General features: G+C 37.9%; 1 protein-coding gene and 1 long non-coding RNA gene across 6 annotated transcripts; one reads left to right on the forward strand and one right to left on the reverse strand.

Moving 5' to 3' along the window:
• Nucleotides 1-40,687: 40,687 nt before the first annotated feature.
• LOC145100644 (uncharacterized) lies at nucleotides 40,688-42,437 on the reverse strand. 3 transcript variants are annotated; one of them, XR_013705177.1, is made up of 5 exons: nucleotides 42,069-42,437; nucleotides 41,807-41,960; nucleotides 41,460-41,723; nucleotides 41,260-41,373; nucleotides 40,688-41,002 (listed from the first exon to the last, which is right to left on the reverse strand). It is a non-coding gene; the product is annotated as an uncharacterized LOC145100644 (long non-coding RNA). The 3 variants fall into 3 exon arrangements; XR_013705175.1 differs by having other exon boundaries at nucleotides 41,260-41,723; XR_013705176.1 differs by having other exon boundaries at nucleotides 41,260-41,723; nucleotides 41,807-41,984.
• A 722-nt stretch (nucleotides 42,438-43,159) lies between these two features.
• On the forward strand, nucleotides 43,160-49,738 carry PNG1 (peptide-N-glycanase 1). 3 transcript variants are annotated; one of them, XM_079034650.1, is made up of 16 exons: nucleotides 43,160-43,426; nucleotides 43,534-43,686; nucleotides 43,849-43,947; nucleotides 44,039-44,125; nucleotides 44,461-44,543; nucleotides 44,794-44,907; nucleotides 44,988-45,042; nucleotides 45,120-45,206; nucleotides 45,315-45,370; nucleotides 45,456-45,515; nucleotides 46,174-46,999; nucleotides 47,104-47,164; nucleotides 47,948-48,050; nucleotides 48,208-48,342; nucleotides 48,490-48,576; nucleotides 49,278-49,738. In XM_079034650.1, exons 1-16 carry the CDS (start codon nucleotides 43,295-43,297, stop codon nucleotides 49,564-49,566), a joined length of 2,427 nt encoding a protein of 808 aa, XP_078890776.1. In that variant the 5' UTR covers nucleotides 43,160-43,294; the 3' UTR covers nucleotides 49,567-49,738. The 3 variants fall into 3 exon arrangements, with proteins under 3 accessions (XP_078890776.1, XP_078890778.1, XP_078890777.1); XM_079034652.1 differs by having other exon boundaries at nucleotides 43,161-43,426; nucleotides 49,357-49,523; XM_079034651.1 differs by having other exon boundaries at nucleotides 43,161-43,426; nucleotides 49,343-49,494.
• The last annotated feature ends 22,351 nt before the right edge of the window (nucleotides 49,739-72,089 follow it).

Here is a 72,089-nt window from a genome sequence, read left to right on the forward strand (position 1 = left end):
AAGGAGGAGTCACCAAGCTGATCCGAGTTACACCCAGCGTACTCGAGACCTAGGTCTCGGATCGTCCACGTCGCCCCTATGCGAGGCTATTCCCCATCCCATCCGAAGGTCCAAGGCAGTCGAGGAAGCGGTCACGCATGACGCACGCGTACGCCCAGCGTACCGAGGCGGTTCCCACACCCTATAAAAGGAATGCGAGGGTTCCGAAGAAAAGGGCCAATTTATCACATCTTTCTTGTGTTTTTCCCTCGTTTTCCGTGCACGTACTATCCCGAAGCCCTGGTTTCCTTGCTCAAGTCCCGAAGGTCGTTTGTGCTCCCGAGATTCCCGAGAATCCCGAGAAAATCAGCTTTCTCGAGTCGAAATTCTGCTCGGTTTTCATCTCGCCTTTTCCAATCTTTCAAGTGAGTTCACACCCATATAATCCACACTTTTAAATGTTTTATAAATGCTTTTATATGCTTTTAAGGGGGGAAATACAAGTAAAACACACGATTATTATCGTGTGTTATATAAAGTTTCATTATACACTTTTTATCAACGGAATCATATGTGATTTATAACTATTATAGGGAAACTTTCGTATGCAAAATATATCACGATAACATCATATCTTTTGAAATGAAAAATGTTGTTATATATGTATCAATCAAACACTCTTCTTATACTGTATGTATATGTGTCCATCTTAGGCACTATAAAAATTATACTTTTCGTAACAAGTGAGCATTTCACTAGGGATTACTATACAAACGACGCACACTTTTAGAAAACTATAATAGGTATAATTTTACGTGAACATCACGAACGTTTACATACTAGAAACACTATTTTCAAGAAGTCACTTACAGATACAAGAACAAACGAACATTTTTACACGTAAATTTGTTTTTATACTAAGTTTTGTGAGACATTAACTTCACGTACGTTCGAGTACACATTTCAAGTCCTGTATTATATACCAGAATCCCTTGGAGGGGGAGCATGGTGTTTGTGTATAGATCTATACGGGTTTTACAACCCCGCGCCCTGACTGTTAGCTACAGTACACCATTTGGGGTGACAAACGTCAGAACATTCCAACGCCTGAAGAATGTTGTGTATACGCATTTTCTAGTCAATAGCATGGTTATAAAACTCACATGGGGTATTAAAAATACATTGATTTATGGGGTTTTTCAGACGTATTGGCAATTTTATACGTACATATATTTTCTAGAAACAAACATTGGTCTTGATAGAAGGCTACATTTATGCTAGTAGAAAATATGGGATTTTCTAGGAACAAACAAACAAAAACAAAACATTTCATTTCATACATACGTTGTCATTTAATACTTATTAAACTCACCAGCTTAAATGTTGATCTACTCTTTCAAAACTACTTGTATGTCCCAGGGATTCAGTGATTATAGGTAACAAACAACTTTTAAAGAAGGGACGCTGCAGCGCCAGTTTAAATTCATATTTTGGCATCATATTGTAATTGGTTTTGAACATGTACCTTTTAACAATGTAAACTTTCAATTATATATATGATGGTTGTATTGCTTTTTTTACTATGTATTCAATTGTTACGTTACCGCATGAAGTCATCCGCCTCCGAACGTTTCCGCCGTTCCGGTTTGGGGGTGTGATAGTTAACACTGTCCATATTTGCCATCTAGAGTCTGCTCATGAAAGGACTCTGGTCCATAATGCAGCTCTTTAGAGGGAACTCACTGGAACACGAGCTGAAGTCAAAGAACTTCGAGCTCAGCAAGCAAGAGCTAACAGGCGCATGAGGGACATAGAACGTCTTCTATCGGGATCAAGAACTCACTCTAGTAGTTCTTGTCGCCGATAGATTCTCTTCAACTTCTCTCTTTTGGATATAAACCAGTTATGTAAAACTCTTGTCTAATTCCATATCTTTGTAAATCGTAGGCCTATTATGTCTTAGCTAGGTTGTAATTCTGTCAAAATTTTCCCATTTTGGTTGATGTAAGGCCTATTTCTGTTGGCCGTTTTTCCCGAACTTGTTACATCTGTAATTCCAATAATATTGACAGGTACCTAATCTTATGGGGATTATTATCCAAAAGTGATCATCTATTAGTTCTAGATTTCCATTCAATCATATTGTTGGGCTATAGAGAGTTAGTCCATGAGTCATTCTCATCAATTCGTCCATTAAATTCTTATCAATATTTTCATCTTCATAAACTATAAATCAAAGATGCCGCCTAGCAGAAATCCGCGGAGAAACCTCAATAACGAAACACCACCTCCTCCACCTCCTCAACCACCTACTCCTCAGTTCGACACTGCAGCCTTAAATGTTGTTGTAGCTACAATTGTGGCCACATCCATGGCTCAGTATCAATCATCTGGTTCCGTTGGAGGAGGAACCCCTGTTCAGTCTATTCAGGTTGAAGCTCCTGTGCGCTCTAGAGAGTGCTCCTATAAGGACTTTACGAACTGTAAGCCCTTGTCCTTTAAGGGGACTGGCGGAGTCATTGCCCTCTCGCAATGGTTCGAGAAAACCGAATCGGTTTTCGAAATCTGCTCTTGTTCCGAAGAGAGCAAGGTGAAGTACGCTGCTTGCACCTTTGAAACCAAAGCCCTAACATGGTGGAATGGCCATGTTAAGTCACTATCTCTTATAGTGGCTAATGCTATGGGTTGGGATACTTTGAAAGACCTCATGATTGAGGAGTACTACCTGAGGGGCGAGATCCAAAAGCTGGAGGAAGAGCTATGGAGCCTAACCATAAAGGGCTCCAACGTAACCGCTTATACCGCCAGATTCTGCGAACTGGTGGCTCTCTGTCCCAACATGGTTCATACAAAGTGAAAGAAGATTGAGCGTTACATATGGGGACTGGTGCCACCATACCAGAGAAATGTCTTGGCATCACACCCTACTACATTTGATAGTGCCAAGCGATTGGCACAGTGGCTCATAGACCATGGGGTTCATATCCCAGCCGCAACAACAACTACCCTGGCCGTCTCAGAACCTGCAAGAACTGTTGACTCCAAGCGGAAGTTCTGGGATGACAAAAAGAAAGCTAAGGCTGCCAAAAAGCAACAGGTCGTAGCAGTGCATGTTGCGATAGCACCTGTCACTGCTGCTCCAGTAAAGCAGTATTCTGGAAGTTTGCCCAAGTGCAACAAATGCAACTTCCATCACGTCGGCGCCTGTCGAGAAATGCAGTGTATGAGCTGCAACAGGAAGGGTCACACTGCCTGTTTCTGTAAAGATCCGGCGAAACCAATCAACCAATTCCCCGGTGCCGGAGTGGGCCAAGCTTGCTACGAATGTGACGAAGTAGGCCACTACAAAAGGAACTGCCCGAAGGCAGGGATTTCCAGTGGAGCGGCAAGAGTTCTGGCCATAGGCCATAAGGAAGCGGTTGCCGACCCCACAGTGGTCACTGGTACGTTCCTCCTAGATAACGCTTATGCATGCATTCTATTTGATAGTGGAGCGGAGAGGAGTTTCGTGAACCAAAAATTTGCTCATTTACTTAAGCAAAAACCACACGCACTTAATGAAACGTTCACTGTAGAAATAGCTAATGGGAAGACATAGAGCACTAACTGTATATTCATAGGGTGTACCCTAACTTTAGATAACCATTCATTTTTATCGATCTCATGCCAATCTCAATTAAAAGTTTCGACGTCATTATTGGCATAGATTAGTTGAGTCGTCATCGTGCCGATATCATGTGTTACGAAAAGGCTGTTCGCCTAAATCTACCGTCTAGCGAAACCTTAATAGTTTATGGCAACAAACCCGGCACGAACCTTCGTATCATCTCGAGCATCCAAGCTCGAAAATTCTTACGAAAGGAATGTACAGCATTCCTTGCTCATGTGGTCGATGTGAACCAAGAAACGAAGGACATTCAAAACATTCCAGTAGTACGCAACTTTCCCGACATCTTTCCAGAAGAACTCCCAGGATTACCTCCGCAACGTCAAGTCGAGTTCCGAATCGACTTAGTTCCAGGGGCTACCCCCGTAGCCAAATCGCCCTATCGTCTAGCACCTGCAGAGATGCAAGAATTGTCCTGTCAACTTAACGAATTGCTCAGCAAGGGCTTTATCATACCAAGCTTCTCACCCTGGGGAGCTCCAGTCTTGTTCGTCAAGAAGAAAGACGGATCGTTTCGTATGTGCATCGACTATAGGGAGCTCAACAAGCTGACAGTCAAAATCGTTATCCATTGCCTCGGATCGACGATTTGTTTGACCAACTCCAAGGGGCGAACTTCTTTTCAAAAATCGACTTGAGATCCAGATATCACCAACTACGAGTGCTAGGGGAAGATGTTCCAAAAACAGCATTCCGAACTCGTTATGGGCACTACGAATTCATGGTGATGCTGTTCGGATTGACAAACACGCCCATAGTATTCATGGACTTAATGAACAGGGTGTGTCATCCTTACTTGGATCAGTTCGTCATCGTCTTCATCGATGACATACTTATCTACTCTCGAAGTAAGGAGGAGCATAGTCAACATCTGCGACAAGTCCTCGAAACTTTACGTTCGGAGAAGCTCTACGCGAAGTTCTCGAAATGAGAATTTTGGATTCGACGAGTCGAATTCTTAGGGCACGTGGTTAGCAAAGAAGGTATACACGTGGACCCTTCCAAAATCAAGGCCATTGAGAACTGGTCAGCACCAAAGACGCCTATAGAAATTCGTCAATTTCTAGGCCTCGCTAGCTATTATCACAGGTTCATTCAGAACTTCTACTGCATAGCGAAACCTCTTACAGCACTGAACCAGAAGGGCGTGGCCTTTAACTGGGAAGAGAAGCAGGAGAGAGCATTCAAAACGCTCAAACGAGCCTTGTGCACCGCACCAATACTATCCCTTCCTGAAGGAATAGAAGACTTCGTTGTCTATTGCGATGCATCGAATCAAGGACTCGGATGTGTTCTGATGCAGCGAGGTAAGGTCATCGCCTATGCCTCGAGACAACTAAAGACACATGAGGTCAACTACACGACTCACGATATTAAACTAGGAGCAGTTGTGTTTGCTCTGAAGATCTGGAGATATTACTTGTACGGGACGAAAAGCACTATCTTTACAGACCACAAGAGCTTAGAACACATATTCGACCAGAAGGAACTCAACATGAGACAACAACGGTGGGTCGAGCTACTCAGTGATTACGAATGCGAAATTCGTTATCATCTGGGTAAAGCCAACGTAGTGGCTGACGCCCTGAGTCGGAAAGAATATTCTGGTCGTAGACTCAAATCATTGACTATGACTATCCATTCACATTTTTCCACACAAATTAAGGTAGCTCAGCTTGACGCTTTGAAGCCTGAAATTGTGGCGGGTGAATCCCTAAGAGGGATGGATAAGAGCTTAGAGGTTAAGGGTGGCGGAGCTTATTATTTCATGGACCGGATCTGGACCCCGAAACTAGGTGGTTTTAGAGACTTGGTCATGAACGAGGCGCACAACACTCATTATTCCGTGCACCCGGGATCAGATAAGATGTATCTGGACCTCAAAAAGTTATACTGGTGGCCTAACATGAAAGCAGAGATTGCTATCTTCATGAGTAAATGCCTTACTTGCGCAAAGGTCAAGGTCGAATACCAGAAACCCTCCGGTCAACTATAGCAACCGGAGATACCGGAATGGAAGTGGGAACGGATAACTATGGATTTCATAACCAAGTTTCCCAAGACGATGGGTGGGCTTGATTCCATATGGGTCATCGTCGATAGACTGACCAAGTCTGGACACTTCCTGCCGATCAAAGAAACAGACAAGATGGAGAAACTTACAAGAACTTACATTAGAGAGATTGTAAGACTGCACGGTGTTCCCTTATCCATTATCTCGGATAGAGATAGTAGATTCACTTCGAGGTTCTGGCAGTCATTACAAAGTTCCCTAGGAACTAGGCTGGACATGAGTACAGCCTACCATTCGCAGACCGACGGGCAAAGTGAGATAACTATCCAAACCTTGGAAGATATGTTGCGAGCCTGTGTGATAGACTTCGAGAAAGCATGGGATACTCATTTACCCCTTGTCGAATTTTCCTACAACAACAGTTATCACACGAGCATAAAGGTTGCTCCATTCGAGGCCCTCTATGGCCGAAAGTGCAGATCTCCTCTGTGCTGGGCTGAGGTGGGTGATACCCAGTTTGCTAAAGGGCGAGTCCCTGAAAGCACTCTCACAAGTCCGGAAATCATACGGGAAATGACGGAGAAGATCGTTCAGATCTGTGAACGATTGAAAGCCTCCAGAGACCGACAGAAAAGCTACACTGATAAATGTAGGAAACCGTTGGAATTCCAGGTGGGTGAGCGTGTTCTATTGAAGGTCTCACCCTGGAAGGGCTTGATACGCTTCGGAAAGCGTGGAAAGCTAAATCCAAGGTACATAGGGCCTTTCGAGATTCTCGCAAGAATCGGTCCTGTAGCTCAAAAACTTAACTTACTGCGCGAACTCAATAACGTACATTCTACATTCCACGTCTCTAACTTGAAAAAGTGTTTGTCCGAAGAGACTCTTATAATCCCACTTGACGAGATCAAGATCAACAAGAGCCTCAACTTCGTGGAAGAACCGGTAGAGATCATGGACCGTGAGGTCAAGTAGACGAAGCAAAGCCGCATCCCGATTGTGAAGGTTCGCAGGAATGCCAAGCGAGGACCAGAATTCACTTGGGAGCGTGAGGATCAGATGAAACTGAAATATCCTCATCTTTTTGCTTAGTTATTTGTAACTACTTTATTTGTTCAGACTTTAATTTCAGGACAAAATTCCCTTTAACAGGGGGGTGATGTGACAACCCGAAATTTTCTTTCGGTCAAACCCTAAAAGTCAATCACTTCATATTATAAGTCAAGTTCACTTTTACTTGTTTTCAGGAAAAATAAGTTCATTTGATTATTTTAATAATTAAGCTTTAAATGAACAGGTGAAAGAATGTGCCGTCTCGGGTCTCGAATTTTCTAAACCGCGAATACCACGTAGCTTAGAAGTTCACGGCCAAACTTTTATGTTTAGGCCGTAAACTACCCCCAAAAACGTAAACTCATGCCTTAAGCATGAGTTTACTCCCCAAAGTGCAACACTTTTCATTTTCACCCTAAAAGAGTAAACTCAAAACACTCTCAAGTATCATCCAAGATTTAATTCAAGATCTTTAAACTTGTAAGTGTTCTAGCCATTTCAGGTTGGTATAACACTTAATCTAGTGATTACACATCTTTTCATCCATCCATTTTTTTGTTTTGATTAGATTTCCAAAAACACCAAGAACACACACTAAGTGTTCTTTGACTTTTAGCTCATTTCAAGCTTCCTTATAGTAAGTACTTCCATCCTTGAGTCTTATTAAGCTTGTATTACATTTTAGCATCAAAGAAAAGTCCCAAAAATACCAAGATCAAGGTGTTCACGGTTTTGGGAGGCTCCTAAAACCGTAAACACCAAATATGGTGCAAAGTGGTGTCTTAGGGTGCCTATATGCTTCACAATGCCTTAGGGACTTGTCTAGATTCATCCTTGATGAGTTTATCACACAAAAAGCACCAAAACCTTACTTTTTTATTTGTTTACGGTTTGGGGATCTCCCAAAACCGTAAACACCCCAAAAGGTGTATAAAAGTCCCATGGTTATTCCTTATGTCTAAATCTAACCTAGACTATTGCCATGATTGAGCTAAGGACTTGAAAACCCCCAAATACCATAAACTTATGGGTTTAAGGTAGTAAACTCATGATTTTAAGGTAGTAAACTCAAAGGAAAATGGTAAAGGGACCGTAAACTCCATTTAGGAGTGAAATGGTGCCCTAGATCTTTCCAAAGGCCTAACCACCAAGTAGAAATGCTTCAAAGGACTTGTAAAACCTCAAAACAACATATGGTCATAAAGTGTAGAGTTTACGACCATAAACCCTTGAGTTTACTGCCGTAAACTCATTGGTTAATGGTCATTAAAACCGTAAACTCCAAAGGAGTTTACCCTTGAACTCCAAACACTCTAGCTTTGCCCTACAAACACTTGGATGCAACCCTTGTGATCTTTAACACTTGAAGCAAAGTGTTTACATGTTCTAGAGTGTCCCAACTTAATTTATTAGTTATAAATTGGCTAATTAGTTATATATATGTTCATTATATGATAACTAGGCTCGTGCGTGTATACAAGTCTCCATTTGTCACCTAGCACCGTATCCGACACTTCAATCCAATCCACTCACTGCAAGTGAGTTCATACCCCTTTAACTAACCTTTGAAATACTTTTAAATGTTTTAAATGCTTTTATGGGGGGAGGGGAATACAAGTTGAATACTTATAGTTCTTACATAATAACTACAAAACCAATGATTTTCTTACTGTTCAAACTGTTTATCAAACTGTTTTGCTTCAAACTTTTTACAAACTCTTTTACTTATCAAATACTTTTACTTAAACTCTGTTATACTTATTATCAATTGCATGTCCATGTATGTATAGTTATATAAGCAATGTTTAAAAGGCTTAGGAAAGCCTGCCAGCCCTATTTCCTTTTCGCGCTTGAGATGTGGTCTGGTGGGGTATCGGGTGTCCGTCCGAAGGTCGTTTAAATATTATTTATATATCATGTGTACATATATAGTCATAACAGGTCCTTCCAGTCAATTCAAGACTCGTGGGTAGCAAGGGTATACTTCCATATTCATACGTAAAAGTTATATTACTAGTAAACTACAATAGGCGTAGTTTAGGGTTTTACTAATACTAATAAAAAAAGAATGAATCATACAAAGAGTCAGTTCTTTCATTAGTCATAATACATAGTGATGAGAAAAAAACATAATACATAGTGATGAGAAACAAACATAATACATAGTGATGAGAAACAAACATAACACATAGTGATGAGAAACATACATAAGACATATTGATGAGAAACAAACCTAATACATAGTGATGAGAAACAAACATAATACATAGTGATGAGAAACAAACATACAAGCTAGACAGAGGAATAACACCCAACACAACTAGAAGATACATTACATATACATTACATCCAGTTATGTGAACCATTAAACGGGTCATGGAACTACCTGCCATGACAGTTTTTGTATCTAGAATCTCCTTAATTGGGGAGCGTATGAGTTTGCGTATAGATCTATACTGGATTGACTATCCTACACCTTGCTGCTGGCTACAGTGGGACTTGCAAGTCTACGGGTGCCAAATGTCATTTCTTACGGTGTCTTACATCGTCATTTTACTATTGAGTCGGTAGCAGGGTACAGGTCGATCACATTGTACTTTAAATAACAATTGGTTTAAGGTAGTTAGTACAGCAGTAGTTACTTAATACAACACTACAGTACTATTATATTTATCCCATTACATTCACTTCGTGAACATTCACACGATGCACGATAATGTAAAAACTATATTTTTGGTTAATGATAGTCGGATTTGGGAAAATACACACTCTTACAAAGGACACACACAGTTACTAGATGCCTTGGTAGAAGGCTACTCTTAGTAGGAAACATAGGGTTTTCTAGGATAGTTCAAACAAACACAAACTTTACAAAACTTATACATTACATCTTACAAACGCTTTCATACAAACTAAGACACTAATATACTTATGATCTCACCAGCTTTAAAGTTGATACTCGCTTTCAAAATAACTTGTATTCTTAGGTCACCACTAGACAGTTACAGGTGCCAGGCTTTTGAAAAGATTGAGTTCATTCAAGACTCATCTTTTATTTTGATATGTATACTTTTGGTGTCTATAACTTTGACAGAACACACATGTATGAAATTATATTATTAATGCAATGGATGATGTTGTTGCTTCTTTACTACTATTCATTGTTGTGATACTATACATGACGTCCTCCGCCCCAGAATGTTTCCGCCATTCATGGTTTTGGGGTGTGACATCAAAACATGCAAAGTGAAACACAAAAATAATACTAATCATGTATGGCCTCAACACTTTGAGTGTAAATAAAACATCTTTTATCTAAGCACCATATGGATTACTCATTATTCATGTTTCGATTAATCAACTTAATACTTGAATTAAAACAGTAGTGATGCCATGCTCCAAGCATGCACACTATGTTTGTTTAAACAACAGCTATGCCATACTCCAAGTATGCACACTATGTTAACATATGGTCCTCTCTATGTGAAACAGATCGATTGACAACATTTCAATGATGCTTATTTCACAATTCCAATCCTTATTGTATATCTAAGAATACCAAACTCTTGCCATTTACTATAATCTGTTAGATTCTAAACTTATATGCAATGATCCCCTTGTAATGACTATGCACAAAGTCACAAAGACTTGGCAATAGACATTATAGAGTATTCCAATGGAAAGAAATCCCATGGAAATGAAATCTCAAATTCAAAGTACATTCCTTTGAACATCCTTCTTTGCATTAAGTTTTATAATCTTACACAGATTCAAAGAATAACTTCCACCTATGGAAACAATTCCACACTACCAGTTTGACTATCACTTCTGAACAAGAGTTGCCTCTTTTTAGAATATGTAAATATGGTCCTAACCTTATACTTCCAATTGTCCATGAGCAACCAATCTTTGGTAAACCTCAGATTATCCTCGACAATTGCTTAATCATTTTAGTCATATCCATTTCTATTCCTTTTTCCCTCATAATGTCCTAGGCAATTGGAAAAATTAGAATGGATAAATATTATAGCACATGTAATCAAACCTATACCTAAAGTATATGGGACATGATTCATGCTATAAAATTTTTATTTGTCATGTTCTCACAATTTGAACTATGAAGAGGTATGTCGTATTCATAATCGAATTTTGAGAATGCAACATATATAGAATTTCCTTATGTTGAACCATTCCAACATAACATTCATATATATATCCTTGACTAAAGTTTATTAAAATCTCAATGTAAGCTTGTAGAATTGGAATGAAATATAAAATCCTCTCCCTTAATTATAGGAAAACAACTTTTCAAAGTGAATTGAAACTTTTGTTTTCTATAATTAACATTGCTAACTTGCAACATAATCATCATGCTCCTACTAGCATAATGATTATTATCTTACTGGCATAACATTTATGCTCCCACTAGCTTTGACATGTACTCAGAAATCAGCTGGACTTTTAGAAAAAAAAAACAATACTTTATTGACTTTCTTACCAAAGTTTAGATTTCTGATACGAGATGCTTTGATAAGACTTTATCAAAATAATACACCTTTCCTTAGATATCTCACATGTTTGTCTAAACAATTATGAAGAGGGATGTCGTAATCATAATCTTTTGACCTTCTGCCATTCTCACAAGTGCATGCTAGTGTGCCAGTTAACCACACATGCTCCACTAATGACTTTGAGAATGCAAATATCACAATTGCTATCTACTTAAAATCTACTTAGTGAAGGAGTTTCCTCACCATCATTTTCATGAATCAGAGAGAAACCTTATGACACTTAGATTTTATGTGGTGTAAGTGTTCCTATCCATGTGAATTTTTCATAACCATAATCACAAGACAAGGTCAGTGGCAAATCCAAACACATATAGACTGAAGGTCGTGGGCTAGTGATTAACAATACTCTTGATTAGTTCTTGAAATTATTTCAGGATCTTTTAGACTCCCACTGTCCTCTTGAAATATAAGACTCTCTTGTCAAGAACCATTCCTTTACAAAACAAATATTCAAGAGTTAGTGTGGATTCTTATCAAGACAAACACTTCACACAATCGACCTTAGTTGGTCTTTATTTTATCCAAAACATCACAACTTACCAATTTCAAATGTACCAGAGTAAGAAAACATTTTAATATACATTTGACAAGTGTTTTAAACCTTTCTTAAGATTATGTCACTCAAGGCTCAATTTTGGAGTATGACTCTAAGATTTGACTTGGAACGAAGTATGATTTATCTTTTGATTTAACAATTTCAACAATTCATGATTCCTCTCCTTACTCAAACAAATGCACTAAGGTGTCCTTAGATAATCAATTGTGATATGATTTCATAATCACTAAGATAGTCATAAAACAAGATACTCAAGTACTCTCCCATCTCTTCAGATTGGAGAAACTTTTATCTTTCTGCCTTATTTGATTCTTCTTATCCGTTCTGCCATACATTGAAACTTTTCTAATGTTTCAGAATTACACTTAAACTTGTAAGCATAACCATGTTTACTAAACTTTAGAAAATCATAACGAATAATCTTATCAACCTTTGTGGTGGACCTGACCAACACACAATCAAGTGTACCCAATCCTTTAGTCCTTCACTTGACTCACACATACATGTGAACAAGGTCTTAGTCTTAATTTCCCAAAGATGAAAATTCTCATTCATCACACAATACAACTTGCATGATTCCAAGTTTCTATCCAATTGAACCTCGGGTGATGAGAATCTTTCCTTATTTGGTAAATTATGACACTACCACAAATGAAAGAATCAAATCCATTTACCAATATTGATTATCAATGGAAACATATAAGCAACAATTTTTTCACAAATGTCATTGTAAGGATACTTAAAATAAATTTTTTTTATTTTAAAAACTTGCGGTAAAACATATCCTTGCAATGCAAATACATATGAAAAACATTTTGTTGTCTATTCCTAAGCAATATATATCATAACTCTTATGCAGCAGCTCAAAATTCTGATCATCGGACCATGCGATCGAAATCCATCTTCGCGATCAGAATCAACACAATCATACTATAAGCTTCCTTTGATTCTTCCAAAACATCAAAATGTAATTACATTACATCATGTATTAAGAATCTCAAAAAGAGACTTAATAGAGTTAGATAATGGAGTTTACCCGAAGCAAAGTCAAACCTTTTGACTTTACCTTCCTTATGAAATTTCAGGTAAATTAGGCAGCTTCGCAACCAATGTCCCTTTTATTAGCAAAAGAAATATATGGATTCTTTGGAAATGGTATACAGAACTATTACAGACTTAGACTTTCTCCATACCATTAGGTCAAATGACTTGACCATGGCCAATCTCTTTCAATTGGGAAGAGAAAGTTTTCCAGACTTCCAATGTCACCATTGTCAAGTAGATCTTCCAATCTAATTTGCTTTATCAATGCTCCAAATCATTGTTGATTCAGCATCATTAAGCAAATAGGTAAGATCATTAAGGATCATGTCGTGATCTGTCATCAGGGAGTGACTGAAGAACCAAGTCAACAGCCAGCTACCTCGAGACTTTGACACCCAAATCTCCTGGCTTGTTAATATGTGACTTAATCTCCAAGACCTGGGCACATATAGATTTTGCTTGCCAATAGGGATTGAGTGACTTAGAACTTATCAAGTCTTGAAACTTGTGGGATAGGGAGATTTATTGGAGGAAGGTAGAGGAAGTGAAGAATGATTTCCAGTCCCGCTAATGCACAACAAAGGGATTGATCTTTCACCTAGGTTGCCATTTAGGATATCATCTTCATTAGGAAGCTTGTTCCTAAGGATTTACGAAGACCATAGTTGTCTTAACTAGACATCTGTAATGGGAGAAATTAAAGTTTAGTTGATTTAAAGTCCTTAATATAACACCCAATATGAAATATTAAGGCTAGGATCCAACAACCTATTTATAACCGGAAGAGGGATGTCATAATCCAAGCTATAAAATAGTTGGAGGTAGGTAAATGACGATTTACCAATTTCCACCATGAAAAACGAAATATAATTAAGTTTTAATTGGATTTGAAACTCCTAGATCTTTTGAGATACATTGAACTTTCAATGACATGTTTGAATCTCGATTGTGCCTTCTCAAGTTTGTGACTGGGATGCCGAGGATCACAAACAAGGTGTGAATAACCATGCAAATATACTTGGTACCCTTAATATTTATCACCTAATCGATGTGCCGGTTAACCACACACGCTCCACCGATCTATGATAAATTTAAGTTATCCTTTGCCACACTTGGTCAGTCCCAGGTTAGTGTGCCAGTTAACCACACACGCTCCACTAATGACTTAACAAGGTGCAAAGTGCAATTTCATGGGTCAGAACCTTTTCACATTTTCCTAAGTAACTAAGATTGAGAATTTATAAGTGTTTAGTTACTTGGTATTTATCATTAATACTTTTAATGAAGGGATAATTATAGTCCTTTCCTACCCGTTCGGCTAACGACCCTCTACCAGTCAAGGAAGCGGTGGGTGAGAGTGGAGACCCATTAAACTGCCATTTTATAGGCAGTAACCTTATACCCCCCCTTATAGACCAACTTCGTGAATGAGACCTACTAATGGTAAGATTGACTTTATCTTATACATATCTATATAATTAAAATTATAATAATAGTATATGGGTTGAATTTTAAACTTTTAAAATTCTAAGGTTTAATTTGGAATTAAAGCATACATGGGGAGGTAACTTTGCAAATTCTAAAACTTGAGGGCAAGTTTCGAAACTATTCAAAACTCTTGGTTTTTCATAACTTACGAGTTTAATATGGTTTTTATGAAAAACTTTTCAAGTTCCATAACTTGAGGACAAGTTATGGAAGACATAAAAAACATTTTATGCTGACATTAAAATTAGAGACTCTTCCATTTTCATAACCTATGACTTTTAATGACACTTTAAAAGAAAAAACTCTTCATTTTCCATAACTTGAGGACAAGTTATGGAGTTCATAAAAACCATTAATATCAAATTACCAATAAACACAATAATCAAGTAATTTTTCTATGAACAAGATCAAACTCATAAGAGAAGATAATTCATATCAACAATTTTCAAGAACTTAGCTAATCACATAAACTAAAACAAGTCTTGAAACTTTGACAATTATCATTTATTTGGATGAGAATAAACATTACCATAACATCAAAATCAAGTTTTATGAACAAAAACACTTTGTGGTAATGATTCTAATCCAAAACAGACCAAAAAACTAAATTTTTTTCACTGAACAGTCACCACCTCGTGGTGAACTGGCAGATTCCAAAAAAATGATTTTTCTTGCAAATAGCATAAAGTATAATTGAAAACAAGCCTAGGCTCTGATACCACTATTGGGTTTTGAGAATTCTAACACTCCTAAGTATACATGCAACCCTAAATACCTTGGATCTATGTTTTCTCTATTATACATGCAAATATGAATATCCAAGGTATTATCCTAACTAACATACCAAAACATTGATACATAGTAATATAACAAGTTAGAATACATAACTCTTTGATGTAGCTTGATTTCATGGAGCTTAAGAGCCTAGTGCCCAAAGTGTGACACCTCAAATGGTTCACACAACACCAAGTGCACATGGAATAACTTGAGAGAAAATGTACACTTCATGAAATCGGCTTGCCCTCTACATACACACATAGTGCCAATTTTGCACAAGAATAAGATGCTTATATAGTTGTTACAATTAGGGTAAACCTTAATTGTCATGGCTTTCCATTTCCTTGGATCCATGGGTTCAAATACACCATGGAGTATCCATTGAGTATCCTATTGGTTTTAGCCCAACTTGATAATCGATGGAGTCTTAGCCCACTATACAAGTATGGATGATTTACACAATCAACCCATATATTTAATTAGTCTTCTTTTGATCACTTAATTAATTCTAGATTAATTCTTGATCAATACTGATTAAATAATCTTATTAATATATTAGAACTTATAATATATTAATAAACCTTAAGTGTTATTTCTCTCATTTCAGTTTATCCAAATGCATGATGTCATGCAACCCAAATGGACCATGCCGGGTTGGGTCAAGTATATACCAATTATAGTTATGGACTTAGACACTAATACAACATTATCTTCAACAGAAACGGGTAGCGGCGGCAACTGAGGAAAGCAGCAGCGGTGCTCTTCAGCGACAAAAAATATCAGTGTCTCCGGCGAGGAACAATGGCGGCGACTGGAGTCATGAACGGCGGTACAGCAGTGTGCGAGGTCGGCTTCGGGATTCCAGCTTCATCGCCGATCTTCCGTTTACCCTTGACCTCCAACAGTGAGGTTGTAGTAGTGGTGCTCGAACTCAACTAGGTGGCAGCCGGTGATGGGGATACAAGGTTGGCGGTGGCGGAGGTGGTCCATTGTGACGGTGGTGGTTGTATAGAATATTAGGATTAGGGTTTTTAAAGGGCATGGGTGACGGGTTATATACCCCGTCACATTTCAAACTTTTTCCATAATAACACTTTCAGTCCCTCCTCATGATATCTTTTCCAATTTAAGTCCAGAATTTACCCCTTTAGCCCTATCTCCAAAAGTCCTTTCATAATAGGTCCCGAAATTACCAATCAACCCCCTAAGCCTTCAAATCCTTTTCAAACTAAATCCAGAACTTACACTTTTAACCCCCAAAATAAAAAATTATATCATCTGGCTCCCCGAAACTAACACCCCGCTAATTATTATTGATTTTAGGGCCATTATAAAATAATATAAATTATAAATTTACATCTCGGGGTTTCGGGTTTATTATTAATTACTCTATTTCAAACAGGATGTTACACTACTTGCAATGAAGACACTCCTTCGTACCGTGCAATAAATAAAGTCGTATATATCGGTCATCATTGTTTCCTAGATGCTAATGATCTGTTAAGAAAGAGGTTGGACTTTAACGGGATGGAAGAGACAAGATCCGCTCTGAGACACTTTAGTAATGACGATATACAAGAGAGACTAGGTGTAACAGCCCGGAATTCCAGGTATTGTTATATTTATGATTTTGGGTGTTTTAAGAGGGGACTCGGCGAGTTGGAGCCCAGACTCGCCGAGTAGGATCGCGGATCTGGTCACGGGTTCGCGACTGGACTCGACGAGTCCGGATATGGACTCGGCGAGTCTGCGCTGTTTAGCGAAAACCCTAACCGTTCAGGGTTGGGACATATATAAGGGGCCTTATGGCCGTCATTGTTCACCCTAGTCCTGTGAGTGAAACCCTAATCCGATTGTGAGCACCTGGAGCAAGGTAGAAGAACATTATTGATCTTGGAAGTGTTATTTTGCAAGAAGAAGGAGGCTTGGTGAAGGGAACAACAGGAGAAGCCACATTCTGAGGGTTGGGGACACAGAGCAACATTATTCAGGTAATAATTTCGAGTTAATCCCTTCTATGTTGATGTGAATATGGATTTAGGGTTTATTGAACCCTTTTGTGGCTAGATTGAGTGTCTCCTTAGTCCCCCAAACGATTGGAACCCTATATTGGGACCCTTGGAAGTCCAGAATGTCCCATGCCTGAGCTTTTCAGGAATCAATGGAGGTTTTGGATTGGAATCCTTATGCCTTAGGTCAAAATGTAAATTATGAGTCATGGGGTGTATTATGAGCACCGAAATGAGGACTTTACGTGATGAACCAGTCTAGGAAGGCTAGACCTATGAATTGTCGGAGCAGATCTGACCTTAGAAAGCAGTTTGAGCGGTTGCATGGCATGGACTCGCCGAGTCCGATGAACAGACTCGGCGAGTAGCTTAAAGATTAACTGGGACTCGCCGAGTTGTTCTTCAGACTCGGCGAGTTGAGTCGGGGTGGCCCCGCGATTCTTCCAGGAGGAACTCGTCGAGTCAGGGGAGATACTCGACGAGTAGAAAGGGAATCTTAGAGAATTAGTGAGGACGTCTAGACTCGCCGAGTCGTCCTAGCGCTCGCCGAGTCCGGTCAAGTTGACCGTTGACCGTTGACCAGAGTTGATCTGTGTTGACTTCTTAGGGATAGTCAACATTAGAGATATAAAGTATTAACTAGGGACATATGACGTTATAGGAGGATTGTAGCTCGGCGGATCGAGCACGAGTGACTTCGGGATTTGCTAGCTTTCGATATTCGCGAGGTGAGTCTTCTCACTATACTGTACCCGGAAGGGTTTGACTGTTTGACTGGAAGGTCGGATATGATATGAGGTATATGTGCTATATGTGATAAGTTAATTGTTATACGTGCTATGTATGTTATGTGGGCCGGAAGGCATTATGTTAAGGGCCGGAAGGCGATTATGTTATGGGCCGGAAGGCGTTGTGTTGTGGACCGTAAGGTTGGCGTGGGTAGGACCGGAAGGTTTACCCAGCAGGGACGGAAGTCCCCTGAGACACATGGACCGGAAGGTCAGGGCCTGGAAAGGCGTATGTGCGTAAGTTTTATTTTGGGGAACTCACTAAGCATTTATGCTTACAGTTGTTATGTATGTGTTTCAGGTACTAGCGAGGACCGTGGGAAGGCGCCGGCATGATCTGTACACACTGATAGATGTTTTGTGATCTTGGGATTCATATGATTTGTATTTTGACATGACACTTGGAATGTTTATGCCTTGTTTGAATGAAAATATTTTATTTTGAAATGAAAAATTTGTTTGAAAATTTACGTTGTTACAAATTGGTATCAGAGCCTTGGTTTGAGGGATTCGGGTGCACCTTCGGGCGTAACTGAACTCAAACCGAGGATTTGAGGAAAACTTTTTAAATAAAGGCATAAACTTTTGTAAATGATTTTGTGGTAAACAAGAAAGAAGCAGTGTGTACGATCAGTCAGCGCCCGAACGGTAAAGATCCCCAAAATACCTTACAATGTTATGTTATGAGATAAGTTATGATGTGAACTGTTATGCATGCTAGAAGACTAGGTATTCATGATAGGACTAGAGTGGCCTGATTTGTGATGCCTTATTCTAGGGAAGTTTGTCGATATGAGATGCTTGATAGAGTACAGGTAGATAGTGCGTATCAAAAGTAGAGTACTCACTATCCGGGGTTTGGGGAGGAAGATTTGGGATGAATGCAGATGCGGTGTGGTCGGTAGTATTGGGCCCGTACTACCAAAGACACCGGGTCAGTGGGAGACCCAAGTAAGAATCCCTAGATATCGGAGACTGAGTAGGGTTGCGTTATCGAGTGCGATTATACTCGATGGAGTCTCTGATAGTTTTATGTTGTATTTCAGAGACATCATGGTTAGACCACGCCACGGAGCGAGTTCGAGCGGTGTGAGTGACGAGGAGATTCGTCAGATGATTCATGAGGAGGTGGCTGCAGCGATCCGGGCTGAGATTCTGGAGATGTTTGGGTCTATTAAGACCACCTTGATGGAGACTTTTGAAGAGCGGTACGCCGCATTGACTGAGGCTGCAGCCGCTGCAGCTACCGCAGCTGTGGCCGCTGCCAGGCCACAAGGGGTGACTCGTTGCTGTTTCGGGAGTTCAGCAACACGAAGCCACCTGAGTTTGATGGGACGCAGGATCCGATTTCTGCGATGAGGTGGATCGCTGATATTGAGGGGTGCTTCTACACTTGTTCATGTCCGGAGCATCTGAGGGTACGGTTCGCTTTGAACCAGCTCCGTCTGGGAGCGAAGGATTGGTGGAAGTTCATGACGGCGAACTTCACTTTGGCAGAGATTTCAGCAGTGACATGGGAGGGGTTTACCTCTATGTTCAGAGACGAGTACATTTCCCCGGTGGAGAAGGAACGATTGGTTCAGGAGTTCTTGACCCTCAAGCAGGGCACTGATTCGGTTGCGGTGATCACGCAGAAGTTTCATGAGAGGGCGATGTTCTGCCCCGAGCTGGTGTCCACAGAGCAGGCTCGGATGAGCCGGTACTTGGGTGTTTTGAGGAGGGATATCCGGGAGTTTGTGTCAAACTCCACCTATCATACCTTTGCTGAGCTTCAGGCGAATGCCAGGAAGCGCGAGATTGAGTTGGAGACCCAGGCCAGGGAGGAGGCTGAGTCTCAGCGGGTGGACCGGCGGCCGGCTCAGTCTCAGCCGGCAGCCAAGCGGACTAAGTCCGCCGATTCGAGGACGGGAGGTCCGAAGGGCCGCACTTGCGGAAAGTGCGGCAAGGGTCATGAGGGGGCATGTCGATCTGGTGCTTGCTACAAGTGTGGCAAGGAGGGGCACATCGCTAGGGATTGCCCCAAGGGGTTTACGGTTTGCTTTCATTGCAACCAGACAGGCCATCGGAAGGCCGAGTGCCCTCAGCTTCAGGGATCTGCACCTACTGCCAGGGCTACTGAGACTCGACCGGTGAAGGCCGAGGCCCCGAGGGCTCGTGGGAGAGCCTTTCAGCTGACCGCGGAGGAGGTCCGTGCTGCGCCCGATGTTGTGGCAGGTATGCTTTATTTCATGTATTTATTTTGATGTCGGGATGTTATGCTTATGTTAGGATATGCGTAGGTACTTTCCTTGTGAACTCGGTGCCTGCTTTAGTGTTATTTGACTCGGGTGCGAGTCGGTCCTTTGTATCTTTGGCTTTTAGTCAGCATATCAGCGTTAGTCGTGAGTCGTTGAGTCGGCCTCTGAGAGTTTCTATAGCTTACGAGAGAGAGATTTGTGCCACGGAGGTTCTCTGGGGGTGTGTGTTAGAGATTTTCGGGGTCGAGTTTTCGATTGATCTGATTCCTATTGCGATGGGTGATGTCTGTGTCATTGTGGGCATGGACTGGTTGAGCCGATTCGGCGCCGTCATCGACTGTGAGCGTCAGCTGGTGACTATACGAGACCCTAGTGGGGGAGTTCTTTCAGTGTACGGCGAGGGTACCCGTTCGGGATCAGCTTTTTGTTCAGCCGCCAGGGCGAGGCAGTGTCTACAGTAGGGCTGTAAGGGTTTTGTGGCGTATGTGATGGATACGCGGGAGGTTTCCGAGAGACCGAGATCAGTTGAGGAGGTCCCAGTGGTGCGTGAGTTTCCAGATGTTTTCCCCGAGGAGCTGCCGGGAGTACCTCCTGTGAGGCAAGTATAGTTTGGTATCGATCTGGTTCCGGGGGCCGCACCTATCGCTAAGGTGCCTTATCATCTTGCACCTCCAGAGATGCAAGATTTGTCCTCGCAGCTTCAGGAGTTGCTGGGGAAGGGATTCATTCGGCCGAGCAGCTCGCCGTGGGGAGCACCTATTCTGTTCGTCAAGAAGAAGGATGGTTCACACCGGATGTGCATTGATTACCGGGAGTTGAACAAGTTGACGGTCAAGAACCGTTACCCGTTACCGAGGATCGATGATTTATTCGATCAGTTGCAGGGAGCATCTTGGTTTTCCAAGATCGATCTGAGGTCAGGGTACCATCAGGTGAGAGTGCGGGATGAGGACGTCCAGAAGACAGCGTTTAGGACGCGATATGGGCATTATGAGTTTGTGGTGATGCCTTTCGGGCTCACCAATGCCCCGGCTGTGTTCATGGATCTCATGAACCGGGTATGCAGGCCGATGTTGGATCGGTCAGTGATTGTATTTATCGACGATATTCTAGTGTATTCGAGATCTAGAGAGCAGCATGAGGAGCATTTGAGGGAGGTCCTTGAGGTATTGAGATCGGAGAAGCTTTATGCAAAGTTCTCCAAATGTGATTTATGGTTGCGGGAGGTCCAGTTCCTAGGACATCTCGTTAACCAGGAAGGGATTCTGGTCGATCCGGCCAAAGTCGAGGCAGTGATGAGCTGGGAGGTGCCGAAGTCACCATCGGAGATCAGGAGCTTCCTTGGGTTGGCAGGGTATTATCGGAGATTTATTAAGGATTTCTCCAAGATCGCAGTGCCTCTCACCAGATTGACCCGGAAGGGTGTTGCATTCTCATGGGGTCCCGCGCAGCAGACCTCCTTTGAGACACTTCGCCAAAGGTTGTGCGAAGCCCCGGTATTTGCTCTCCCGGAAGGGATGGAGGATTTTGTAGTATATTGCGATGCATCGATTTCGGGGCTGGGTGCAGTGTTGATGCAGAGGGGTCATGTGATAGCTTATGCGTCGAGGCAGCTGAAGCCTCATGAGGCGAGATATCCCACGCATGAGTTAGAGTTGGGGGCAGTAGTGTTCACTCTCAAGATTTGGTGTCACTACTTGTATGGGGTTCGATGTACGATATACACGGACCATAAGAGCTTGAAGTATTTGATGGATCAGCCCAACCTAAATATGCGTCAGAGGAGGTGGTTGCATGTGGTCAAGGATTATGATTGTGAGATCCTGTACCACCCAGGCAAGGCTAATGTGGTAGCCGATGCATTGAGCCGCAGGGCGGAGAGCACTCCACTGCGAGATGTATGTTTGAGATTGACTGTAATAGCTCCAGTATTGGATGCTATTCGTGGGGCACAGGCCGAGGTTGTGCGACCAGAGATGCAGAAGAGAGAGCGGGTCGTTGGTTTGGTTTCAGAGTTCGTTACGGATGGACGAGGGCTTATGACGTTTCAAGGTCGGATTTGGGTACCGTTCGTGGGTGGTACGCGTATTACTTTGATGGAAGAGGCTCACCAGTCGAAGTTTTCGATCCATCCAGGGGCTACGAAGATGTACTTAGATTTGAGGAAAGAGTATTGGTGGCCCTGTATGAAGAGGGACGTCGCATGGTTCGTTGAGAGGTGCTTGACCTGCCGCAGGGTTAAGGCTGAGCACCAGAGACCGCATGGCAAGTTGCAGTCATTGGAGGTTCCCGAATGGAAGTGGGAATAGATCACTATGGATTTCATTACCAAATTGCCGAGGACTGCCAGAGGAGTTGATGCAATTTGGGTGATTGTGGATAGGTTGACGAAGAGCGCTCACTTCCTTGCCATCAGTGAGAGTTCTTCAGCGGAAAAGTTGGCGGAGATATATGTGAGAGAAGTAGTATCTCGGCATGGGGTGCCGATCTCGATTGTTTCAGACCGGGATGTGCGCTTCACTTCTAGATTCTGGAAGAAATTCCATGAGGAGCTGGGTACTAAATTGCATCTTAGTACCGCATATCATCCCCAGACAGACGGCCAGAGCGAGCGAACGATTCAGACGCTGGAGGACATGCTTTGAGCATGTGTGGTAGATTTCGGGGGTAGCTGGGATGCGTATTTACCCTTGGCAGAGTTTTCCTACAACAACAGCCATCATTCGAGCATTGGTATGCCACCCTTTGAGCTGTTGTATGGTAGGAGGTGTCGGACCCCCATTTGCTGGGGAGAGGTGGGACAGAGAGTGATGGGCAGTACAGAGATCGTGCTTAAGACGACAGAGTAGATTCAGCAGGTTAGACAGAGGTTATTGACCGCCCAGAGCCGACAAAAAAGTTATGCAGACAGACGCCGGTCCGAGCTTGAGTTTCAGGTCGGCGACTTCGTACTCCTGAAGGTCTCTCCTTGGAAAGGAGTGATTCGATTCAGGAAGAGGGGCAAGTTGGGGCCCCGGTATATTGGGCCTTTTCGTGTGGTTGCGAGGGTAGGCCAGGTGGCCTACCGTTTGGAGTTGCCATCGGAATTAAGACAGATCCACGACACCTTTCATGTGTCGCAATTGAGAAAGTGTATAGCCGATGAGTCGGCAGTAGTTCCATTAGAGGACATTCAAGTGGATGCGAGCCTGAATTATGCCGAGAGACCAGTAGCCATCAGAGATCGGAAGATCAAGGTTCTGAGGAATAAGGAGATACCTCTAGTGTTAGTTCAGTGGCAGCACCGGAAAGGATCGGAAATGACCTGGGAGCCGGAGCGTGAGATGCGGGAGCAGCATCCGGAGCTATTTTCAGAGTGAGACTTCGAGGGCGAAGTCTAGTCCTAGTGGGGGAGAGTTGTAACAGCCCGGAATTCCAGGTATTGTTATATTTATGATTTTGGGTGTTTAAGAGGGGACTCGGCGAGTTGGAGCCCAGACTCGCCGAGTAGGATCGTGGATCTGGTCACGGGTTCGCGATTGGACTCGACGAGTCCGGATATGGACTCGGCGAGTCTGCGCTGTTTAGCAAAAACCCTAACCGTTCAGGGTTGGGACATATATAAGGGGCCTTATGGCCGTCATTGTTCACCCTAGTCCTGTGAGTGAAACCCTAATCCGATTGTGAGCACCTGGAGCAAGGTAGAAGACCATTATTGATCTTGGAAGTGTTATTTTGCAAGAAGAAAGAGGCTTGGTGAAGGGAACAACAGGAGAAGCCACATTCTGAGGGTTGGGGACACAGAGCAACATTATTCAGGTAATAATTTCGAGTTAATCCCTTCTATGTTGATGTGTATATGGATTTAGGGTTTATTGAACCCTTTTGTGGCTAGATTGAGTGTCTCCTTAGTCCCCCAAACGATTGGAACCCTATATTGGGATCCTTGGAAGTCCAGAATGTCCCATGCCTGAGCTTTTCGGGAATCAATGGAGGTTTTGGATTGGAATCCTTATGCCTTAGGTCAAAATGTAAATTATGAGTCATGGGGTGTATTATGAGCACCGAAATGAGGACTTTACGTGATGAACCAGTCTAGGAAGGCCAGACCTATGAATTGTCGGAGCAGATCTGACCTTAGAAAGCAGTTTGAGCGGTTGCATGGCATGGACTCGCCGAGTCCGATGAACAGACTCGGCGAGTAGCTTGAAGATTAACTGGGACTCGCCGAGTTGTTCTTCAGACTCGGCGAGTTGAGTTGGGGTGGCCCCGCGATTCTTCCAGGAGGAACTCGTCGAGTCAGGGGAGATACTCGACGAGTAGAAAGGGAATCTTAGAGAATTAGTGAGGACGTCTAGACTCGCCGAGTCGTCCTAGCGCTCGCCGAGTCCGGTCAAGTTGATCGTTGACCGTTGACCAGAGTTGATCTGTGTTGACTTCTTAGGGATAGTCAACATTAGAGATATAAAGTATTAACTAGGGACATATGATGTTATAGGAGGATTGTAGCTCGACGGATCGAGCACGAGTGACTTCGGGATTTGCTAGCTTTCGATATTCGCGAGGTGAGTCTTCTCACTATACTGTACCCGGAAGGGTTTGACTGTGTGACCGGAAGGTCGGATATGATATGAGGTATATGTGCTATATGTGATAAGTTAATTGTTATACGTGCTATGTATGTTATGTGGGCCGGAAGGCATTATGTTAAGGGCCGAAAGGCGATTATGTTATGGGCCGGAAGGCGTTGTGTTGTGGACCGTAAGGTTGGCGTGGGTAGGACCGGAAGGTTTACCCAGCAGGGACGGAAGTCCCCTGAGACACATGGACCGGAAGGTCAGGGCCTGGAAAGGCGTATGTGCGTAAGTTGTATTTTGGGGAACTCACTAAGCATTTATGCTTACAGTTGTTATGTATGTGTTTCAGGTACTAGCGAGGACCGTGGGAAGGCGCCGGCATGATCTGTACACACTGATAGATGTTTTGTGATCTTGGGATTCATATGATTTGTATTTTGACATGACACTTGGAATGTTTATGCCTTGTTTGAATGAAAATATTTTATTTTGAAATGAAAATTTTGTTTGAAAATTTACGTTGTTACACTAGGTCGTCTACGAACTCGTAAACCGGGTAAACATCCTAAGAATGAAGGTGGAGAGCCAAAGCGGCAAGATGACGAGTTGAACTGGTCGAAATGAAGTATTTTCTTCGAACTCGAGTATTGGTTTTCTCTACAGTTGAAACACAACATAGATCTCATGCATGTCCAGAAAAAATGTGGACGAGAGTTTGTTGGTCTTCTATATGCATGATTATTCAACTGTACTATTTCGTTGCAAGTGGTTTGATACTTGAACATGAGTTATTTCTAGTGATAATTTCACCAGTATCGACACACAACGCGAACCATACAAAGTTGCTCAACTCATATATGCTTCACAAGCCAAACAAGTGTTCTACATTAGAGAGCCAAAAAATAACCATTCATGTGTTGTCGAGCATGTTAATCATCAGAGTATTTGGGATCTACCATTGAACGATGATCGTGTCCAACTTGTTTAAAATGACTCTGTCCAAAATGTTGACAATGGCTCACACAAAAATGTAGACAATGTTGACGTACTTCAAAATATCTCTTCATCCAATGCTCCACTTTTTATTGATTTCAGCATGTACTTTCAAAACATTCCTAGAGTCATTGTTGATGTAGAAAGTGCAACTGAAGTTCCTCTGCCAACTGGTAGAGTCAATGATGTTTCTGATTGTGAGACTGATTACGATGATACCGATTCTGATTATGATACCGAAGAAGACACTGAAGGATATTAGGAAGATTCTGATTAGAATATTTTTAAGGAAATACGTGTTTGTAATATGAACTTTATTTGGATTCCTAGTTTAAATAGAAATGTTTATTCCTATGTAAATGTTTATTTTTACATAATGTGTATTTGTAATAAAAATTGTATCTGTATATCTTATAATTTTTCAGGAAATGTTGTCAATATGGATTTTTTTGTGTATACCATGGCTGTTGTTATGGGCTGTGGACATGGGGGTGATGGAGTTGAGGACCCACCTTTCCCAGGTGGTAGAGGTGGTGGTCATCATGAGTAGGACCGTAATTCTTATTATAAATTTTTATTTACTATTTTTATTCAGTTACTATAAATTAAATACCGTTTCTAATAGTTTTTAATTATATTTGTAGTTGATCAACCTGCACGTACGAAAGTCCGAGGCAAAGCCAAAAATATAAAGCTTGAAAGAGCGCTCTTACAGAATAAGGGCAAACCGATTACAATGGAGTACGATAGGGATATAACATATGATCATGCGGGAGAGCCGAAAGACATGTTTTCACGAGTAATTGGAAAAACAATGTGGCATATGGTCCCTTTTGATAAATAGACTTGGAAAAAAGTTTCCCTTACAATAAAGGACATCGTAATACAACATTTAGGGATAATTGTTTATTTAAAAATACTTTATATGGTTAATTATGACTGGTTTTTACTTGGTTAACTTTTTTTGCAGAAAGAGTTTGATTTGGATCAGATGTACCAGGATCTACAAGTTAATATGTTGACAAAGAGTTTTCAAGCAACTTTGTTAAAAGGTTACCAAGAACGGAAAGTTGACGCAAAAGAATATTTTTTGACAGTCGAAGGGTATGTTGATATCCCGAGAGCATTAGCTAACCCTCTAGAGTGTATGGATGCTGATAACTGGAAGAAAGCAGTCGAGTACTTCCAAACGGACGAACACATAATTGCTTCAGACAGGGACAAAAAGATCCGTCAAATGCAAACGAACATGAATCGTGGGGGATCGAGCTCGTATAGCAGTACTTGCTATAATAAGGTAACGTACAATACATGTAATTATTTATTTAAAATATAATCCAATTTTTAATGGTAAACAGAACCTTAAGAGAGTGGAAACGTTTCGCAAGGCTCATGTCGATAGGGATGGTGTATTTGTTACTACCGAGGCGGAACAGCAATATATAAGTATTTAATTATAATTTTATCATATAATTAAGTGTTTATTTATACTTAATGGTTACTCACTTTTGGGAATTACAGAATCGGTTAGTCGAAGAGCTCATAGAACAAACCCAAGGTGAAAGTAAGTTAACACCCGCTCAAGAAAGAGATGCTTTTGAGAAAGTATTAGGAGAGTGACGTGGCCATATCGGAGGCATCATCCGTAAACCTTCTGCTCTCCCGCCAATTTCACAGCCATCACAACCATCACCATAACTATCATAGGTAAAACAATCTACTTTGGTTTTTTGTGGTGATCATTTGCTAAAAGCTTTGGAAATTAGGTTTTTGTCCCAAGTGCAAGAAATAGCAATGTACTTTGGTTTTTTTGTCTTAGTTTAAAAATAGCAACCTACTTTAGCATTATAAAATGCATGTTGATTTGGTAATTTTGGTTTTGTGGTGATTATTTGCTAAAAGCATTGGTAAATGGGTTTTTGTCATAAGTTCTAGAAATAGCAATGTACTTTGGTTTTTTGTCTTAGTTTAAAAGTAGCAATCTACTTTGGCATCATAAAATGCATGTTGATTTGGTAATTTTGGTTTTGTGGTGATTATTTGCTAAAAGCATTGGTAATTGGGTTTTTGTCCCAAGTGCAAGAAATAGCAATGTACTTTTGTTTTTTGTCTTTGTTTAAAAATAGTAATCTACTTTGGCATCATAAAATGCATGTTGATTTGGTAATTTTGGTTTTGTGGTGATTATTTGCTAAAAGAATTGGTAATTGGGTTTTTGTCCCAAGTGCAAGAAATAGCAATGTACTTTTGTTTTTTGTCTTTGTTTAAAAATAGCAATCTACTTTGGCATCATAAAATGCATGTTGATTTGGTAATTTTGGTTTTGTGGTGATTATTTGCTAAAAGAATTGGTAATTGGGTTTTTGTCCCAAGTGCAAGAAATAGCAATGTACTTTTGTTTTTTGTCTTTGTTTAAAAATAGCAATCTACTTTGGCATCATAAAATGCATGTTGATTTGGTAATTTTGGTTTTGTGGTGATTATTTGCTAAAAGAATTGGTAATTGGGTTTTTGTCCCAAGTGCAAGAAATAGCAATGTACTTTTGTTTTTTGTCTTTGTTTAAAAATAGCGATGTACTTTGATAGTTTTTGTTTATGTTTGATAATTTAACTTATAAGTTTATATATGTTGTTATTTATTATGTAGTTGGAAAATCTTCGTGCAATGTTCAACGACCCGACATGTAGAGATGAGCTTTATTCGTTTTTTTAATCCCAGAATAATCGAGGAAATGATGGGAACAAAGATTATGGTATTTAGGGAGGAGTTTTATTTGCATATTACACTTGTTGTCACGCTTTGCTACTTGTTAGATTGTAAAAATTTTGGTTGTTTTCTGTAATTACCAGTGACACTTTTACTTTTGATATTTAATTAGATGTTGTTATTTAATTACCGGCGACACTATTACTTTTGATATTTAATCGGATGTTTGTTATGTAATTATCGGCGACACTATTTTTTTGATATTCGGCGACACTATTACCGGCAACAAAAATCTTTGATTAAAAAAATTAAAAATGTAAATTGTTGTTACTAGCGACAACATATTTAGTGGCGACTATGCTCTTTATTGGCGACACACTCATTAGCGGTGACAATACTCTGTAGCGGCGACAAGTTTATCAATAGCGACGAAGCAGTAGCGGCGACATGTCGCCGCCGCTATTACCATTATTGGCGATACTGAGACCTTTTAGCGGCAACTTTTGTCGCCGCTAATTGGCTTTTTCCTTGTAATGTTACATGCACATGACCCAAAACAATTGTGTACACCCACCCAACGTGTAATCTTCCACATATGATGATTTTTTTCTTAACAGCACGAACATACCATGTACAACATGGTGTATACGAAGCAAAACTAGAAAATTCTCCTTCACTTCCTAAAGTTTTACACTTTGCTACCCATAAATTACTTTTACTTTTCTGTTTTGAGAGATCGACCAAAGTGTTACTGCCTTCTTTACTTCTGCTCTACTTTCAAATTGCATTCCTAACCTTTATTTTTTTTTTTCTGATTCTTTCCAAACATCTATACGAATGGTATCTTGACAATTTTCAATGTCATCATCTCCTACATCTCCAACATCATTCATAAAGTTCACAACTAGAGTTTCACACACATCATCTAAATCATCCCCAACATTGCTTAATGACTCACTTGCACTATCTTCACTATCATGTGAGTTGGGTTCATCAAACTGAAAGTCATCTTCTGCCTCAGATTTATCATCATTGGACGAAGGAAATGATAGATTTGAGGAGTTAGTCACTTTTGACTGTATCGGTTGTGATACATCAAAAGTGCGAAGAAGATCTACAAAAACAATATTTGTAGGCAACATTGTTTGTTTATGAGATATTTTTTTTAATTTCAACAATAACTTCCCCACGATAATTTTGGTCATTATCAGCAAAATAATACATCATGTCTAAACATGAATCATTTATGACTCGTGAGGTATTATATATGCCACCAAATTGGTAAAATAGTGACATATTCAACTTATATGTTATCTTATCAACTTCAAAATGTGCATAAATCAAATCTTTAAATTTTTCATAGCCCTTTTTACATCTAACAATATTTGAAGTGGTCAGAGTCGATTGATTACCCTTTATGAATCCATTTTCATATTCAGTCTCACCACCCCAGTATTAATTGATCAAAAACGGACGTTCTAGACTCATAATGATAACATATAGGAAAATGTCACTACATAAACAATTTTAAAATATAATTGATAAATTAATATTTCATAAATAATATTTAAAATAATTATATGCAAAGATGTTCAAATAAAACATACATACTTTATAATTAAGCGATTAATGAATTTTGATTGTTGAAGATGCAAAGACGAATGAAAGATGGAGGAACTTATAATGAGAACATATTGATGAAAGATTTTGAAAGAATTATGAAATGAATCTACATCAAAAAGACTGAACTTATAGTGTAAAAAATGGTGAAAGTTTTGAAATATGATGTGACAATTCGTATAGTCATTTATCTGATTATTAAGGTGTATAGTAAATATAACTTTTGTTTTTGGAGAAACATCATCTTTTTTCTTTAGAAATAACAAATCAAACTTAATTTAATAAGACATTATTTAAAAGTTATATAAAATATTATTATATTATTTATAAAACAATATAATAATTCTTTTTAGTTTTCAAGAATTAAAATATGTAATTCATATAGTAATTAAGGATAAGAAAGAAAAACAAACGAATGACTAAATATATAATTTATAAGGATTAGTGTTGAAAACTGTTGGATTAGGTGTCTAAGCCCATAAATATAATTGGTATGTACTTGAATTGATAGCAGCACAGTCCTTTCGGGTTGCCCTCAAACCTAGCAACCGGACAAGGAAATTATGAAAGGAGAGATATTAATTTATAAGATTAATAAATTAATATAAATGATTTATTAATATGTTAAAAGATTAATATATTAATTAGGAATCATTATGTTTAATTAATAGTTAGCCAGAAATTAATCAGAATTAATTTTGGGGGTTAAAACTATTAATTATAAAGTGCAGGGACTAGTTTGCAATTATCTAATAGTTGAGTGGAAGGCTCCAGAACCCCCTTGGAAGAGGGTGGAAGAAATCTATAGGGGCAACCCTAATGATTTCGTCTATGGGGGCTTGGATAAGGCCCTTGGGTTTGCTTAGACCCTAAGCAAGGAGCATTAGGGTTTTTCCCTAAACTCTAGATCCCTCAGCTATATAAGGAGCCTCCTGGCTCACATTTTGGTCACTCCTTCTTTGAAGAAACCCTAGGTCGAGAATTGCATACTCCTTCCCTCTCTCTCCTTCAAGTTTCTTTCTTGCTAGTTCTTGGGTGTGAATTCATTAGAGGCATTACATTTGTGGTGCTAAGCTTCCAAGAAGATCAAGATCAAGATCAAGAGGATTGTCAATTGTTTGTTATAACAATTGAAAGGTATGTAACTCCTAAACCCTAGTTTGTTTTTTTATTTGAAAATAGCCTCTCTCCTCTAGGGTTATTGTTTTGCAATTCAAAGTTATATGTTCAATAGTTAAAACATAGATCTAAAGTAGGTTGCATGTGAACTTAGGAATTGTTTTCTAGTTTATTTGTTTTACCCAAAACCCATCAGTGGTATCAGAGCCATTGTTCTTTTAAATTGAATTTCTATAATAGTTGAATTGCAAATTAGGGTTTATATATATTAAACCCTAAAAGGCCAAAATTTCGATTTCTAGGGTTATTGGTTCAAAGGGTTTTCGAAAAACCCTAGCCTCCATGAACCCTAATCGAAATTAGCGTTAGGGTTTTGGATAACCCTAGCCTACTCCCCTTAATTTCGAAATTTGCTAGTTATTTTAGGGTTTTATCTTATTTTGGATAATTATTACTTGATTGGATAATTATTGCCTAATTGGATAATTGAGAAGAATAAGGAAATTATCCTTTACCCTAATTTTCGAAATTTAGAAGGATAAGGATTAGGATTAAATTAATTGTTTAATTTAATTAGATAATCCTTATAAGATTTAATTAATTAATTAATAGTTAATTAATAGATAAATATTAAATCTAGTTATTTGATTGAGAAAAATAAGGAAGTTATCCTATCCCCATATTTTCGAATTTAGAGGGATAAAGATTAGGATTAAATTAATTGTTTAATTTGATTAGATAATCGTTACAAGATTTAATAAATTAATTAAAAGTTAATTAATAGATAAATATTAAATCTAGCTATTTGGTTTATTTTAAATTTAAAATTAATGGCTTAATTTTTGAAATTTACATATAAACCATAAAGTTTTAAAAGTTTAAAACACACCTTATATATATATATATATATATATATATATATATATATATATGTATATATATATATATATATATATATATATATATTATAATTAAAAGTTAAATATTATATATGTATAAGACTACGGTCGGTCAAATCGCTAGTATGCCTCATTCACGAAACTAATCCATAAGGGGGGGTATAAGGAAACTGCCTATAAAATGGTAGTTGAATGGGTGTCCATTCTCACCCACCGCTTCCTTGATTAGTGGAGGGTCGTTAGTAGAACGGATTTGATAGGACAACTACATCTCATTAAAAGTATAATTTTATTAAAGAAAGTACTAGAACATTATTTTACAAAATCCCAACTCTAGTTACTTTAGAAAAAATGTGAAAAGTATGCTAATCCATGAAATTGCACATTATGCTTTATTGGTCATTAATGGAGCGTGTGTGGTTAACCGGCACACTAAAAGGCACTAATAAAGAGTAGTAATGGGTATCTCATGATTGTCATTTTGATGGTGTGTGTGTGGTTTACCGACACATCAATAGTTAATGATAAAGACAATGAGGTTACCAAGCACATTTGCATGGTTATTCACATCTTGTTTGTGATCCTCGGCATCCCATTCACAAATAAAAGATCATAATCCGAGATTAAAACATGCCATTGAATAGTTTCAATGTATCTCAAAAGATCTAGGAGTTTCCAATACATTTAAAACTTAACCTTCCTTTTCGTTTTTCATGGTGGAAATTGGTAAATCGTCATTTACCTACCTTCAAATATTCTGCAAATTGGATTACGGCATCCCTCTTCCAATTTGTGGAATGTTGTGTTGGATCCTAGCCTTAATATCTCTTTTGGGTGGTTTATTAAGGATTCAATCAACTAACTTGATTTCTCTCGTTGTGTAGATGTCTGAATCTAACCATGGTATTCCCAAATCCAAAGGAAAAGATATTCCTGCTCAAAGTGAAAGTCTGTTCCATAATGAAGGTGAAAGATCAATCCATGTCATGTGGACTAGCTTGATTTCACTTCCTCCACCCCCTCCCATTGTTCTCCCAAACCCACAAGACCGAAGGATTGAAAAGTTCAATATCACTCAAGCCCTTTTGGCAAGTAAACACAAAGATGGGAAACCTGTGTGTGCACACGTCTTAGATATGAAGTCACACATTGATAGGGTAAGCATGTTTGGTGTCGAGATTTCAAGTGAGTTGGCTGTTGACTGGGTTCTTCAGTCACTTCCTGAATCATAGTGTGAGTTCGTTAGAGAGTACTATATGATGGATCACGACGTAACCCTCATTGATCTCACCTATATGCTTATAGTTGTTGAATCAGCAATGATTTGGCGTGCTGGTCAAGCAAATTTATCTGGTGAATCAAACTCCCAAACTTCAATGGACATTGAAAATGATGACATTGGAGATCCAGAAAAGTTAAACTCTGAGATAGTACCTTGTGTCATTCCAAAAGAGTCCATTTGGTTTTTTTGCCAAGAGAATGGGCATTGGAGACGAAGCTGCCCTATCTACCTGAGAGATCTAAGAGATGGGAGAGTCTAGTGTTATGACTACTCTTCAGGTATGAAATAAACTATCTAACTCTTTTAAGTTCCTATTCCAGATTCTTAATTCATGATGTGATAAGATTACATTTTGATGTTTTGTAGGATCGAAGAAAATAGAGAAAGCTTAAGGGAAGAAGTAAGCTGAATCTAATCTTGAAGAAATGGATTTCGATCGCATTGCTTGAAGATTGGGTTCTTGAGCTACTACTTGGAGTTAGAATAGATTGCTAATAACATAGTTTTTCAATTGATTTTGTATTGTAAGGACATGTTTTCCGCTGCTTTTATGAATAAAATAAAATTTTTGGTTTGAATAATTTTATATATCCTTGCAATGAAATCGTTATGAAAAATTGATGTTTGTGTATTGTTATCAATAATGGATTTGATTCTTAATTATGTCATTTGTGGAAATGTCGAGAGTTTGCCAAATAAAGGAAGATTCTCATTGCCCAAGTTTCAGTTGGATAGAAACTTGGAGTCATGCAACTTGGTTGCGTGATGAATAAGAAACTTCATATTTGGAAATTAGACTAATTCTTTGACAAAGTGTCAAGAAAAGGATTAGGAGATCGAGTACACTAGGTTGTACATTGATCAAGTCCACCACGAGAGTGATAAAGATATTCATCATGATTTACTAAAGTTTAGTGAATATGGTTATGCTTATAAGATTAAATATAATTCTGAGTTGATTGAAAGAGTTTCAATCAATAGCAGAACGAATAAGAAGAATCAAGAAGGCAGAAAGATAAAAGTTTCTCTATTCTAAGAAGAAGGGAGAGTACCTTTTATTGTATTTTATGATAAGTCTTAATGATTAAAAACCACATCTCAATTGATCCTCCAAGTGAGTCTTAGTGCATTTATATGACCAAGTAGAGGAATCGAGAATTGTAGAAATGGTTAAAATCAAGAAGTCAATCATACTTATATTCCAAGATTGTGAATTGAGTGACAAGTCTTAAGTAGGTTTATAACACTCATCAAATGTGGAGTTTGGAGAAGGCTTTCTTATTCTTGCACATTTAAAATTGGTATGTTGTGCTGTCTTGGATAAGACAAAGACCAACTAGGACCAATTATGTGAAGTGTTTTGTCTTGATAAGAACTACACTAACTCTTGAATATTTGTTTTGTCTAGGAAAGGTTCCTGACGAGAGAATCATATATGTCAAGAGGTCAGTGGGAGTCTCAATTGTCTTGAAAAGTTTCAAGAACAAATCAAGAATAAATCGATAGTTAATCACTAGCACACGACTTGAGGTTTCTAACCTATTGTGTTCACATATTGTTGTTTCTGTGCCATTCCAGATTAGTCAACTATGCATGTGAGTTTTATGAGATCTCAATTGGTTGCATAGGGGCAAGTCACCTTGATCAGTGGAAAGTACATTGAAAGGTAAGGATGAGTTGCTAAATAACTTGGAAGAAAAGGTGGGACCCTTGATGGCAAGCAATTAAGAATGGACATGTTCGATCCATAAGAGTTTGGATTTGTCACAATTGTTGTCTTATGATTATGGTCATGACAAATTCACAGGGATAGGAACACATACACCACAAAATCTGAGTGTTATAAGGTTTCTCTCCTTCATGAAAATGATTGTGAGGAAATGCTTTCGCTAAGAAAGATTTTGAAGATAACATTATGTAATTGGTATTTCTCAAATTCGATTATGATTACGGCATCCCTTTTCATAGTTCGAATTGTGGGAAATGGCAAATGGGTCTGAACATTTTAGACTTATTGTAGAAATGTTTAAACACACATATGGGTTATCTAAGGAAAAGTGTATAAGTTTGAGAAGCTTAAATAAAGGCTTATCAAAGCGTTTCGGTTTCAGAAATATGAACTTTGGAAAAGAAAGTCAATAAGTAATTGGTTTCTAGAAGTCCAGCTAATTTCTGAATACGTGTCAAAGCTAGTGGGAGCATAAATTTTATGCTAGGATAGATATAATCATCATGTTAGTGGGAGCATGATTATTATTATTTTAAGTATTGCAAGTTGGAAATATTAATTATAGAAAAACAAAAGTTTCAATTTGCAAAGTTGCATGAGTTAATAAGTTATTTTTTCTATAATTAAGGGAGAGAATATTATACTTCGTTTCAAAATCTAAAGCTTAGATTGAGAAATTAATAAATTTAGTCAAAGGATACATAGTGTGTGTTCTCAAATTTCGATTATGATTACGACATCCCTCTTCATAGTTCGAATTGTGAGAACGTGACACATAAAATATTATGGCAAAAAATTGATAAAGTATCATATCTTTATGTAAGACATTATGCATCGTGTCCCATACGCTTCGGGTATAGGATCGATTGCAAATGCTATAATATTTGACCATTCTAAATTTTTCCAAATGTCTAGCGCATTAAGAGGGAAAAAGGACTAGAATCGGTTTTGACTAAAATAATTAAACTATCAAAGGACAATCCAAAGTTCGCTGAGGATTGGTCGCTTGTGAGTAGTTGGGAGTATGGTAATGGATGGACCATATCGACATTATTATGAATAGATAAGATTCTATTAAGAATAAGTTGTCATATGGCAAATATGGAAATGTCTCCATATTGGGAGTTGGATGTTGAGAGTCTGTGTCTAGATTAGAAACTTTTATGCAAGAAGGATGTTCAAAGGAATGTACTTTGAATGTGAGACTTCACGTCTATGGAATTATCTTGTAACAATTCCGATAGAGTACTTTGTAATTTCATTGGGCAAGTCTTGGTGACTTTTGTGCTATGACTTTGCGAAAGGATCGTTGCATAAAATGTTAGAATCTAGCATATTCTAGTAGTAGCAAGAACCTTGTGTTCTAACACTAATAATAGGGATTAGGAATCGTGAAGTGAGCATCATTGGAAAAGTTTTTCAATTGATCTATTTCACAAAGTAAGGACCATAGGAAACAAAGTGTGCATACTTGGAGCATGAGACAATTGTTATAATTCAAGTGATAGGTTGATTACTCGAAACATTATACAATGAATAATGTGTAATTAATATGGTGACTAAATAAAAGGAGTTTTAATTTATACTCAAAAGTTTGGGGCCATATTGGATTCAATTATTATTGTGTTTCATATTTTACATGTTTTACTTCCCAAATAATATGATTGTTCAAACTCCACAGTCGCTCGTACTTTTGGAAGTAAGTAGTGAATTAAGACTGTCATGAATTGGATTGTAGATTGTCTAAGGATAGACATAGCAATAGAATTGCTGCAATGTTCATGAGTACTCAGAGAGTGAGATTTGAGTATTGGATAAACCCACGCTCAGAGTATTACTTCATGGAATTCATCACGAGTAATGCTGAGACGATAATATCTATGATCTTGAAACAAAGATATATGAGTTGTAATTTGCAAGTCGGCTATATTTGGTGATACGAAAACGCATCAGTAACTTGGTGTTATAAAACATATTGTCATGTATGGTTTGATGAGTAAAAGATACAAGCATATGAGTCAATGTTTATTCGTTCCTTTTTCCCTAATGGGAAAAGTGATATCTGTGGGCCCCTCGATGATTTGGTGTTGACTTATGTGCTGGGCCCAGCCAGGACTAAATTGATGTATTCGATTAGAAGTCCTATATCATCACAAATCAGAAATCGGGAAACATAGATTCTGGACAAAGAGATTGATTGTATTCCATGTCTTATGTCTAGGGATATCTAGTAGAACGAAGGGTCATATGATCACTTATCTTAGGACACGTAACTGACTGGGTCAGAGTTCGGCAACAGCTTTTGGAAACTACAATTTGTTGGTCAAATTTAGAAGTCATACTAGCAATTATAGTTACAGACTTATCCAAGTGGGAGACTGTTGGATTAGGTGTATAAGCCCATAACTATAATTGGTATGTACTTGAATTGATAGCATCACAGTCCTTTTGGGTTGCCCTCAAACCTAGCAACCGGACAAAGAAATTATAAAATGAGAGATATTAATTCATAAGATTAATAAATTAATATAAATGATTTATTAATATGTTAAAAGATTAATATATTAATTAGGAATCATTATGTTTAATTAATAGTTAGCCAGAAATTAATCAGAATTAATTTGGGGTTAAAAGTATTAATTATAAAGTGCAGGGACTAGTTTGCAATTATCTAATAGTTGAGTGGAAGGGTCCAGAACCCCCTTGGAAGAAGGTGGACGAAATCTATAGGGGAAACCCTAATGATTTCGTCCATGGGGGCTTGGATAAGGCCCTTGGGTTTGCTTAGGCCCTAAGCAAGGAGCATTAGGGTTTTTCCCTAAACTCTAGATCCCTCAGCTATATAAGGAGCCTCCTGGCTCACATTTTGGGCACTCCTTCTTTGAACAAACCCTAGGCTGAGAATTGCATACTCCCTCCCTCTCTCTCCTTCAAGTTTCCTTCTTGCTAGTTCTTGGGTGTGATTCCATTAGAGGCATTACATTTGTGGTGCTAAGCTTCCAAGAAGATCAAGATCAAGATCAAGAGGATTGTCAATTGTTTGCTATAACAATTGAAAGGTATGTAACTCCTAAACCCTAGTTTGTTTGTTTTTTTGAAAATAGCCTCTCTCCTCTAGGGTTCTTGTTTTGCAATTCAAAGTTATATGTTCAATAGTTAAAACATAGATCTAAAATAGGTTGCATGTGAACTTAGGAATTGTTTTCTAGTTTATTTGTTTTACCCAAAACCCATCAAAAACTAATTATATATTTTGTAGAATAAAAGTAAAAAGTATATATATATATATATATATATATATATATATATATATATATATATATATATATAAGGTATGAATAAAAAATATGGTATATATTGAAGGACTAAATCTTTAATTTTCAATAGTTAAAACTGAAAATTTCCAAGAAGACGTATTTTTTTATGGTGGGGCCAAAAGTAAATGCTCTTTTTTTGAAACACAATTTCAAAAAGCCCTATTTTTTAAACAAGATTTCTATATTACTCTATTAATTTAAAAAAAATCGTATGTATATGTATATGTTGTTAAAATAATTCTAAACATTAAAAATACATAACTTAAAATTACAATAACAAAAAATTGCATTTTATAGAGTTCCATGAATTGCTATATATTATTATTAAAGCTTTGTGTAAAATCCGTGTAATACACGGGTTGATTAAAAAAATTAAATATCAAAATGTGAACAAAAATATTTTTTTTAATAAAATCTTGAGATAAAAAATGAAAAACTTATTAACTACAATTTATTATCATATTTATTACATTTAATACTTTACATATATAAGTGTATATATATATATATATATATATATATATATATATATATATATATATATATGTATTATGTGACTTTAATTTTAAAAATTGAAAAAATATAGAAATTAGCATGTGGATATTATTCTATTTTAAAAATATCAAAAATGACAAGTATTAAAACTTATGAGATATTGACTTGTGACAAAATTGATCTTCATTTATTATATTAGAGATATTTCTAACATTAAAAATACAAAACTTAAAATTAAAATAACTAAAAATTGCGGCCTCGAAGTTATATTTTATTTTGATTTCTTCGCAAAGGTTTTTCCAAAAAATAAATAACTTAAAATTACAATAATTATTTTTTTTAACTTTAATTTATTCTTGATTCAACTTATTATAAGATCCTAAGACTTTTTTTTTGTAGCATTCATATTTTTTTATTATCGTTGTTGAAGTATCTTATCATGCCGACTACTTGATGATAAAGTGGACTTAACGGATTTACCTTTTGCTGCTTTCTTGGCTACATTTGAACCAATTGGACGAGTTAAAACTTGAGTATCATCCATGTTGATAAAACCTTCTACACTAGATGAAGTTCTACACGCCCCAGATCCACACGGAGCTTGCAGGTTGCCATTTTCGTTCATTTTTAATTTAACAATGTTCCAAATGTGCTCATGGCCAAATCGACTGTGAATATTGCATGATATTGCACAAAAGATGCCTTGCTTGGATGTTCTTGAGACCATCCGCTAAGGTCTTGGCTTTTCAACACCGTATATTATATGAATTAATATTCAACGCAACAACTAGTTTTTTCATGCAATGTCAATGGGTTTTTAGGTTTGTTGATTTCTTAACACACTTGACGTGTTGTTTTCTTCAAGGTATGTGAATATTAGCACCGAAAATTCTTTTTCGTGTTGTGATGCGCCAATAATGCTAGTAATGCTATCTTCTACAAAGTGAAGCCAAACATTTTCCAAAATTATTTATTTATTTTTGCTCCAATAGATTTTGTTGGATTTTCATATTTTGATGGTGGGAATAACTTCTTGAGTATGTTCCATGTTTGGATTACAAATAAGTCACGAGCAATTTACGTATTTGAAATTTTGATATAGGGAATTCAGGGATGGAGAGTACGTGGAATTTTCAGGTGGAATATTTGGGTCTGACGAAGTTTGGTATTAGGAGAATTGGGATTTTTTTTTGGTGAAAGATTTGGGTATAAAAATTTTGGTTTTAAAGTTTGAGGAAGATTTGGGTATGGAAAATTTGGGTGTGAAAGATTTGCATACGGGAATAGATTTTCTTGAGGATTTGGTTTTGGAGTATTGTTCACATTTTCAGCATCATGAGATTTTAACAAATTTATATACTACAGTTCATAATTTTCAAAATCCACTGAGTATATAAGAGAATAAGAATGATAACTAGCTCGGTTACGACCAGGGTTTATGTCAATGACTGTCCAGGGAAGACCATTCATTAAATGTTGTGTTTCTGCAACATCAACACTAAGCTTTCCTCAATATAAACTATAAACTGAATTCATGGAATGATTTACTAACTATAAAAGATGATAATTAAAAGTGTATAATTAGAATTTTCAAGCATAAGTGCTTTGTAGTGAAGGTCAACTTTGCAAATTTTGAGGGCATGATTATTAATTTCAAAATCAACCCCCAACATATCTTCGGGTGTTTGTGTAAAAAATGGACCAAAAAACAGATTCGAGTTGTATCCATCCTTATGAGGTTTTAAATAATCTAAAAGGTTCCAAATAATAACTTGGTTCAAGCATACATTGTATTTCCTAATTTCTTCTTATTAGGACATTAAAATTGACATTGCTATAATTGGATGGATTTTAGAACGTATAATGTTGTAACAAACATCTCAACAAAAGCAACTTGCTATTTTTTTTTACATTTATCAGTCAATTATACTTTTATTTTTTGTTGTTTTAAATAATGGTAGCAACATATATACCACATATTCCCAGCCATGCTTCTCAACAAATGCTTTCGCTGCATCCTCACTTTCAAAACTAAGTCCTCCTTCACCAACATTAGCATAGATGTCCAGCCCATTAATGGATTCTCCCACCTAAGAAATAAACTGAAAAAAAAAAAACAGGATGTTATTTGTTACTATTTATTTCATTTGGACTTATAAATTAAAATAAAAACTAAAAATCAATGCAAGAAAATTAGAATAAACATCATTAAAAAAATAATATTACTATACTAGTTAACATGTTGTACAACCTGTTTCAAGATTCTTTATTTAAAGATTCTTTATTTGGATAATTTATGATTTTCTTACAAATGTTATATGGTGTAAGTAAGGATAAAGACAAAGATGAAGCAACTTACATATTGAAAAAGCTGACTGATAACACTCTAGAATCGTTCTTGCATCATCGCGGGTGGCCCTTGACCTTGTGCATATGCCGGGAAGTAGGGTGATGATGGGACTTGTACATCCTCCTTGCTCATTCAGTATTATTAATCTATCATTAGTATTTACCAAACATACCGAAAAATAAAAAAAATCATAATAATCCTATTCCTACCTAATGGACCATACTCCATGCCTCGAATTCTTGTTAACTGATGAATAATCACCAGAATAAATAACTTCAGTCGCTTAGCAGGTGTTGCCCTGAAGGGGTGATATCGACATATTACCCTTCAGATAGGTGTTGACAGCATGTTGTGGTGCAATCAATGTTCGTGGAAGGAGAAGGGTAGCAATGGCGTTGTAGAAGAAAAAGGAAGCGGTGGGAATGACTGATATTTGATAAGAGGGATGGCGGTTTATGAGAGGCTGGCTCCCACTAAGAAATCATTGAACCCAAAATCAAGAAAAAGCAAGGAAAAGAAGCGAAAGCAGAGAGTAAAAATCCCTAACCAGACCCACCATGTAAACGGAGAGACTAATCTCGGCAACGTCCTTGCTTTCAGATCAATGACAACTCCCTGTCGATCGATCTCTGCTTGGTGCGCTTTCCGGTCACGAACATGATCATGGAAGGGTTTAAAGGAACGATATAATTGGTGGATGGTCCATCATCCTGTAAAAAGAAGAGCACAACAGACTGAAGGAATTGTATATGAGATAAGAAGAAAACGAAAGGTGAAGTAACAAAAATTGGAGATAGTTTTCGTTCGTGATGATTTACCTGATGAGAGGTTTGGTTTTTGTGATTAGAGGCAGTGATGGCAGTTGTGGCGGAAGTGCCGGCGATGGAGGCAGCTAAGAAACGGAAGTTGGAGATGACGATGGATGTAAGAAATCACACACATCTTCTTCTCGATCATGGCGGAGATGAAGGCGGTGGTTCGGATGGTGGTGGCGATGAGCATCAGCGGAGGAAGGAAGATAGAGAAACACAAGGTTTGGATAAGAAGCAGCGGAAGGAAGAACCTGGAAGGATCGATTAAGCGGATGTGGGGATAAAATGCCCTGTAAACCTCATAAAATGTAAATGTAGTCATGTAATGCATCTGCTTAGTCAAGATCCCCTTAATAAATATTCAAGTGCATTACAAAGTTGTACATGTATGAATAATATTCTTTCGTGGGTCATGTTTTGAAGAGAAGCAAGAATGAATCTCATAAAATCATTAATATTAGCAGGAGATGACGTGAGATTTGCTGTAAATAAGTAAATGGAAAATGAATCATGAGGGTAACCAACTGTTGCATTTGTTCTCATTTGGTCATTTTCCTTTTTTTTTGTACTTAATATACCATCGAACTTGTTGTTTGTGTTCACTATAACCTTTTGACCGACTATGGTGAATACAAACAATAAGTTTGATAGTATATTGAGTACAAAAAAATGAAAGTGAGCAAATGAAAACAAACACAACAATTAATTACTCTTAAGAGTCATTTTCCCTTCCTTTTATAAGAACAAGGTGTAATGCTCCATTCCCGAGTTAAATTAAATAATAATAAAAAATAAGGAATCGGAAAGATTTAGAATAATCATTGCTTATGAATGTATTTATTTGAAAGAAAAGAAAAAGAGATTCATGATAATTTTTCATACAAATTCTCTTCCGAAGTCTAAAGAAACCAAATAAAAAGAAAAGAATCAATTCATTTCTTTTTTTTAACTTGTTTTATATATTCATTTTTTTTCTTCTTTTCTCCCATTATATATTCTTTTCTTTGATTCGTTTACTTTTTTCTCATTATATATTCTTATCTTATGTCTAAGTAGTTTACCTTTGATTTGTTTTCTTTTCTCTCATTATATATTCTTATCTTATGTCAAGTAGTTTACCATTTCATTATTTTCATACCGAGACAGGTTTTGGGGCAAGAAGTAGTTGACAACGTTTCCATCGCCTGAGTTTCGTAGTTGAACATTCTTTCCAATTGTACGGAGCATATATCATGGTGGCAAGAAAGTTCCTCATCCACCACCAAGATTCCAACTTCGACGTCGACTACGACACCGAAGATGGTTTTGAAGTCTTCAAATTCCAGTTGTTTTCCCTCACGGCAGTTCCTCCAGATGAGCAAAAGGTCGATCATCTTCTCTTTAGTTACTAATTGGAATTACGATCTCCCGATAAGTTGAATGTCTATGGAATTATACGTTTACTGATGATTAATCCGATTTGTACTTGAAGATACTCGGAGGTGACGACGATCGAGTTATTTCCGATGACTCTGATCTCATTGCAGTATCCGATAAGCTTAGATTGGTTTCAATTAAAGACGAAAACCCTCAATTGGGTTCTGAGATAGTGAAATCTGATGAAGAGCTAGCTCGAATGTTGCAGGTATGGAAAGAACTCCATTGATCAAGCTCAATTTTGTTAGCACATTTTAGGTAGATATTATTAAAATTAGGTATTTCTTACCTGTTTGTGTAAGAAATGCATACCCTAGAGTTGACAAAAAGTGAATTTATTGTTTCAATTAAGTGCTTCTTATGATTACAGGCAGAAGAAGAAGCGCTTATGTTTCAGCAGTTTGGTGTTAGTCAAGACAGCAGGCAGTTTGAACAGAGAATCAGGCCTTATGTAGATCAAGTTCTTCTGGTAATATCCACTCTCTCTGCTCTTTCTTCTACATAATAAATTCTATGAAGTCAAAAGTTAAAACCATGTGTCTGATGTTATGTCCATGTAGTATGAAGACACACGTCGCCAAGAGGCTGCAAGGAAGACAGTTCCTGTGGAGAAGCTTGAGGAGAAAGCATTAGTTGCTTTAGCTAAGGTTCAAGTTTCCATGTTTTTATTCTAAAGTGTGAAATGCCCTTCATATTTGTGTGTGGAAAAGAACTAGAAACGTTTTTCCCCTTAAACAAATTTACAATGTGCTTAGGTTTGGTTTCTTTTTTACTTAATGCAGAAAGAACAATTTAGACCTAACATAGAGACTCAAGACATTGAGGCCATTCCATTTATCCTGTCCATAATCTAATTGTTTTTTCTGAATATTTTGCACTTAACTTGATATCTTTCATTACATATATTACCTTTTTGAGCATAAGAATTATCGAAGCCTGATAAGTCATTTTTCTTACATGTATGGTCTTTTTTTTTTTTTAGGAGGGGAACTTCAAGCCATCAAAAAGTGAGCTTGATCATGCATTCCTGCTTCAACTTCTTTTCTGGTTCAAACAGACATTTAAGTTAGTTTTTTTTTTTTTTACTTTCTGCTCTCCATTTTGAATTCTATAAAGTGTGCAATATGTGGATTCTTTGACCCATTATGTTGTAGCATTGTACTTTCATTTCTTCTTATTAAAGCATTTTACTGTTAAACAGACTCTTTTTTTTGCAAAGTTCATTGCTATTTCTGGTATTTAGCCTTAGGTTTTATCATTGTAATCTAAAGTTATGTTACTTATCTTTGTAATTTCTTTTTTGTAAAAAATTTAGGTGGGTAAATTCACCTCCTTGTGAAAATTGTGGCAATGAAACTATCAATCAAGGAATGGGTGCACCAAATTCTTCAGAAACTGCATATGGAGCTTCTCGAGTTGAACTTTATCGGTATAAAAAAAGATTATTTCTTGTTTAATTTAATCCCTTTCTTTTCTTTATTTTCTCATATGTATCTTTCCTTGAACCAGTTGTAGATCATGTTCAAGAATCACCCGTTTTCCACGGTATAATGATCCTATAAAGGTACACTATTTTTTTTTTTTTTAATTTTTTAAAATCACTTTCTGATTCTTTAACTCATGTTATCTTTCATGGTGTAGCTTCTTGAAACAAAGAAGGGTCGTTGTGGGGAGTGGGCCAATTGTTTCTCACTCTATTGCCGATCCTTTGGCTATGAAACTCGTTTGGTAAGAGTTTAGGGACTGTTTAGTAATTGTTAGAAATTTCAAGGGGCTTTTTGCTCTTAGTCAAAACTTGAGGGGTTGATTTTAATTAGAGAATGGTTTCCTTCTCAGATATTGGATTTCACAGATCACGTGTGGACAGAATGCTATTCAATGGTTTTGGGAAGGTAAATTAAAACACCAAAAACATCAATTTCATATCCTTTTTTTTTAAACACTAAGTTGCATGTTTTTTTTTTTAAAATATTACAGATGGATGCATCTTGATCCATGTGAAGGAATATATGATACTCCATTACTATATGAAAAAGGGTACCTTCTCAGTTTCTCTCCATTACCTTTTCATATTATGTTATTGAATTTCAGTATCTAGTTGTTTTGTCAAGGGCAAATTGTGGAAAATAGCAATCAATGCTATGTGGCATTTTCATTTATTTTTAAAGATTCAATTTGTTGTTTTAATTAATTCCTTTTATTTACTTATGCAAACACAAAACCCATAAACATTCTCTCCATTATATTATAGTATATATTAAAAGCAAAGTTCTTAGTAATAGTATAGTTTTATACTTTTGGACTTTTGCCACAAAAGTTTCCTATTTTACACTTTGGCCACAAAGTATAGTTTTAGGGTTTTAGATTTTAGCCACAAAAGTTTGTTGATTTACATTTTGGTCACAAAACTTTCTTACAAAAATGATCCTTACCTAATACAAAGTTTACAGATTACACCTAATATCATCCTAGTTGACATTAACAAACAAGAGATTAAAAAGAAAACACACATCATTGTTTGTTATGCACAAGGCCAGATGATGTGGCCGATGACATGGCAACAACCATTGCCACGTCATCATGTTTATAGGTTACAATTGTTGGTAAAAAAAAAACAAAGTATGTTGCCTATTGTGGTAAAAATGGTAAATTACATTTCTATCTATATTTACAATGACTTTTCTTTTCATTATAGGTGGAACAAGAAATTGAATTATACAATTGCAATTTCAAGAGATGGAGTCTATGATGTCACTAAACGTTACACAAGAAAGTGGCATGAAGTTCTATCGCGTAGAAACCTAATCACAGAGTCTGCTCTACCCTATGTTTTAAAGAATATAACAAGAGAATGTAGAAAGAACATGAAAATTTCCATTTCTACCCTTGATGAACGTGACCAAAATGAAGCAAAAGAGCTAGAAAAAAACCTACATTCTCAAGAAAATGACACCATCTCATTACCAGGGAGACTAAGTGGGGACAAAGAATGGAGAACATTAAGATCAGAACTCGGTTCCACTTCTTTAAGTTCATCTTCTTGTCCAATTAGAAAAATTACAGATGATCATGTTTCAAAGATCTATGATGCATTCTCTCCTTTTATATCTCGATTGGTTGAATTATCTTCCAAACATAAGGCGATTGAAGGGGTTCATTTTGTGAGAGGGGTTTTGATTGATCTCAAAAAGAGCCCTTTTAAAAGAAGGAGAGTTGTGATTGATTCAAATGAGTTCTTTATTCGGGAACTTTTGCCTTCTTTTGAAATGATGCTTGATGCTCTTTCTTTGAAAAGTAATGTGGAAGAAAATGGAAGAAAAGTTGAAATTTGTTTAAGGGATGATCCTGTGAGAACATCGATTGCATTGCCTGTTGTTTTTCATGCAATTGATGATGTGGTTTTTAATATTAAAAAATGTGATGAGTTTATAAAATCTTCGGTTTCTTGGCCTTTAGTGAAGGTAAATAGAATATGTTGTGGATCTGTTCTTGCTAGTGGAGAGGAGCTACCTTTTGGAATTGTAAGTAACTTATATTTTACTTTTTATTTTTAAATTAATGGTTTCATCAACTTTAGATATTTTGTTCAATGGATTTTTATTGATATAATTTTGAAAAATTGTAGGCGACATCTGCATTTGATGGAACCCGTGTGTCTAAATGGGAAGAACCAAATGGAGCAAAAGGTATTCACATTTATAAAATTGCTTATTAATAATTTAATCTTAAATTTTTTTTGAAGTTTAGTTAAATTATTTTTCATTATTTTGTGGTAGAAGCATTTTTTATTATAAGTTTATTATGAGATTTCATGGTATTGCTTTTGATTTAATTTTTTCATCGTTGGTAAACATTCTTTTTGAAAGTGATAAACAAGCATAACCGACTTAGTGAGGAAAATTACCAGAATACCCTTATATCTCTCTTTATTACAGAACTACAAAAGTAGAAAGTCAAACATTGTAAAAGAGTCAACAGAAGTCAAAGTCAAACAGCTACTCTTTTCAATTTCTTTCTTGCCTATGTAAAAACCTCAATGGAGGTTTAACAATACATTATAATTTGAAAAATCTACACAGTTGTATTCAAAATTGCTTTGTATTTGGATGACATTGTTATAAGTAGATATTTCAAAGCACAATGGTTAAATAATAAATAGGAAGAAATGAAAGTAGAATGCTATAATAAACAAATCAATGAGAGTACGCATGTTGCCATTTATTACATTTAACCTTAAATTGAAAAAGTAAACATGATATATTATATGTATGAATATTATAATATATTGTACAAATTCATGTATGCTTATCTTGTTAAGTATTTCTTGAAGAAAAATGAAATAGAAAAGGCTCATTTTTTCTGAACTGTTTACTCTAACCTTGCATAATGAAAAAGAAATGCATGAAAAGTTGCTCATTTCACAATTTAAAATGTGTAAACTAATTAAAAGGATTTATTAAATATTGTAGGGTGTTGGTTAATATACAAAGCAAAAGATGCTGAGGTCTATGAACTGTGTTCATATGAATTAATGTCAGCCAATGATGCTCCAGAAAGAGATCCAAGGGACTGGTATATTTGTTTTACAACCATTTTTTTCACACTTTCGCCACACAACTATGACCATTTGGCAAAAATGGCCCCTCCACTATGACACTTGCATAATAGCACATATTATCAATCACATGTGTAGCTAGTTGATTTTTTTTTTAAAAAAAAATTCTTTCAGGGTAATTGAAGGTAGTGATGATGGAGGTGCCAGCTGGCGTATTTTGGATGAACAAACTGCTCAAATGTTTGACAACCGTTTCCAGCGAAAAGCATATAAGGTCAAGCTGCAAGGATTCTTTGCAAATGTATTTAGGTAAAAAAATATATATATTCTTTTTGATCCTCCTATCTTACCGAGTAAAGTAAGTTTTCAGTGCTAATTGCAAGAAATAGCAACATTACTTACATAGTTACATGTATCTATGTATTATTAGTATTGTACTAATTGAAGAAGTTGCAGGTTACGGTTTCTAGCAGTTCGTGATGGACAAACGAATTCACGGTTCCAAATAGGAAGCATCGACTTATTCGCAAGTGGAAATGTGAAGTAAGAGTTTTTATAATGAATAATGAACCAATAACAGTTGGAATTCAACTAAAATGTTGTAATGAATCCTTTCAACATTCCCTTATCGTTACTTTCCTCTATTTTCTTCTTATACAATATATAGTATTGTGGGGAATGAGGATGGAAAAACTTTAAGTTGAGCACCATAAAGAGTGTGTAGAGGTTCTTGTCTTGGATAACTTTTGTTGATGGAGAGTTGTAAGATCAAAATAATTAATACATTTAATATTATCAATATATGGATTTAGGGTGTGTTTGGCAGAACTGGCTGGAAGTTGGAAGCTTGTAGCTGGTAGCTTTAGCCTTTAAGTTGTAGTTTTTATTTGGGAAAATGTAAATTTAGCCCTACAAACTTTTCTCCCTTTTTTTAAAAAAATCACTTAATTTTTTTTTTGTACTCTAGGGGAATTAAGTAGATGTTTACTTGCTAAGTTAGTCATTTTACCCATTATAATAAGTTTGTATTGTCATGTGTTAACTAATTGGTGGTGTGGATGCTACAGTAACACTGACTCGGTGCCACTGTAGCACCATTGGTCCCCAAGTTTGCCACATTAAGGTGCTCGTCCCCACTATATAAAAAGTGCAAACCCTAAATGAGATAAACCTTACGACTTTGTTACCTAAAAAGATATTTGTTTCCACATTGTTGTCAATTGTTTTATTTTTTCTACTATTAGATGTCTCGTTCAGAACCCTTATTGTGATTTTCGAGAGGCGGACCCTACTGATTATGAGCCACTAGCCATGAAAACTCAGGTTGAACCGGAGCAAATGAAGGGGGGCATGCAAGCGCAGCCGTCGGAGCAAACGAAGGCAGACATGGCGGACGTGCAAGCGCAGCCGTCAGAGGCGGACGTGCAAGCGCAACCGTCAGAGTTGAAGGCACGAATTGATGTGATGAAGAAGATTGTGATGGTGGTGTTGGTGTTGGTGATTGGAATGGCAGTTGGTGTTGGGTGGACGTAGATGTATGGGTAAAAGATGGCGATTTTAGGGTTTTTAGGTTGGAATCGTAGTTGTGTTTGTGTTTTTTATTAATTTCGCCGGTAGTAGCTATTTCTTTTCGGTGGTTTTTTTTATTATGGATAAAAAACAATCTTTTTTCGGGGGCTTTAATGTATTACACATGGCAATCTCATTTATTGGCGTGGCACCGACTTTGCTTACAAGGGAATGGTTTTTGGTGATAGGACAAAAAACGACTGACTTACCAGTTTCTTTCCTTAATTCCCTTAGAGTACCAAAAAAAAAAAAAAATTAAGCGACCTTTTAAAACAAACGTGAAAAGTTTGTAGGGCTAAGGCTGTGTTTGGCGCCTACAGTTAGCTAAAAAGCTAGTTTATTTTTCGAGATTTTTTAACTTGTGTTTAGCAAGCCAAAAAGTAGCTTATAAGTTAGCTTTTTAAAAAGCTACTTAGACTAACTTTTTAGAAGTGTTTTTTTTTTTTTAAATTTTCAAATATACCGCTTAATTACTTATAAAAACACATTTTTTTAAATGTCATTTTATATTTTTCAGCTAGTTTCACTAAACGTTATTTTTTATCAGTTAGCTTTTCAGTTATCAACTAACTTTTTATTTAACAGCTAGTTTTTCAGCTAGTACGCCAAACATAGCCTAAATTAAAATTTTTCCTTTTTATTTGTACATGTATGTTTGGCAAAATTAGCTGTTAGTTTTTAAGAGTGTAAAATTTCATGAAAATCAAAATGTAAAAGCTCACAAAAGCTACTTGAAGGATTATGATATTTTCGTTTAAAATAAAATTTAAAAGCTCAGTTGCTAAACGTAACTTTTTGTTTTTTAAGAAATTTTCTTGGCTCCCACAAAGCTATGTGCCGAATACGCCATAATATATATATATATATATATATATATATATATATATATATATATATATATATATATATAATTTTTCTGTGGGCAAATTAAATATCTTTCATTCTTTACATGACCAAAACGAACTTGAAAACCCAGAAGCTGACAAAACTGAAAAACCAAAATCACAACGGAAACCTTGGTTTGATTTTTGAGTTTTGAGTAAATTACACGAATGGTCCCTATGGTTTAGGGTAATTTGCACGCTTGGTTCCTAACTTATTTTTTTAACTCGGATGGTTCCTATTGTTTTTTTTGTTACGCGCTTGGTCTCTGTGTTACCTAAAAAGACTATCTTTCCATTGATTTTTTAATTTATTTAAATAAACACACCCCCAACCCCACCCATTCACCTTACCTTACCTATCCCGCCATTTTTTCTCTATTTAAATAATAGATTTTTAGGTAAGACAAGGATCAAGCGCCTAACAAAAACAAACAGTAGGGACCAAGCGTGTAACAAAAACAAAAAGTAGGGACCTTCCGAATTAAAAAATAAGTTAGGGACCAAACGTGCAAATTACCCTAAACCATAGGGACCATTCGTGTAATTTACTCTTGAGTTTTTTAAAAACCAAAAATTTCGTTTTGGGATCGGTTTCAGAAATTCTAGAAACCAAAAAGAATTGAACCGAACCGGAATTATGAAATTACATAAAATTATACATATATTATTGTAACATACACGTTCAGTTATCGTGTATTGTAAATTATAAAAGTGAATAATATTACAAAATATTATGTAAATTTGAATGTTGAGTTCTAACAGATGGTTTTTATTATAAATAAAGTAAAACTATGCTTAGAATCATTCAGAAGGTATTAGAAGTCTTATGAGATTCCAATCAAATGCCATATAGTGAAATTTAGCGAAAATATAAAATTTGAAATAAGTAAAATTTTATTATTCAAAGTTGTAAAGAATCTCGTTAGAAAAGTTTAGACGAAAACCTCGTCGAAATCCGAGTTATAACAAAGAAGTTATGACCAATTGAAGATCCGTCACAAATCCGGCAAACACTATGTCGCGTAAAAATTTAGTTTTCGATAAACTACTTTTTAGCATTAGTGATCTAAATGAAAGTTGTAGAACTCGTTAAAATAATAAACTTTCATATAAAGAACTTTTAAATCTGACTTTGTATGAGGAAGTTATGATTTTTCTAAGTTTCGGATTAGCGGTAGACAGCTAAAAACTCGAAATAAAGATCGAGCGATATTTAACCGACACAACCTAAACGAGAATCAAAGGTGTCGTCAATAGTAGTACAACGGTAAAAAGTCTGAAGAAAACGGACGTCGGATGAAGAAGTTATAAATTTTTAAAGGATTTTCCTCTCCCGATTTGTTAAAAATAATAATATTAAAATAAAAGTCAAAATTAGCCGACGAAGTCTAAACAAAAGTTGTAGAGCATTGTTTTAGCTACGCGTGCATATAAAGAACATCAAAAAGGGAGTCCGTATGCGAAAGTTATGGATTTTAGAAGATTTGGGCATAATTTCCGAGAATTTTCGCATGAACAGTACCGGCCACGTCACCCGCTCTCGCGAACCGCCCCGTGTCCGACCCGATGACACGTCCGAAGCAGTGGTCGAAACCGATACCGATGCGTGTTGCCTTCGGATTGGACCGAAGCTGCGGCCCAACCAGCATCCGACGCGCCTCGCACCCGGTGGTGCCTTCCGAACCTCGCCTCACATCCGGATTAGAGCCTCCATCCAGCTGCCGCGTGTACCGAGCCTCACAGCCTCGCGACACCTGCCCTCCTTCCCTCTTGCTTCGGATCCGAGGCTCGCACCTATATAAAGGGTGCGAGACCTCCCGGGTATTTTTGAGAAAATTGCCAAATTTCACCCTTTAACCTATATTTCTTTCATTCCATCTTCCCCCGAAGCCTCGAGATCAGTGAAAGGACTTAGATTCACGTTGGTACTGGTATGTAGCCTCTGTCCATGTAGAACGTGTCTCTGTAAGAGAATGATTTCTATTCCATGGTGTTGGCAAATGGTTAGACAGGTCTATAAGCCTGAAATCTACCAAAATGTTAATTAGAAATTATATGTCTTCTGTGCCATTTGGGCCGAAGCTTTATTGATGTATATCAAGTTTGGAAATTGTTATGTCTCATTGATTATATATCTTTGAATCAAGTCATTGATTGATATGGAAAGTTTGTCACGTGATTCACATATGCCCTTGTTGTTTCTTGTTCCTCTTTGCTTCTGCCATATTGTAATATGTATATGACATAACGTTATATTGCATCTATTATTGAACTTAATAAGCGTCACCACTTACCCTCTCAATGTTTTAATATATTGCAGGTAATAAGAATCCAGTATAGCTTTATACTGTTGGAAGAATTAAAATAGCTTATACTATTACTTCTGTATTTAAGTTTTAGTATGTATAAAATATACAATATCCTGGGTAGTTTTGTAATAAACTTAAACTTAGTCGGTTTGTATCCAGTCATTTGTAAATAAATTATCAATGTAAAATATTATTTGTGAATATGCATGTAGCATGTTTTGGAGTAACAACTGTTCTAATATTATGAAAATGAGGGTCTTTCTATTATATACGTATTTTATTATAATGTTGTGAAAACTCCACAAGTACTTAATTATCCAAATGGTTAAGGCACTGAACACTTAAAGCGGGATGCCCAGTTTCAAATGTTGGCTTTTGACATGATGGGTTTTATTTTGTTTGACAATTGCTTATCCTATACCTTTTCCAAATTGTTTCTCTTAATTCTCAAATTTGTCCCACATTGGACAAAACATGAAACATAGGTCCTATTCATCTTTTACATAAGCAACACTAGCAAATCAATTCTTAGCAAGTTAAAGTTTTGTACATGTTTTCTGCAACATCCATAAAATTCGAGCCAGTTTAAAACTTTTTAAATCATTTAAAATCATCCAGTCATTACAATTTGTTTTCAAAATAGTTTAAACATTAGAGTTCCTAGAAATCATAATCATCAATCGAGGAAGTGTACGGTCATGCATTCGCCTTCCCGCGGCCATCCGTTGAACCTGAAACAATAATCTGAAATTGTAAGCCCGAAAGCTTAGTGAGTTACCCCAAAATACCTATACCCATAACAAAACACATATAATCATAAACAGCATACTATGGGTCCGGTCAACCATCATGTTGGAATACCCCAGACCCTAAACCAACCAGTTGGAATGCCAACATACTATGGGTCCAATCATCCTCGGGATGGAATACCCCAGGCCCACAACCAACAAGTTGGAATGCCCACATACTATGAGTCAAATCATCCTCGGGATGGAATACTCACGACTCACAACCAACAGGTTGGAATGCCCAGGTCTATTGGCTTTCGCACAAAGCAGATAAGCCTCAACTGCCAAACAAACATGTGCACATATAACAAATAACAGTCTATAGACAGACAAACCAATCTAACATATCATAACAACATAACAACATCCTATCTACCAGGATACTGATCTAACGAATCATAGCAACATATAACATCCTGTCTACCAGGATACTGATCTAACGGATCATAGCAACATATAACATCCTGTCTACCAGGATACTGATCTAACGGATCATGACAACATATATCATCCTATCTTCCAGGATACCGATCTAACAGATCATAACAGCATATAACATCCTATCTACCAGGATACCGATATAACAGATCATAACAACATATAACATCAGGATAACAATCCGAAAAGGGTCGGCCTTGGTGCCTTAGACCCTTGAGTATTGTGAGGATAACTCATTTCGCACTGTCGATCTGAAACGAAGAATTGAACTCCTGAATCGTTGCCTCACCAAAAATCCCGAACCGTTGATCTCTCGACTCCCAAAGCAATCAATACTAGAATATCACTTAGTTCAAAACAACAATCCTCCTTTGGGTAAAATAACCATTTTACCCCTAGTCCAACTTGGTCCATATCTATGGCTCAAAATCATAATATAAAAAGCCCAACACTGGATGGGCTTTCCAAACCCATTAGTCGCCCACTAATGGCCCAATTTGCTAAATTGGGCCCAATCCCTCTTATGAGCCTTACCCTAAGCCCAAACATCTTCTTGGCCCACTATATCTGACTCCTGATGGCCCACGAAGGCCCAAAGGACCAAAATCCCCCTGCATGGCCCAAACCAAGGCCCAAAATCCATATGCCCCATAACTGATGAGTACGTTGGGCGTACTCCTATGTACGCTAAGCGTACTAGCCAAATGGTGCGTACGCTAAGAGTACTTGCTTTTACGCTCAGCGTACTCCCATGATAAGTCATTTTCCCATTAAGTGCTTAATACTTAGATTCAGAAGCTACAATCACAGATCCAAGTCCTTTCCAACGTCTTAATCAATAAAGTCACTAACTTGGTGACTTTACTTGTCCCAACCAAGCCCGAACTCCGAAAATGATGTACTACTTCCATGAAGATGGTCTTAACTCTTGCATGAATCCATTAAGACCATCAAGGTGGCAACTTTCTGCCTTAGGGACTCATTTAGCACCAAGGGTGGCAACCCTTGGCCTGGAAATCGGATTTGGTCTATAAAGCTTCCACCTTTGGACCAAAATTACTTCAAAACTAAACCTTACTAGATCTAAGCACTCTTAGGTAAAGTTATGAACTTTATACCTCCAAGGAGTTCCAGATGATGATGCTATCCCAGATCTATGAGCTCCAACTTCCCAAGTTCTTCCTTGCCAGCTTCTTCTTTTCCCTTTCCAAGGTTACACCACCAAAACGAGCCTCTCAAGGTCAAGATCACCCAAATATGAAAAGGATGAGACTTTTTAGGGTTTCTCTGAGGTTAGGGTGGCTGATAAGGAGGCTAGGGTTTGAGCCATAAAGCTATTTATATAGTGGTTAACCCCAAAATTAGGGTTTAGGGTCTCTGGGAGTACGTTGGGCGTACTTATCGTACGCTGGGCGTACTCCTCCTACACCCGCGATCATTTAAACTTCTATGTTGGGAATACTTGCCTAATTGCCATCTTTTCATGCTTGGTCCTTTCTTGCCACTTCCTTCCAACCCAAAGGCCAAAAGTGACATAATTCAAATCCTAGGGATGAATATGAAACTACTTGAAAAATGGGATGTTACGGTTTGGGTTTAAACTAGGTTGTTATGTAGGTCAACCCGATTAGATTTCGGGTTAAATGGGTCGGTTCGGGTTTTGTACAAAAGTAATTTCACTCGAAACCCAACCCTATTAAGGCATGGGTTAATTGAGATCGGGTTATTCGGGTCCGAGTTTATAGGGTCGGGTTAATCGGGTTACATTGTAAGATATAAATGTTATGCCATATTTATAATAAGGTTTATCTTCATTAACTTAAATTTTGAGGTGGTAAATCCAAATGAATGCATATGTTTATTGTACTTGTTTGTACTGTACAAGTACAAAGCAATATGAATTTGATTTGAGGCTATGTATTTCTTATTTTAGGCCACTAAACTACTATTGCATATTATTTTACTATTTAGTTCTATAAATCTGTTACATTTTATTTTCCTCTTTTTTAGGCCACATAATATACAAAAATAGAAGACTTGAGGTGGAATGAAATATGAATATGTAAATGTTGTAGTATACCTTTATTAGGTTAATCGAGTTAACTCGAAACTTGATTTTTATAAAAAAATCAACCCTAAACCCAGCCCTAACTATAGTTCGGGTATTTCATGTTAGCCCGAATAACCTGATTAAAAATTTTGATAATATTTAACCCGACCCTAAGTGCCTTATTCCGGTTAGGGTCGGGTCGAGTTAATCGGATTCATTTTTTTACACCCCTAGTTTAAACCCAAAACCGAGTTTGGAAAACCAAATAATCGAAAGACCGAACCCATCAGTTTGGGTTTAGGGTTTGGTTTTAAATATTTGAAAACCGATATCATTAGTTTTGGTTCGGTTTTTGTCCAAACCGACCCATGCTCTACCCTACTTTACATGTTTACATAGCTAACATTAAGGCAAAATTTCAATGACGCCAATACAAACATTGCCCCCATTGTGCATCTTTGTAAGTTATTCAATGGTAAATGTCTCTTAAGACTCGTTTGTAACCATTTTATTTTATGTTATGCATTTGTTAAGATTTCATCATTTGTAGCCAACTTCATAACTGGTAAGTCTCTTCCTGTGGTATGTAAAAGTTTATGGAAATGTTTCATTTGTTACACCATTTGTCAACTAAACTTTCATTTCACTGCATCTTTAGTCCCTAGGTGTAACAATTGTTAATGAAGTACCATTAAGTGCTATCATGTGGAAGAAACATAAGGTTGCTTTGGTCTTTTTCCTCCCCTTCTCTCTCTCTCTCTCTCTCTCTCTCTCTCTCTCTCTTCTATATCGTTAAATCCCTTAAGTCAATGGTTTCCTTTCTGCCTTCTCAGTTCAGGAGTAATGTCTTCATCATTTTTTTTATACCATGGCTCCCCCCTCCTTTAATATAATAGTGTGAATATTTCCTTAGTGTAACTTTTTATTTTAATTTTAATTTTAATGAGGAAGTATTATAAAACTTACAAAAAACTAGAAACAAACAGTTACAAAGGTATAAGCAATAAAGGGTTTTGTAGCCAAGAAACCCAACTAACTTTTAGTTTGATATTCCTTTGAACAAACAAATTAAACGAATACAAAACACTTCTATCAAAAATTGATTCCCTACAAAAATCTTTAGTGTTGGAATATAGTGCCCATAGCCACAACTCGTATATAATATTACTATTAATGGCAGTGTCCTTTTGGGTATAAGAACAAAATTGAACAATTAATGACACAAGAGAATTATAAGAATCTAGTTTGTTAATTAATTAAGTGTATAATTAATTAATGGAAACTTGTAGATTATCAAGGGATTAAGTGAAAAGATTTGAAAGTCAAATCTTTTGGATAATTACTTGTCTTATATATAAATACTAGATAATGAAAGATCTTTATGGTCAAGAATCAGTATGAAATAATATTTGCTAATAACATATGATCCTATAGGGTTACACCTTATAACAGGTAAACACTAATTGGTTATTTATTAAGTAATATGATTATTAATAAAACAATTCAACACTTGTACTTAATTGGGGAATTATTGTTTTATGAAAAATAATAATTAGAGAGAGTATAACTAGTTACATTTAATCACATAGTATGATTTAAATGTCACATTCAACATTATGGACTTATAGAAGACCACTAGTATATATTGTGTACATTATAATAATAGTATGAAAGTGCTAGTAACTACATCCCTTTTTCTCTATATAGAACCATCCATATAAGGACAAGTATGGAAGGTTTATTTGCTTTAACTGTCACTTACAATTTATGGGTTACTTTCAAGTCATGATTTCATTAAATGAAAGCATGAGATTTCATTTACATGTGTGAGTTTAAGAGAGAGAGAGAGAGAGAGAGAGAGAGAGAACTTGCTAGTTTTTGTTCTTTCTTTTTTCATGAAAGTCGAGAGCTCCTTGGCCCTCCCTTATCTTCCCTCTAGCAAATAGTTTGTGTAGTTTTTAGGTATTTTAGCTGCTTCTCTTTTGAGGACTTATTTTATACAAGTCTTAGAGGCTTAAGAATAACTACATACAAGTGAAAGACTAGCATACATTGGTGGTTTGGTGGATACACATTGAGAGATTCTTTTTTGAATTTTTTCCATCTTCATCAACATTCTAGCATCCCCTTTAGGATTTAAATGACTACAAAGGCTGTTATACTTTTACTTCCTCTATGGTTGTTTTCTTTCCAATTTCGAAAGTAGATTCTTTGGTGGGTATAAACTAGTATTTTTATTCAAATTTATAAAAGTCTTCCATTGCTAATCTTGTGTTTTTGAAACAATTCTTGAATAAAAAGAAAACAATTAGTATGAGCGTATCTTTTAAGCTTGATTAGAATTTATGATTATTTGGATAACTTTATTTTTTATGACAACTTTATAAATTTTATTTTATGCGACAAAAATTTAAATGCATATTTTTTCATTTAAAGTTGTCTTGGAAAAATAAAGGTTGTTTTATGTGAATTTATTTTAGAGTGCATAAACAAGCCAAGGACTTTATTGTGTTGTCTGTGATGATTCATTAAAATTGTTGTAATATTCTTTTATTCATATGGTATGTAATAATAAACAACTAGTTTTCATATTTACTATTTTGTAAGTAATAGATCAGCGTTCGACTAGTTTATTTTATATAAAATGTAAAAAGATGAAGATGATGACCATTTTGAAGATCTATGGTGGTACCCACGGATTTATATGAGTTCTATAAAAGTGTATAACTTTTATAAAATTTCTACAAAGTATATTGTCAAAGAAAATGGGAGCATGAAGAACAACATGAAGATTTTGGTCAATTTTGAGCCTTAGCAAAAGGACTTAACTCTTTTATGTTAGACTCATGGCTTGTTTTGTGCTAGTATGCATGCTTATATTGTTTATTTAAATGTTGTTATTATGTGTGGTTGAAAAATAAGTTATCACATGCTCAAATAATATTTTGGGCAAAATAATTATCACATGGAGTTTGGTTTTTCAAAGTTTAAAATGTGAACATAAGATGTAACAAGGTATGGTTTTAAAATAAAAATATTTTTTTTATTAAAACCTTAATAATGACAAATTTTGAAATAATAAATTATAAGTCTAAAGATGGTTTTTTAGTAAAAATTTAACAAACTAATTTTGTAACCAAATTAGTTAGTGTGGTGTGATGTTAAATATCTTGAAATATGCCAAAGATCTTGCTCGTGCCCAAGATCTTGGGTAGAAAACTAAAATGTTCAGAAAAGTGTTTAATGAAAATGTAATGTTTCGTAATATGAAAAAGTGTATCTTTGGGACAAAGATAGTGATAAAGTGATTAATAAGTGAATATGCATAATAGAGCTTTAAGAAACTCAAAAAAGAAACCAAGATACCACAAAGTATCTTGACAATTTTGAAAAAATAAGTTAACAACCAAGAAAAAAACTGAAACAAGGGTTTGACGATCAAACAATAGTAAGAAAATCAAAATAAATGTAAGAACACAAAGAATTATGAGGAAAGCCCTTAATGCTTTTGGATCTCCGACATAAAACCTCAGGATGTGATAAAGTCACATGCCTTAGAACTTATATTAAATTGTAAATAAATGATACAAGTACTAGCTGATATTGGAAAGAATGTATTTGTGCTCGGGTGTCGAGATGTAACATCCATAAAATCCATGAAAATTTAAAGTTTTAAAATCTAACCAAAACATAAATCGTTTACAACATAGTTTTCAAAACATGTTCCATATCAGAGTTTTCCTAAAATCATAAGTCCAAAACATGATGATGTGTATGGTCACGCCTTCGTCTTCCCGCGATCCTCTAAACTACCTGAAACATAACCCAGAACTATAAGCCAACACTTAGTGAGGTTTCCCCCAAATTACCAACACACAATACATATAACAATAACAAACAACATATATATAGAGCCTTCAGGATGATTGGACCACCTCGCAGGCCTTCAGCTTATCTGGAACGCTCATAGGACCTTTAACATGAATGGAGCTGCACCGGGCCTATAGCCTATTTGGACCATCCTCTAGGCCTTCGGCCTGTCTGGACCGCCTTGTGGGGCCTACAGTCTATACGGTCCGCCCTGAGTGTCTTGGTCTTCAGCACAAACTAGGACCGCCTCAACCCAACCAACCACAACATGTCGACATACACATAACTAATAAACATATAACCAGGCTACAAAAAAACAGGTAGATTTACAAATCACTACCGCATGCTAACAACCTATCTACCAGGTTACATATCTACCGAATCACCACAATACATAATTATACGATGAACCAGGATAACAATCCAAAGGGATGCCCTTGGTGCCTTCGACCCATAAGTTCAGTGAGAAAAACTCACCTTGCACACTAAACATAACTTATGAGGCCCGACTCCAAATCTTAGCTCTCTAAACGATACCTATTTCCACCAAATGACCAACTCCATTAAAATCCCAAAATACTCAAAATGCCCTCAAGTTCAAACTCGGTCAAACTCAATTGGTCGAACCCACTAAGTCAACCAAGTCAACCCAGTCAAGTCAACTCAATAAGGCTGACCCATGCGAGTACGTGGGGCGTACTCCAGAGGTATGCTTAGCGTATGTAAAGCCTTGTAGAAGACCACCATCGAGGTGCTTGACCGACTACACGAGGCGTACTCACATTTACGCGGGGTGTAACCTCCCAACCCCAAAAACTTCATTAAGTGCTTAATAGCTTAAGCACTCAAGTCCACAAAGTGCTCAACATAAGGTCTTAATCCATTAAGACCTTCTACAAGATGCATGAAACAAAATTGGGACCTCATTTTTTTTTGTGGATTAGGACCCTTCCTAGGGCCTGGAAGGACAACTCAAAACGACAATAACCAACCATGCACAATATGGGACCTTTGGGACAAGAAAAGCAACATAAAACACCCAAAAATGGGATCTAACAACCAAGACATCAAGGTATAGACTTTATACCTTTTTGAGCATCTCAAGAAGGCTAAGATCCCATATCCACAAGCTTGCTTCCACTTCAAGGCTCCTTGATGCAACTTTTTCTTCCTTTAACACACCAAAAACACACTCTTAAGCTCAAAACACACATTATGGGGGATAGGGTTTGCATAAAAGTCTCAAAGGATATGGAGGCTTAAAAAGTGGGGAGAAATGAGCCATAATGTTGCTTAAATACCACCCAAACCCTAAAAATAGGGTTTCCTCCTAACATTTTACGCCCAACGTACATAAGTGTACACCTAACATACTAGGGTGCACCCTAGTACGCTCAGTGTACACACATGTATGCTTGGCGTACTCCTCTTGCCCAGATTACAAAATTGTCACTAGGGCTTCAAAGCATATTTCTTGGACTTAGGGACCAGTTTGACATGAAATAGAATTATGAGGATGAATTCTGAAGTACCTAAACATTAGTATGTTACAATTCTCCCCCACTTGAACTACACTTCGTTCTCAAAGTCTGATGCAGTGAACAAATCAGGATAATGCTCCCGCATCTCAGCCTCCGGCTCCCAGGTCCACTCAGAGCCCTTTCGGTGCTGCCATCGTACCTTTACCAAAGGTACTTCCTTGTTACGCAGAACCTTTACCTTCCTTTCTAGGATAGCCACCAGCCTCTCAACATAGTGTAGGCACTCATCGACTTGAATATCATCCAAGGAAACCACTGCATCCTCATCCAATATGCACTTTCGCAGTTGCAAAACATGGAAAGTGCTATGAATCTGACTTAGCTCCTTGGGAAGATCCAATCTGTAAGAAACCTTGACAACCCTAGAAATTACCCGAAAAGGCCTAATATACTGGGGGCCTAATTCCCCTTCTTCCTGAAGTGTATCACACCTTTCCAAGGTGAGACTTTCAGTAATACCATGTCGTTGACCTGAAACTCCAACTCGGATAGGCGCCGTTCGGCATAGCTCTTCTGCCGACTCTGAGCGGTCTTCAATTTCAACCTAATTTGTTGAATCCGCTCTGTGGTATGGAGGACCACTTTGGTGTGTCCCATAACCCTGTGACCAACCTCCCCCCAACAAACAGGGTACGAGATCTCCGCCTATACAAGAGCTCGAAAGGCGGAGCACCAATGCTGGAGTGATAACTATTGTTATAGGAAAACTCCACAAGAGGCAGGTAGGAGTCCCAGCTCCCACTGAAATCGATAACACAGGCCTACAACATATCCTTGAGGGTCTGTATCGTCCGCTTACTCTGGCCATTGGTCTGTGGATGATAAGCAGTGCTAAAGTGCAACCTGGTGCCCAATTCCTCATGGAACTTCTACCAAAAACGGGAGATGAACCGAACATCACGGTCGGAAACAATAGAGACCAAAACTCCATGGTGAGCAACGATCTCACTGACATACACATCGGACAGCTTCTCGGTCGAAGAACTCTCCCGAATCTCCAAAAATTTGGCACTCTAGGTCATTCGATCGACGATGAACCATATATCATCAAAACCCTTTGCCGTCTTTGGTAATTTGGTGATAAAATCCCTCAAAATTTGCTCCCATTTCCATATGAGAACCTCCAGAGGCTGCAGCTTGCCATGCGGCGTCTGATGCTTAACCTTGACCATCCTGTAGGGCATGCATCTCTCCACATACCAAGCTATCTCTATCTTCATACACGGCTACCAATAACTCAATCTCAAATCCTGGTACATCTTGGTGGCCCGCAGATGAATAGAAAAATGAGACTTATGTGCCTCCTCTAGCATAATCTGTTTGAACCCACCAGACATCGGAACCCAGAGCCGTCCACATCAGGTCAACAAACCACGACCATCTGAGACAAATCTTCTAATCTCACTCCTAATCCTCTCTTTCTTCCAATTCTCTTCCCGAACACCCTCGACTTAAGCTTCCCTGATCAATCCTAAAAGTGGGGAATCCACTGATATATTATACACATCTCCTTATCTGAAGATCTAGCCGACTTGAGGCTCAAAACACCCACCACCACATTTGCTTTACCCGGAAGGTAAAGGATCTCACAGTCATAATCCTTGACTACATCCAACCACCTACGTTGCCTCATGTTTAGGTTATGCTGGTCCATAATATGCCTCATACTCTTATGATTCGTGTAATAGTACAACGAACCCATACAAATATTGTCTCCAAATCATGAGGGAAAAAACACTACCCCCAACTCCAGATCATTTGTGGGATATCGCGTCTCATGTGGCTTCAGCTACCATGAAGCATAAGCAATCACACACCCCTATGTATAAGGGCTACCCCCAAGCCAGTGATGGAAGCATCACATAATACCACGAAATCCTCAATTGCCTCTGGGAGGGTCGATACAGGGGTCTCGGATAATCTATGCCAAAGAGTCTCAAATGCTGACTGCTACTCAGGGCCCCATCGGAAATCCACCCCTTCCTTGTCAGACGAGTGAGGGGTACCGTAATCTTGGAGAAATCCTAAATAACTCTCTATTAGTACCTGCCAAACCCAAGAAACTCCTGATATCTGTGGGAGATTTTGGAACCTCCCACTGCATCACGGCCTCGATCGTGGCTGGATCGACCAAAATCTCATCTTGGTTAAAGAGGTGTCCAAGGAACTAAACCTATCGTAACCAAAACTCGCACTTCGAGAACTTAGCATAAAGTCGTTCTCACTTCAAAATCCGCAAAAGCTTGCGGAGATGCTCCTCATGTTGCTCTCTAGTATTGGAATACACCAAGATGTCATCAATAAACACAATAACGGAACGATCGAGCATCGGCTTGCATACCCTATTCCTTAAATCCATGAAAACCGTAGGCATGTTGGTGAGCCAAAATGGAATCACCACTAACTCGTAATGCTTATAACGAGTCCGAAATGTGGTCTTCTCCACATCCTCCTCTCCCACTCTAACATGATGATACCCAGACCTTAGATCTATCTTGGAGAACCAAGATGCACCCTGCAACTGATCGAATATGTCATCAATCCGCTGAAGGGGATAATAGTTCTTCACTGTTAACTTATTCAACGCCCGATAATCAATGCACATCCGGTGTGAACCATCCTTCTTCTTGACGAACAATGTCTATGCTCCATACAGAGTACAACTCGGCCTGATGAACTATTTGCCTAGCAGCTCCTGCAGTTGAGATGGCAACTCCTGCATCTCAGGCGGTGTGAAGAGGTACGACGCCTTGGCAACAGGGGCGACACCTGGCACAAGGTCAATCCTGAACTCGACCTACCTCTCAGGAGGCACTCCGAGTAATTCCTCTGGAAACACATATGCAAATTCCTTGAAAATCAAGACCTCTGAAACTGAAATATGATCCCCAACACACGAATCCACCACATAAGTCGAGTAACCCGCACACCTATTTTGAATATACTAATGAACCCTGGCTACTGAACAAAACCATGAACCCATGATGGTGCCCTCTCCATAGATAACCAGTTCTCCCCCACTTGGGATTCGAACTACCACGCATTGGCCCTCACAATCAATCTTGGCACCAAACCGGCTGAACTAATCCCTACCCACAATCACGCAAACATCCCACATGGGATTAGGGATCAGATCGATCGGATAAGGCACCCTGAAGATCTCCAACACACAACCCTAATACGCTGATGATGCAGAAACTCCATGTTCATTGGCGATAGAAACTCGCGATGGACACTCTAACTCCCCAATAGGCATATCAAACTCCCTACTGAAATATCGAGATACAAAAGATCGACTCGCACCCGAGTCAAACAACACAAGAGTAGGCAAGGAGTTCACTAGAAACGTACCAATCAGAGGCACACACACACACATATATATATATATATATAAGCATAACACAAAACATAATCAATGGAATAATGAATAGATACATAACAGTCACAACTTTTGGAGATGCTCTAGCCTCCTTAGCAATGAGCTGAAAAGCGCGATCTTAAGCCATTGGGGGCTCCGCCCACCCCTAGTGCCCATTGAGGATCCTCAAAGTGGCTGGTGTCGGGGCTTGATCCGACTTGGCGATGAGCACTGGACAATTAACCTTCATATGGCCAACCTGATCACAATGATAGCAAATCCTGGAACTCGGAGCTAAGGCCGGATGGTGGCATTTCCTCACATAATGCCCCTCCTTGCCACATTTGTGGCATCCACTGGCTGGGCGACAAGCCCCCTCATGTACCTTGCCATATTTTCCACAAGTACGTTCACCTCTGCCCTCCCAATCTGGAATCAACAGCCTTGAACAACTTCATTGATGGGTATGATTGCGTCGGGGCTGGTCTCTGATCCTTTAACTAAAGCTCTATCTCAATCTCACGCCGCCTGGCGGCCTCCTACAACTCCAACAAGGTATCATAATGCTGGCTGGAAACAAACTGCCTGATATCCATCTTGAGCATGCTCAAGTAACGGGCCATCTGAGCTTGCTCTGAAGGTAACTGAGGAAAAAACATGGCCCTCTCTATGAACATCCTGGTGATCTTCGTCACCGAATGTGTCTCCTGCCTCAAATCCAAAAACTCCAGGGCCAATCTCTTGCGCTACACCCATGGCACATATCTAGCACGGAACATCTCCAAGAACTGTTCCCAAGGCACATCAACTCTCTGCTCAGTAGAATACGATCCTATAACCAGTCTCCACCAATCCTTCGCTCTGGACCTCAGAAGGTTCAGAGGGCACCTGAACTTCTGGTGAGCTGGGAAAGAGCACGTAAAAAAACATCCCTAAACATCAGATAGCCACCTCATAGGTATGATCGGGTCCTGAAATCCATCAAAAGTCAGGGGCTTTGTATTGTTGAGGTCCCGATACTGTAAAACCCGCCCAGTACCAATCCCTACAATCGCGAAAGCTGCAGAGGCTGCAACAGTAGCAGCCTAAGACAAAGCAGCATATATGTCATCAAAGAACTCCATCATCGTGGTATTGATAGACCCAAACAGATCCGGTATCTACCCCCTGACAATGGCCACATCCAACTCATAAATAATCTACCCAATCCTGTCCTCAGACATAGCTCGCCCACCCTGGCTGCCAGCTCCCGATCCTGACCCAGATTCAACCTCAAATTTCTTTTCGTCACCATATTGAAAATATACCAGGGAGATATCAGATAACACACATATCAACAAGGGAACCAACTCCCAACAAAGCCCTAGGGTTGTGACTTCCTTGTTACGCGAATGTGTCATGTGCTTTACTACCTTCCACACCTACCCATATTTGTCTCAAGGATCATCACAACCACCCAAACAATACATACTAGCATACACACATACGAGATACTCACATCCTAGAGGAAAACTACATATCTCGAGATTGGTCGGCTGACCCCACACAACTCATCCTACCACATGAATACAATCACATGTCGCACATCTTAAACAATCTTGTACTAAAAGACTCAATCCTACAAGGGTTGGACTCAGACAAGAGATGCACAATAGAATCAAATCCTTTATCCTAAGATCATTTAAACCATGTAGCATGTGTCTTAGCATATTCACTCAATAACTAGTTCAGACATGAAAGAGCTATACTCTAACATCCAAAAATATGGTCCCAAATTTTTTTGATTTAATATTAAATGAAATAGTAAGTTTCCATATCATCCAAACATTTGAAATAAACCAGTGTATCAATTGTCATAAACTAGAGTAAAACATCATAACAAAATCCCAATGGTGTGTGCGATGCAGTCATTCCGAGCACTTCCCTCGGGAACCAGAATTACCTGAAACATAAACTGAAAACTGTAAGCAAGAAGCTTAGTGAGTTCCCCCCAATATACCCCATACCAATCATATAATAACAAATAGTAGGCCCCGCCCATCATCGGGCACCACCGAACATCGAGCTAAGCTCAGTAAAACAGGCCCGGCCCAACATGAAATAACATATATCAAATAAACACATACATATGCCATAATCACAGAGATACATAGCATATAGATATCCATCGGGCCCTATCCAACATAGGGCCTTGACCCGGAAAAACATATAAATACATTACATGCAAGAGTCACTGAGACAACTAGCATACTAACAACATAATGTAAACATGGGCCAACCTTGGTCCCTTCGACCCACTAAACCTGGTAAGGAAACTCACCTTGCAAAGCTGAATGATACGGATGATCCCCGATTGGTGGTCCTACGATTCCCCGAGCTATCAATTGACAATTAAAAGCTAATTAAGTTCGATTTCTAAATCACTTAAACACAACTCTCACTAGGGTAAAAGACCCTTTTATCCCTAACATACTTGCCTAAAAAGAAACTCTGGATCGTAACCAATGGCCCAAAAGAGATAATTAATCTCACAAGGCCCAACATATGGCCCGATTTCCAATTGGGCCCAATCCCTTCACATGGCCCTAACCCAACGCCCAAAAACGTTTTCCTAACCCAAAGAGTCGATTCCAGATGGCCCACTAAGGTCCAAAGCACAAGCCTAAGGAAATAGCCCAAACCAAGGCCCAAAAGACACCAACCCAAACCACTAAGTACGTTGGGTGTACTTAGTTGTACGCTTAGTGTATAGGCTACATCGCTTGTATGCTGTCGCACGGGCTTGTACGCCCAGTGTACTCTCCTGTTAAGCCAAAATCCCAAAAAGGGCTTAATCCCTTAAGATCTGGAGCTCCAAACACATATCTGAGTCCGTTGAAGGATCATAACCTATAAATTTGATTACTTGGAGGCTTGCATGCCCCCATATGGGCCCAAACTAAAAAATATTACAACCTACTTCCTTAAAATGGACAAAACTCATGCATGGATGCAACAAGACTTCCAAGATGGCAACTTTCTAACTTAAGGACTCCCATAACACCAAGGGAAACAACCCTAAGCTTGGGAAACGGTTTTAAACCATAACGCTTCATTCTTTGGACCAAAAGGGTTCAAAACTCAACTCAAGAGATCTAAGTATTCATAAGGCAAGTTCAAGACTTTATACCTTGAAAAGGTCTAAAATGAAGCAACAATCCCATATCTACACCTTCTCCTTTGATCCACCGCCTTGCTTCAACCTTTACTTCCTTGGAGAAGGGATCAAAACACCAAGAATGCTCTCAAGAGGCCTTCCAAATAGAAGAACACACAATATATGATTTAGGGTTTTGTGGGAGATGCTTAAAGGTGAGAGGGTGGCTGGTCTTTAAGACATAATGTTCTTTATATAGCGCTCATCCCTAAAATTTAGGATTTAGGGACTACACGCGTATGTTGTGCGTACACTTTAGTACGCTGCGCGTACGTACATGGCATGCACTATAATCTCATACTAGTACGATGTGTGTACATAGGGTGGTACGCCCAGCGTACGACATCCTTAAGCCCAAATAATAAGGATCTAATGGATCCAGGACCAAGTCAATACAAAATAATTAACCCAAAATATAAATAATACCATGGAGAAATACCGAGCGTTAGAATTCTCCCCCACTTCAATTGGACTTCGTCCCCAAAGTCCACCTCCCCGAACAACTCCGGATAGTGCTCCCTCATCTCCTCCTCAGGCTCCCAAGTCCATTCAGACCCCTTGCGGTGCATCCACTACACCTTCACCAGCTCCTCAACCTTGTTCCTCAAGGTTTTTGTTTTCAGATCTAAAATTGCCACCGGTCTCTCTATATAATTCAGATAAGCATCCACCTAAATATACTCCAAGGGTACAACTGCAGAATCATCCACTAAACACTTCCGCAGATGAGAGATATGAAAGGTGTTGTGAATTTGACTGAGATCTGCTGGAAGATCCAAACGATAAGCAACCCGGCCCACCCGATCCAAAACCCTAAACGGGCCAATGTACCTGGGCCCAACTTACCCGGTTTCCTAAAACGGATGACACCTTTCCAAGGTGAAACCTTCAGGAGAACCATATCCCCCACCTGAAACTCCAAGTATGACTGACGATTGTCAGCATAGCTTTTCTTCCGACTCTGAGCTGTCTGGAGCCTACTCCGTACCTGCTGGATCATCTTAGTAGTCTTGAGTACCACTTCGGTACTCCCCATGACTCATTGACCGACCTCTCCCCAAGAAATCGAGGTCCTACATTTCCTCCTATAGTGCATCTCAAAGGAAGGCCGATCTATGTGTTGGATAAGGTGTCTAAGTCCATAACTATTTCTGGTATGTACTTGACCCGACCCGACATGGTCCATTTGGGTTGAATGGCATCATGCATTTGGATGGACTAAATGAGAGAAATAACACTTGTGGTTTATTAATATATTAGAAGTTCTAATATATTAATAGTATTATTTAATTAGTATTAATCAAGAATTAATTTGGAATTAATTATGTGATCAAAAGATAACTAATTAAATATATGGGTTGATTATGTAAATCATCCATAACTTGTATAGTGGGCTAAGAGGCTCCATGGATTATCAAGTTGGGTTAAACCCATAGGATGCTCCATGGGAGTTACAAACCCATGAGTCATGGAAATGAAGAGTCATGACACATTAGGGTTTACATGGTGTAACCCTAGATGTGTCACACTATATAAGGATCATATCATCCACCAAAATCGGCTACATAAAGAGAAGTGAGGGCTAAGCCGATTTTTAGAGTGTGTGCATTCTCTCTAAAGTCATTCCAAAAGCATTTGGTGTTGTGTGAAGCATTTGAGGCATCACACTTGGGGTGCCAGGCTCACAAGGTTTCAAGGAATCAAAATCAACTACAAGGTATGTATTTCTAGCTATCCTTTTAGGATTAAAGTTCCCATGTATGCTAGATAGGATTATGAACCTTGGAAACAAAATTTTGCCTCTATTTAGACAAACATAGATCCAAGGTTTATTAGGGTTGCATGTACACTTAGGAAGTGTTAGAATGCTCAAAACCCATCAGTGGTATCAGAGCCAAGGCTTGTTTGTTGAATACTTGATGCAAACTTGTTTTTCAAAAGCCAAAAACTGTCCAGACAGGAAAACTCAACGAGTTCTGGCCAAAAACTCACCAAGTTTGTGTGTTAAAGCATGAACTCGATGAGTTCCCAGGTGAACTCGACGTGTTTGTCACCTAGTAAGCAGTTTTTGGAGCTTGGCTGCTGGAAATGGACTAGAAACATTACCCTAAACTGTTTTGGTGTTATAAAAATTGTTTTAGATGGTGTAATGGTTGTTCTAATCCATTTACAATAGCTAATATCAATTTTTCATGGTTATATGTGTTCATATGTTGTTGAAATGTTGATATGAATATTCATGTTCTTATGAGTTCTTGATAGATCATAGGAGTTACTTGTTTATATGATTAATTCATGATCTTTATGTGTTTTAATGGAGTCCATAACTTGTCCTCAAGTTATGGATAACCAAAAGTCTCTTTGTGTTAAAATCCATTAAAAGAACACATAAGTTATAAAATGAAGAGTCTTCATTTTAATACCTCATAAGTTATGAATATGAAAGGTTTTGTAAAGTTACAAAACTTGCCCTCAAGTTTTAAAACATGTAAAGTCACTTAATAAACTTTAGTTCCAACCCTTAGAATCATGCTTACTTGGAAAAATGAAAAAGTCACCCTTCACAGGTTCTTGTGAGAGGGGTGAAGGTTTGTTGGATCTTGTACACACGGATGTGTGTGGACCCTTCGAACATGCCACAAAGGGATGCTAATCGTTATTATTTGACTTTTACTGATGATTACAGTAGATATGGATATGTCTACTTAATCAAGCATAAGTTAGAGACTTTTGAAAGGTTTAAAGAATTTAAACAAGAAGTCGAGAATCAATTGGGCAGGAACATTAAGATGCTCCGATCTGATCAAGGTCGTGAGTATCTTATTTCAGAGTTCCTTGACTATCTTAGGGAGTGTGGGATTGTCTCACTATTGACACCTCCCAGGACACCTCAGTTGAATGGTGTAGCTGAGAGGCATAATCGAACCTTGTTGGATGTGGTTCATTCCATGATGAGTCGAGCTTCGCTACCAATCTCATTTTGGGGGTATACCTTAGAGACTGCCGCCCATATCCTTAATCTGGTCCCTACAAAGAAAGTTGCCAAAACTCCTCATGAGATGTGGACTGGTAAAGTACCCAAACTAGGCCACATCAAGACTTGGGGTTGCGAGTCTTTCGTGAGACGCAAGACTCATGATAAGCTCGAACCTTGAAGTGGGAGGTGTATTTTCATCGAGTACCCATAACAATCCTTTAGTTACCTCTTCTACAGACCTAGTGAAAATGTGGTCTTTGTAGTAAGGAGGGATTTCTTTCATGAGAGAGAGTTCATAAGCTAAGGAGACAGTGGGAGGAAAGTTGACCTTGAAGAAATTCAAGAGTCAAGTACTTCAAACCCTAGTACTCAACTTGAGGAGGAAACTCCTGTTGAGCCAATTGACAAGTCTGTACCTCTAAGGTGATCCACAAGGGTTAGGAATGCACCTGAGCATTACTATGGATTCCATATTACTGTGGAAGGTGATACACTTATCAATGATGAGACACTGATAGGTCTGGATGAACCTAACAGTTAGGCGGAAGCCATGGCAGGCCCTGAGTCAGCCAAATGGAAAGAGGCAATGTACAACAAGATATAGTCCATGTGTGACAATCAAGTTTGGAACTTGGTTGACAATGTACCAGGTCGTAAGACAGTTGGGTGCAAGTGGATCTACAAGAAGAAGAACGACATGGATGGTAATTTACATACTTATAAGGAATGACTGGTTGCAAAGGGTTTCTCACAAACTCTGGAGTTGATTATGATGAGACCTTTTCTCCAGTAGCCAAGATTAAGTCTATTAGGGTTCTATTAGCCATAGCTGCATTTCATGACTATGAAATATGGCAAATGGATATCAAAACCGTTTTCCTTAATGGAAAATTGACTGAGGATGTTTATATGAGTCAGCTAGAGGGTTTTGTCAATACAGCGTACCCTAATAGAGTGTGTAAGCTTGAGAAATCCATTTATGGATTAAAGCAAGCACCTCACAGATGGAATCGTTGCTTTGATGAGAAAGTCAACAAATTTGACTTTTCTAGGAGTGAAGATGAATCTTGTGTATA

This window comes from Lactuca serriola, chromosome 4 (assembly GCF_051521515.1).
Source record: "Lactuca serriola cultivar US96UC23 chromosome 4, Lser_US96UC23_V15, whole genome shotgun sequence".
NCBI lineage: Eukaryota > Viridiplantae > Streptophyta > Magnoliopsida > Asterales > Asteraceae > Lactuca > Lactuca serriola.

Bases quoted from the DNA above. Each gene is read 5' to 3' on its own strand.
- PNG1 (XM_079034650.1), top strand. From the start codon at position 43,295: ATGGTGGCAAGAAAGTTCCTCATCCACCACCAAGATTCCAACTTCGAC. The intron at 47,000-47,103 runs GTAAGTAACTTA...GAAAAATTGTAG, and splicing joins AGGAGCTACCTTTTGGAATT to GCGACATCTGCATTTGATGG. The intron at 48,051-48,207 runs GTATATTTGTTT...AAATTCTTTCAG, and splicing joins GAAAGAGATCCAAGGGACTG to GGTAATTGAAGGTAGTGATG.